This window comes from Schistocerca americana, chromosome 8, assembly GCF_021461395.2.
Source record: "Schistocerca americana isolate TAMUIC-IGC-003095 chromosome 8, iqSchAmer2.1, whole genome shotgun sequence".
Taxonomy (NCBI): Eukaryota; Metazoa; Arthropoda; class Insecta; order Orthoptera; family Acrididae; genus Schistocerca; species Schistocerca americana.
Genome location: NC_060126.1, coordinates 226,243,038 through 226,315,126, shown reverse-complemented (window position 1 = coordinate 226,315,126; position 72,089 = coordinate 226,243,038). Strand labels below are relative to the sequence as shown.

At 43.0% G+C, this 72,089-nt stretch overlaps 2 protein-coding genes across 2 annotated transcripts; both read left to right on the top strand.

Annotated features, from left to right (window-relative positions):
* Positions 1 to 31,265: 31,265 nt before the first annotated feature.
* LOC124545444 (trypsin delta-like) lies at positions 31,266 to 33,981 on the top strand. The gene is made up of 2 exons (XM_047124367.1): positions 31,266 to 31,661; positions 33,474 to 33,981. The coding sequence occupies exons 1-2, from the start codon at positions 31,296 to 31,298 to the stop codon at positions 33,870 to 33,872; spliced, it is 765 nt and encodes a 254-aa protein (XP_046980323.1). The 5' UTR covers positions 31,266 to 31,295; the 3' UTR covers positions 33,873 to 33,981.
* A 32,658-nt stretch (positions 33,982 to 66,639) lies between these two features.
* Positions 66,640 to 70,312, top strand: LOC124545390 (trypsin delta-like). The gene is made up of 2 exons (XM_047124302.1): positions 66,640 to 67,025; positions 69,804 to 70,312. The coding sequence occupies exons 1-2, from the start codon at positions 66,660 to 66,662 to the stop codon at positions 70,200 to 70,202; spliced, it is 765 nt and encodes a 254-aa protein (XP_046980258.1). The 5' UTR covers positions 66,640 to 66,659; the 3' UTR covers positions 70,203 to 70,312.
* Positions 70,313 to 72,089: the final 1,777 nt, after the last annotated feature.

The window sequence follows — 72,089 nt, the reverse complement described above, 5'->3', positions numbered from 1 at the left end:
ATGAAAAAAGCACACCATTGTTCAACGAACGTAAAATCTCCAAGATAGGTGATATTTACAGAATGTCGAAATTTGGTGTCTCCTTCAATGGGAGATGCTTATAATAGTTTGCACAACGAAACTTAATCTCGAAACATGGCAGAAAATCCAGAGAGATTCGGTTCTTACGTAAAGTAAGCTAGCGGCAAGACACAATCAATATCTTCTGTGCGTAGTAGTAATGGAAATACTATCGATGACAGAGCTGCTAGAGCAGAGTTATTAAACACAGACTTCTGAAATTAACTACATCAAAAAAGACGAAGTACATATACCAGGATTGGATTCAAGAACAGCTGCCACTATCAGTAACTTAGGAGCAGATAACCTCGGAGTAGTGAAGCAATTTAAATCACGCAATAAAAGCAAGTCTTCCAGATCACACTATATCAATTAGGTTCCTTTCGGAGTATGCTGATGCAATAGCTCCGTAGTTAAGAATAATATACAACCGCTCGCTCGCCAAAAAATGCGTACCCCAAGACTGGAAAGTTGCACAGGACACACCATAATCAAGAAAGGTATTAGGAGTAATCCACTAAATTACAGGCCCAAATCATTAACGTCGATATGCAGCAGGATTTTGGAACATGTATTGTGTTCAGACATTGTCAATTACCTCGAAGAGAACGGTCTATTGACAAACAGTCAACACGGATTTAGAAAACATTGTTCCTGTGGAACACTATCTCTTTAATCACTCGTGGTGTCGACTGTTATTGCCAAGGCCTTTCAAATTCATTCCGTATTTCTAGAGTCACAGAAGGCTTTCGCCACAGTACCTCACGAGCGGCTTGTTGTCAAATTGCGTGCTTATCGAATATCGTGTCAGTTATGTGACTGGATACGTGATTTCATGTCAGGGAGGTCAGAGTAGTAATTGAGTCATCGAATAAAACAGAAGTGATTTCTGGCTTTCCCTAAGATAACGTTTTATGCCCTCTCCCTGATCTAAAACGATTTAGGAGGCAAATTAAGCAGCCATCTTTGGTTGTTTGTGTATGATGCTGTCATTTATCCTCTGGTAAAGTCATCAGAAGATCGGAACAAATTGCAAACGGTTTAGAGAATATATCTGTATGGTGCGAAACATAGCAATTGACCCTAAATAATGAAAACTGTGAGGTCCTCCATATGAGTGGTAACACGACAAACAGTCAGATGTAAAGGCCGTAAATTAACTAAATACGTAAGAATTATAATTACGAACAACTTAAATTGGGAAGAACACATAAAATGTTGTGGGGTAGGCGAACCGAAGACTGCGTTATATTAGCAGAATACAGAGAAGATGCAACAGACATAATAAAGAGACTGCCTACACTACGCTTGTTCGTCCTCTTTTGGAGTACTGCTGCGCATTGTTGGATGCTTAACAGATAGGATTAACGGAGTGCATCGAGAAAGTTCAAAGAAAAGCAGCGCGTTTTGTATTATCGACAAACAGGGGAGAGAATAACACTGACATGATGTAGGTTCGGGGTGGACATAATTGAAACAAATACGTTTTTCATTGCGGAGGGATCTTCTCACGAAATTGCTGTCACCACCTTTGTTCTCCGAATGCGAAAATATTTTCTTGGCGCCGACCTTCATAGGGAGGAACGATCATCATAATAAAATGTGAGAAATCAGAACTTACATGGAAAGAAATAGGTGTTCGTACTTTCCGCGAGCTGTTGGAGACTGGAATAATTGAGAATTATGTGAATGTGGTTCGATGAAGCCTCTTACCAGGCACTTACGTGTGATTTGAAGAGGATCCACGTAGGTGTAAATGTATTTTCCGTCACACTCTTGTTCAGTGACCGACAGTCTCAATCACTCGACACAAGCTTTCGTCCGCCCTGCGACTAAAATATTATTTTACCGCTTTCCCTGTATGCACTATAAATCTACGATACTGTGCCTCTTGTAACATCAAACACTTCGGCCTCATTGGTTGCCATACGAACACCAACAATGCGCCCACGTAGCTCCGGTATAATGCACTCACAGCTGTTCCAGACCACGACTGACACTTGAAGGAAAAAAAAAAAATGTTCAAATGGCTCTGAGCACTATGGGACTTAACATCTGAGGTCATTAGTCTCCTAGAACTTAGAACTACTTAAACCTACCCAACCTAAGGACATCACACACTTCCATGCCTGAGGCAGGATTCGAAATTGCGATCGTAGCAGCAGCGCAGTGCCGGAGTGAAGCGCCTAGAACCACTCGACCACAGCGGCCGGCACAGAGATTCAAATCGACCGCTAAAGGTCTCTGTCCAGGTAATGGAAGTAACATAGTGGATCCATTATTGAGGACGATGCGACTTAACGCGTCAACAATGTGAAGGATCCTATGACCCAACGTATCATTATAGGCTCAGCCCCGCAGTCTTTTGAGTTCGTTAAAGCCCTCAGCTGCCGAACCAGTGCGTAACACTTTTCAGTAGAAATATATGACTTCGACAGCCACATTGGTTGGGCGACCTATTGGACTAGTGAGTCTGGCCGCTAGCGTTTGAAAGCTGGCGACAGCCACGTGTGATATCTTTACTGTGGTGTGGTGGAGTCCATTATTAATGAAAACGGCAACACCTCCTCTACAATTTTCTCTGTCTCGGTGATAAACCTGGTATCCTCGATAGCGGACAAGAGAAGAGAATCTGGCTGAACCACGTCCCTGAGAACACAGCCGCTGCTATCTTCCAAGGTTCATATTGAATGACTCATTTGCATTCATGATGAAGAACTAATTTATTGGCAATCGCAGATCGTGTATGCCATTGGAGGATCCTAAAGACCGCCGCAGGTGATAGGCGTAAGTGGGTTCGTTAATAATAGTCGTAGAGACTGTACCCGTAAAGTTCCAAGTGGCTGTGTCTTCGCATCTGCCAAGAAGTGCATGATCAACGAGATAATATTCTTTTGATGACATACTCATTGTTGTAACAAAGCGGCAGCGGTTGTTGACTGTACTGAGGATGATATGGGTTCGGTGGCAGGAGGGCTTGGGGGAGATGACGAGAGACAGATTGTTCGTGACAAATGTCTGAGAATCCCTGTCGCCAGACTAGCTTAGGAGCACGCAATTTCGATGGACCTTTCACGTCAGCTATGTCACCCTATCTGTCTGACAATTGGAGGTCATGTTGACGATACCCGGCAGCGTGATGGAGAGAGCCTAACTGGGACGACACTGGCGGTAACGTTGGTCACTTGGAAGTATCTAGTAAAGCGACTATCGTTTGCAGGGAATGCGTTGGAAGTAGCGGCGGGAAATCCAGAGGATCTTGGGGACTACGGGGTTGTCGAAGAGCAGCGGAGTGCGGACTACCAATTACCCTCCCCGACGTGGCGTAGGCCTCTGCACGTTGGAGCTCTTGTTGATTGAGAAAGGCCACGAATGAACGGTCTGTCATTGCAATTTAAACACGTCGAAAACGGGGCCATACATGAAACTGCTGGTTGCGGACCATCTCACTTGCTGGAAAGAGTATGACTTCCACATCATCTCCCAATGATGAAACCGGCAGAAATTTATGCTTTGAACGACTGGAGTGATGTACGGTTCCACCAGATTACGCGTCCGCAGTGTAGCAACATGTCAGAGTAGAGTTCGGAAGGGAAACACCACCAGACAGTCTGAAATCGGCACCATTTGCTCAGGATGTGAATGATATTTCTTAGTGTATCGTTTGATAATTGCGACAGAATATATGCTCTGCGCTCTACCATTACCAGATGGGGGGAGGGGGGGATTCGAACCCAGTAACTCATCTACATCTACATCTACATACATACTCCGCAATCCACCATACGGTGTGTGGCGGAGGGTACCTCGCACCACAACTAGCATCTTCTCTCCCTGTTCCACTCCCAAACAGAACGGGGGAAAAATGACTGCCTATATGCCTCTGTCGATGCCTAATCTCTGTTATCTTATCTTTGTGGTCTTTCCGCGAAATGTAAGTTGGCGGTAGTAAAATTGTACTGCAGTCAGCCTCAAATGCTGGTTCTCTAAATTTCCTCAATAGTGATTCACGAAAAGAACGCCTCCTTTCCTCTAGCGAGTTCCACCCGAGTTCCTGAAGCATTTCCGTAACACTCGCGTGATGATCAAACCTACGAGTAACAAATCTAGCAGCCCGCCTCTGAATTGCTTCTATGTCCTCCCTCAATCCGACCTGATAGGGATCCCAAACGCTCGAGCAGTACTCAAGAATAGGTCGTATTAGTGTTTTATAAGCGGTCTCCTTTACAGATGAACCACATCTTCCCAAAATTCTACCAATGAACCGAAGACGACTATCCGCCTACCCCACAGCTGCCATTACATGCTTGTCCCACTTCATATCGCTCTGCAATATTACGCCCAAATATTTAATCGACGTGACTGTGTCAAGCACTACACTATTATTGGAGTATTAAAATATTACAGGATTCTTTTTCCTATTCATCTGCATTAATTTACATTTATCTATATTTAGAGTTAGCCGCCATTCTTTACACCAATCACAAATTCTGTCCAAGTCATCTTGTATCCTCCTACAGTCACTCAACGACGACACCTTCCTGTACATCAGAGCATCATCAGCAAACAGCCGCACATTGCTATCCACCCTATCCAAAAGATTATTTATGTAGATAGAAAACAACAGCGGACCTGCCACACTTCCCTGGGGCACTGCAGATGATACCCTCACCTCCGATGAACACTCACCATCGAGGACACATATCACAGTCTGGAACTGGAGGTGAGTCGACACACAGGAGTTTACTACGGGACTTGCAGATACACAGGTTTCAAGCGCGAAGCTGGAAAGGTCGCTGAGGTGCCTAACTTGTTGAGAAACCCGATGCAGCTGTTGTTGTTGGTGGTGAAGCTGCTGGCGTTGCTGTTTTTGTAGCTGCAACAGTTGAAATTACTGCTGTTGAACCATTTGTTGCAGCTGGAACTGCGTTTGTTGACGGCGTTGGTGCAGATGCTGCTGTGTGGGTTGATGTTGTGGATCCTGTTGTTGGTGGTGCTGTAGGAGAAGCTGTGTATCCGGCAGCTGTAATCCACTTTGCTGGATCTCACCATGGTTGTCGGACATCGGTAGCAACGGAACATCTGTTGGTACGTTTTGATGATAGATTTTTAGTGCCAACAGTATGACCTGCCCGTATCAGGGGCATAAGCCATTTTACGCTGAACTATACAGCACTACCGCCGAGAACGCACAACGAAGAAAACATTCACAAGCCAGTGTAAGTTACGCTGCACGTAAATGATCATGCAGGAAAACCGACGATACAAATAGGGAAATACCAGGAAGAGCACGAAGAGTACGAAGCAAGACACTCGTTCGCGAAACGTAAACAAAAAAGGCGACGCGGAGCGCACTAGCGAGAACGTCCGAACACCGCGACAAGCGGAAGTCCACTCTTTGCCTGTGAAAGTCTGATTGCTTATTGCAGCTTTCCGATGGGGTGATGATGTTGTTTGGTTTGTAGGGCGCTCAACTGCGTGGTCATCAGCGCCCGTACAATGTCGCAATTTTTACACAGTCCAATTTTTTTTCGCAGTCCAGCGTAGCCACTGTGACGAATAATGATGATGATGATGATGACGAAATGATGAGGACAACAGAAACACCCAATCCGCGGACAGAGAAAATCCTCAACCCGACAGAAAATCGAATTCGGGGCCCCGTGATCCAGTGGGAGCAACGCTATCCCGTAGATCACGAACTGCGGACTTCCGCTCTGGTGTTCGCATATTCGCGAATAACAGAAGATGCATGTATGAGTCAACTTAATACAGCATACAGTTTGAAGTTCACTTTTGATTGGATCTATGTTAAACTGAACTCCTATCATTTTAATCTTTTCTTGAAGATTTTCTGAAGATGGGTTGTGATGATTTAGTTGATATCTGTCCACGGAGGTTACTGTTGTGTACGTACAATTGGTAAAATCCGATCATTGTGATAAAGTTTGCTTGCGTGGCCATCCTCCGCGGTAAGCACAGAAATACTTGTTTTTTAAATAAAGGCCTTTTTCTGACTGTAAGGCATCTTCAGTGGGATCTATAATGGTTGTTATGTTTCGATTATTCACTGTCTTTAGAAAATGCATACACAACCCATAGTTCTACACAAAAATATACCCCAAAACTAACAAAAAAACAGCGAAATATACCAGAAAGCAGGTATATATCAGTACAGTGTAACATTTGTGAAGGCAGATACAAAGTACAAAGAGGTAGATCATTTGATGTCAGACACAAAGAACCCTTGAGATCCTGGAAGTATGGGACAAACCACTCCACATGTGCAGAACACCTAAGAGAACATAATCACAAACCAACTACTAGAGAAGAAGACATGAACATGATTAGAATCAACAATAATTAGATTCAATAATAATTAGAATCAGCATTGCAAGAAAATTACCACATACAGCAAACCAAAGCAGACAGGAAAACACTGTCGAATGGTCAGGTACACATTCCAAACAATTCATTGCTTACAGTAGCAGATACAATAATGGAATAACGCTCCAAACGAGGACTAATATAATAATAATACCACCCAACACCTTTTCACTCACTTTTTCTCGAAGTCCTCCACAGAACATTGAAACCAAAAATCAAATCATCTGACCCCCGAAGCTTTCAACCACTCTCTGACAGTTATCACATTCGAATTCGATCACATTTGTATTCAACATTCGACAACTGAAACCACCAACCCGCCCTTCCCCCCCCCCCCCCCCCCCTTTCCCACCCATACACACAACGAAAAAAATAAAAAGTATTTATACACACCGTTCAGGTCACTATCCCTCTGCCGGCCGGCGTGGCCGTGCGGTTAAAGGCGCTTCAGCCTGGAACCGCGTGACCGCTACGGTCGCAGGTTCGAATCCTGCCTCGGGCATGGATGTGTGTGATGTCCTTAGGTTAGTTAGGTTTAAGTAGTTCTAAGTTCTAGGGGACTAATGACCACAGATGTTAAGTCCCATAGTGCTCAGAGCCACTATCCCTCTCTCGCTCGCTCTTTCTCTCTCTCTAATATACGCACACAGAGATAAACATCATGAATACAAATTAGTTTTGAACTTACACTTCGTTACGTTGGCAACGTGTGGGTAAACAAACCAAGAGGATGAAATACGAAATGAAGTTACAATATTTATGTTGTTAAAAGCACGATGTTCGAACAAATATCTGTAAGTAGTGGCAAAAGAATAATAGTACATCACAAAAAAGAAGAAGAGACATGGTGAATAGTCTGAAAACGTTTGGGAAACAAAATTGTGTTCATGTTTCGGAAATAAAATGGTAGTGCCACTTCCAGACCAGATAAGAGGAAACGCAGATCCCAGCAGACTGTAAGAAATTACTTGGTTCCACAACAAGCGCGACGTGAAGTGTTTGATATTCTAAAAATAACAAAACTTTATCTGTATGGATGCCACTGAAGACGCCTTAGCGCAAGAAAAAGGCGAAATGTGTACGGGACAAATAAATTAAGTTGCAGCAAGAAAAGGCTTATGGAGAAACCTTCAGGTTCATGCATTCTGACAGAAGCACTAGTGAAGTTAGTGTTACTCATTCTGGTTTTGGTATAAGAAGGTGAGGATTTTGGAATTACCGTTAGAATTTCCGGGCAAGCAAATAAATGCGGCAGTGTTGTCTTAAGGAAAAGTGCTGAGTGTGTGAAATCTTATTGGATTTAACTGCTAAGGTCATCAGTCCCTAAGCTTACACACTACTTAACCTAAATTATCCTAAGGAAAAACACACACACACACATCCATGCCCGAGGGAGGACTCGAACCTCCGCCGGGACCAGCCGTACAGTCCATGACTGCAGCGCCACAAACCGCTCGGCTAATAGCGCGCGGCAAAAGTGCTGAATCAACGGTTGAACACGCATCAGTTTCCAATTGTTGAACAGTATTAGACAACTTAAAATGGATTACAGACATCTTGTATTAGCGTTTGTGGCTACCGAGCTATCGTCATGTATGAGGGGTAGCATAGAGCGTGCGCAGGGCGTGGCTCGATGGGTCACGTGCGAGCCCAATGTGCAGGATGATTGCAATTAAACTTTCAAAACGCTGTAGAAGTAACACCACTGGTCAGAATGACGTCAATTTCCAACGCAATATTATCGGAGAATGGGGAGAAGAAGAACAAAAATAGTTTGAAATTTGATTAATAGATGGCGCTCTATGTGTCAGAATACCTAAATGAAAACACCTGTCATGCGCACGACCCGCTGAAGTTGATGTAGGTCCGCCGGTTACACGGCTTTTCCTCCTCTCGCGTCTGCGACGTTCGCCATGGCTGCCTCAATGAAGAATCGCACTCTGTTTGTTAAGCTGTATTAGAAAAATGATGACTGTGCACACGCCGCTCTGCAGAAGTTTCGGACACCGAAGGGTTTGAAAAAAGGCGTTTGTCTCATTACTGCCCTGGGTCTGGAGAATATGATTCGTAAATTCGTAAAGACGGGTTCTTTTGCTGTGCAACCTGAATTCGACGTCTGTGGAAGTAGTGGCCACAGCAATCTATGAGGAGTTGAGTAGTGGTGTGCAAACGTGTAGTGCACGGAGAATTGCCCCAACATTGGACATACCCGTAGGAACGGTGTGTAAAATCGTACGAAGCGTCCTTCTTTGCTATCCATTCAAAATTGTCCGTTTTGCACGAGTTGTTTCCTATTGAGCGGCCAGCAATAGAGACCTTTACTATAGAATTTCTTGCTCGACGGAAGTGGACAACGATTAGCCGTGGAAGGTTTTATTGACAGACGAGGCCCACTTCCATCTGACAGAATATGTCAATACACAGAATTGTGGAATATGGGCAACAGAAGATCCACACGCAAATCAACCAGTACCACCTCATCCTGAAAAGGTCACTGTGTGGTTGGGGTTTACGGCATCATTTATCTTACAAGGGAACCTCCCCATCGCACCCCCCTTAGATTTAGTAATAAGTTGACGCAGTGGATAGGCCTTGAAAAACTGAACACAGATCAATCGAGAAAACAGGAAGAAGTTGTGTGGAACTATGAAAAAATAAGCAAAATATATAACCTGAGTAGTACATGCGCAGGATATGCAACAACAAGGAGATTCTGAGCTGAGGAGCGCCGTGGTCCTGCGGTTAGCGTGACTAGCTGCGGAACGGGAGGTCCTCGGTTCAAGTCTTCTCTAGAGTGAAAACTTTACTTACTTTATTTTCGCAAAGTTATGATCCGTCCGTTAGTTCATTGACGTCTCTGTTCACTGTAATAAGTTTAGTGTCTGTGTTTTGCGACCGCACCGCAAATACGTGCGGTTAGTAGACGAAAGGACGTGCCTCTCCAGTGGGAACCGAAAACATTTGATCGTAAGGTCATAGGTCAACCGATTCCTCCACAGGAAAACACGTCTTATATTCTATGCTACATTGATGACGGCATGTGCGTCACATGACAGGAATGTGTTGTCGACCCAGCTAAATTGTACACTTGGCGAATGGGTAAAAAGATTCTACTACCTTGCCCGATTTAGGTTTTCTTGTGGATGTGGTAATCAGCCCCAAAAAAGTGATGAAAACATAAGAGTTTATCACATAAACTGCAACAAATGAGTGCAACAGTTTCACGGTCGCACAGTTTTCCCTGTGCTCTGTCAAAACATATGTTTTTAACGTTTTCAAATTATTCCGTGTGTAGAATGTCAAATCCTGCACATGTCCAAGCAAATCTGAACATGTCCTGGAATTTTGGAGAGCGAAGTTTGTGTGTGAGTGCCTGAACTTTGATAATCGTCTGAAAATAAAATATCAAACTTTTCACTAGAGGAAAGACTTGAACCAAGGACCTCACGTTCGCGCTAACCACGGTACCACGGCGCTCCTGAGTTCATATTACCGTGGATGTTGCCTATCCTGGTCATGGACTACTCAGTTTGTATATTTTGCTTATTTTTTTCATAGTTCCACACAACTACTTCCTGTTTTCTCGATTGATCTGTGTTCAGTTTTTCAAGGCCTATCCACTGTGCCAACTTATAACTAAATCTGAGAGGGGTGCGATGGGGAGGTTCCCTTGTTAGGGCCATATTTTCTCGAAGAGTCAGGTGCGTCCGGTCCTGTTACCCGTACCGTCACTGGTAAGCGCTATGAATGTCTTTTGCGCATCCACACATCATTCCAGCTCTCCAACAGCGTGGATGTGTGGATGGGATTATTTTTAAGCAAGATAGCGCAGATCCGCACATTGCAGGTGCAGCTAAGCAGCTGCTGAAGCGCCATTTCGGAAATGCTAGAATTATCAGCCGCCATTTCAATGCAGCCTGGCGTCCCGATCATATGATCTTAATCCGCATGATTTCTGGCTGTGGGGCTCTCTGAAATATGTGTTCAGTGTTCCGATTGGAAACTTAGCTGTATTGAAGGCATGCATTATCAAAAACATTCTGAATGCTACCCCAGAAACACTTCGATCAGTTGTTGAACATGCTGTCTCGTGATTTTAACTTGTTGCAGAAAACGGTGGGCGGCATATTAAATATGTTTTGCGCCAGTCACACGGAGATTAATAAACCGATTTGATGTTATGCTTTTTATGCGGTTTTTGGCCGTAGGAGAATTAAAAACCGATGTGATTGACGCTTTGTATGCGGTTTGTGGCCTCATTATAGTTAAAAAACAATTTTTCCCATGCGATGCGATATGTGGTGAATGGGCTTACGTAACTAACAGTATCACAACACACGTGTTCCCCCTTCTCCGATAATATTCCGTTGCAATTTGATGTCATTTACGTAACTAACAGCACCACACCACACGTTTTCCCCCTTCTCCTATAATATTCGTAGCAATTTGACGTCCACATCTACATCTACATCTACATTTATACTCCGCAAGCCACCCAACGGTGTGTGGCGGAGGGCACTATACGTGCCACTGTCATTACCTCCCTTTCCTGTTCCAGTCGCGTGTGGTTCGCGGGAAGAACGACTGTCTGAAAGCCTCCGTGCGCGCTCTAATCTCTCTAATTTTACATTCGTGATCTCCTCGGGAGGTATAAGTAGGGGGAAGCAATATATTCGATACCTCATCCAGAAACGCACCCTCTCGAAACCTGGCGAGCAAGCTACACCGCGATGCAGAGCGCCTCTCTTGCAGAGTCTGCCACTTGAGTTTGTTAAACATCTCCGTAACGCTATCACGGTTACCAAATAACCCTGTGACGAAACGCGCCGCTCTTCTTTGGATCTTCTCTATCTCCTCCGGCAACCCGATCTGGTACGGATCCCACACTGATGAGCAATACTCAAGTATAGGTGGAACGAGTGTTTTGTAAGCCACCTCCTTTGTGGATGGACTACATTTTCTAAGGACTCTCCCAATGAATCTCAACCTGGTACCCTCCTTACCAACAATTAATTTTATATGATCATTCCACTTCAAATCGTTCCGCACGCGTACTCCCAGATATTTTACAGAAGTAACTGCTACCAGTGTTTGTTCCGCTATCATATAATCATACAATAAAGGATCCTTCTTTCTATGTATTCGCAATGAATTACATTTGTCTATGTTAAGGGTCAGTTGCCACTCCCTGCACCAAGTGCCTATCCGCTGCAGATCTTCCTGCATTTCGCTACAATTTTCTAATGCTGCAACTTCTCTGTATACTACAGCATCATCCGCGAAAAGCCGCATGGGACTTCTGACACTATCTACTAGGTCATTTATATATATTGTGAAAAGCAATGGTCCCATAACACTCCCCTGTGGCACGCCAAGGTAACTTTAACTTCTGTAGGCGTCTCTCCATTGATAACAACATGCTGTGTTCTGTTTGCTAAAAACTCTTCAATCCAGCCACACAGCTGGTCTGATATTCAGTAGGCTCTTACTTTGTTTATCAGGCGACAGTGTGGAACTGTATCGAACGCCTTCCGGAAGTCAAGAAAAATGGCATCTACCTGGGAGCCTGTATCTAATATTTTCTGGGTCTCATGAACAAATAAAGCAAGTTGGGTCTCACACAATCGCTGTTTCCGAAATCCATGTTGATTCCTACATAGTAGATTCTGGGTTTCCAAAAACGACATGATACTCGAGCAAAAAACATGTTCTAAAATTCTACGTCAGAGATATAGGTCTATAGTTTTGCGCATCTGCTCGACGACCCTTCTTGAAGACTGGGACTACCTGTGCTCTTTTCCAATCATTTGGAACCTTCCGTTCCTCTAGAGACTTGCGGTACACGGCTGTTAGAAGGAGGGCAAGTTCTTTCGCGTACTCTGTGTAGAATCGAATTGGTATCCCGTCAGGTCCAGTGAACTTTCCTCTGTTGAGTGATTCCAGTTGCTTTTCTATTCCTTGGACACTTATTTCGATGTCAGCCATTTTTTCGTTTGTGCGAGGATTTAGAGAAGGAACTGCAGTGCGGTGTTCCTCTGTGAAACAGCTTTTGAAAAAGGTGATTAGTATTTCAGCTTTATGCGTGTCATCTTCTGTTTCAATGCCATCATCATCCCTGAGTGTTTGGATATGCTGTTTCGAGCCACTTACTGATTTAACGTAAGACCAGAACTTCCTAGGTTTTCTATCAAGTCGGTACATAGAATTTTACTTTCGAATTCACTGAACGCTTCACGCCTAGCGATCCTTACGCTAACTTTGACATCGTTTAGCTTCTGTTTGTCTGCGAGGTTTTGGCTGCGTTTAAACTTAGAGTGGGTTTTTCCCGTCCCTCACAGTTTTACTCGGCACGTACCTGTCTAAAACGCATTTTACGATTGCCTTGAACTTTTTCCATAAACACTCAACATTGTCAGTGTCGGAACAGAAATTTTCGTTTTGATCTGTTAGGTAGTCTGAAATCTGCCTTCTATTACTCTTGCTAAACAGATAAACCTTCCTCCCTTTTTTTATATTCCTACTAACTTCCACATTCAGGGATGCTGCAACGGCCTTATGATCACTGATTCCCTGCTCTGTACATACAGAGTCGAAAAGTTCGGGTCTGTTTGTTATCAGTAGGTCCAAGATGTTATCTCCAAGAGTCGGTTCTCTGTTTAATTGCTCAAGGTAATTTTCGGATAGTGACCTCAGTATAATGTCACTCGATGCTCTGTCCCTACCACCCGTCCTAAACATCTGAGTGTCCCAGTCTATATCTGGTAAATTGAAATCTCCACCTAAGACTATAACATGCTGAGAAAATTTATGTGAAATGTATTCCAAATTTTCTCTCAGTTGTTCTGCCACTAATGCTGCTGAGTCGGGAGGTCGGTAAAAGGAGCCAATTATTAACCTAGCTCGGTTGTTGAGTGTAACCTCCACCCATAATAATTCACAGGAACTATCCACTTCTACTTCACTATAGGATAAACTACTACTAACAGCGGCGAACACTCCACCACCGGTTGCATGCAATCTTCTACTTCACTATAGGATAAACTACTACTAACAGCGGCGAACACTCCACCACCGGTTGCATGCAATCTATCCTTTCTAATTCGGCAGAATTTATCTCTGGCTTCAGCCAGCTTTCTGTACCTATAACGATTTCAGCTTCGGTGCTTTCTATCAGCGCTTGAAGTTCCGGTACTTTACCAACGCAGCTTCGACAGTTTACAATTACAATACCGATTGCTGCTTGGTCCCCGCATGTCCTGACTTTGCCCCGCACCCGTTGAGGCTGTTGCCCTTTCTGTACTTGCCCAAGGCCATCTAACCTAAAAAACCGCCCAGCCCACGCCACACAACCCCTGCTACCCGTGTAGCCGCATGTTGCATGTAGTGGACTCCTGACCTATCCAGCGGAACCCGAAACCCCACCACCCTATGGCGCAAGTCGAGGAATCTGCAGCCCACACGGTCGCAGAACCGTCTCAGCCTCTGATTCAGACCCTCCACTCGGCTCTGTACCAAAGGTCCGCAGTCAGTACTGTCGACGATGCTGCAGATGGTGAGCTCTGCTTTCATCCCGCTAGCGAGACTGGCAGTCTTCACCAAATCAGATAGCCGCCGGAAGCCAGAGAGGATATCCTCCGATCCATAGCGACACACATCATTGGTGCCGACATGAGCGACCACCTGCAGATGGGTGCACCCTGTACCCTTCATGGCATCCGGAAGGACCCTTTCCACATCTGGAATGACTCCCCCCGGTATGCACACGGAGTACACATTGGTTTTCTTCCCCTCTCTTGCTGCCATTTCCCTAAGGGGCCCCATTACGCGCCTGGCGTTGGAGCTCCCAACTACCAGTAAGCCCACCCTCTGCAACTGACCGGATCTTGCAGACTGAGGGGCAACCTCTGGAACAGGACAAGCAGCCATGTCAGGCCGAAGATCAGTATCAGCCTGAGACAGAGCCTGAAACCGGTTCGTCAGACAAACTGGAGAGGCCTTCCGTTCAGCCCTCCGGAATGTCTTTCGCCCCCTGCCACACCTTGAGACGACCTCCCACTCTACCACAGGTGAGGGATCAGCCTCAATGCGGGCAGTATCCCGGGCAACCACAGTCGTAGTCCGATCGGGGGATGCGTGGGACGAGCTGGCCGTCCCCGAAAAACCCCCATCCGGAACCGCACAGTGATGCCCATTGGCAACAGCCTCAAGTTGTGTGACCGAAGCCAACACTGCCTGAAGCTGGGAGCGAAGGGATGCCAACTCAGCCTGCATCCGAACACAGCAGTTGCAGTCCCTATCCATGCTCAAAACTGTTGTGCAAAGAACGTCTGAACTAATCTACAGAGAGCGCAAACAAATCGACACAAAATTTAAACGGTTATTAAAATACAAGATTGCCTAGTAAATGCAGTAATGCTGCTACTTGCGCACTGCTGACAGACTGCTAGGCGGCGGAAGGAGACTACGCGATTTTACACTATTCAGGTACTAAAATGCGATGCTACAACTCTCAAATACTATAATACGCCCGAAATTTATGAATTACACAATGCAAGTACCAAAAACGCGCAAAGAAATTAAGAATTAATCTATGTAACAAATGAGTGAGCTAGGAGTATACCACTTGCTGCTGCAGCTGCTTATCCAACGGCGGCAGGGAGCACACTGACTGTGACCAACCGACACTGGCCGTTCAAAACAAAAATCAGAAGACAAACGACTACGCGAATTTACACTATTCAGGTACTAAAACGCGATGCTACAACTCTCAAATACTGCAATACGCCCGAAATTTATGAATTAGACAATGCAAGTACCAAAAACACGCAAAGAAATTAAGAATTAAACTATGTAACAAACGAGTGAGCTAGGAGTATACGACTTGCTGCTGCAACTGCTTATCCAACGGCGGCAGGGAGCACAGTGGTGTTATTTTTACAGCGGGTTGAACTTTTAATTATAATCACCCTGCATACAGCGGCGCTCGACCTAGGTGCCGGCCGGCGAAGCTGTTAGACCTCTACTGGCCGGGGTGGCCGAGCGGTTCTAGGCGCTACAGTCTGGAACCGTGCGACCGCTATGGTCGCAGGTTCGAATCCTGCCTCGGGCATGGATGTTTGTGATGTCCTTAGGTTAGTTAGGTTTAAGTACTTCTAAGTTCTAGGGGACTCATGACCTCAGAAGCTAAGTCCCAAAGTGCTCAGAGCCATTTTTTTGTTAGACCTCTGGCTGTCTCTCCTATCCCGATAACGTATGCTGCGCCTCTCATTGGACTCCCTCCCTCCGCCTACATTCTGGTCACTCCTCAAATTGAGAATGCAACTGATAACGGTTACCCAAAGAAAATTACCGAAGCAGCGAAGGTCGTTCCGGCCGCACCACAACCGTCTGAACATTCCAATGAAGCCCTGAACGTGCCACTTCCGAGTAGTGTTGCTAAATTGGAACGTTACTGAATCTTAACAACACATTGCAGCAGAAAATTCTGTAAGCTCACCGAAAAGCTGCTTCCCCACAAAAAATAAGAAATGAAAGATTGTTCATCAAGCTGCTGAGAAACTTGTACCGCTGATGCGCAAAGAGGTCCTGCAAGTAATACAGTGTGAGTTAACGAGCATTTCGCTCTCATTTAAGTATATGGCCGAAAGAGTCAGCCTCCAGGAATTGTGGAACAAACCCTGTCGTCCAGGACCGGGTGCCACAAAGGGCGCAGATACACCACGCGATGGGGAAACTCACAGGCGTCTATTGTCTATTGAGGCCTAAGCGCTGTAGTGTGCGAGTGAGACAGACCAGAACCTACATCACAGGTAGAAGGATTTTGTGGCCTGGGATAAGTAGGGATGTTAAGTATGGCAAACCTAAGATCGGTCATAAAGGGAAACATTTATGGAAACCATTTAATTCTGTAGTAATTCAGGGAATGAAGCCATTGTAATGTTAATCTGCCATCGTCCATAAATTTTCATGGTGATCCCAATAAAGCTTGAATATTGATCATATCTATAAAAATTTAGGATTTTCTGTTAAAGTGAAATTAACAAATTTTGTAACAATGACCTGAATGCTAAACTCGGAACTCTTTGGTCTATCTTAACGATCGACATTTCATATAGAAACGCATGATTAAAATGACAAATGCTGTAAATTTCAACTCAGTAACTTCATATGTTTAAAAGACATAGTAAATTTAAATCACCAGTATTTTCAGTTAAGCATCAGATGATCATTTCCACCAAACAAAACACATTGAACTATGGCAACATGACACCTTGTTGAGCCATTGGGTAATAGAGCATTTGATGTAAAGTTTAGTGCATAACAGTTACTTTTGTTCTTTATTTATTTATTTATGAGAAAACACATTGGTGCTAGGCTACTGGCGGTAACATTCAAAGTTAAAAAGGAAATTGTATTGGTTTTATGCAAAATAATTTAACGTTTATTGTGTAATGGATGTTATTGTTACTTTATTTAGAACGTGAAAGTGGTCAAGCTTTGATTATTTAAATAAAAATGTAAAATAATGTAGAATAAGCTGTAGCCAGTCAGATGGACGACTTCAGGAAAGGGAACTACCCTAGTCAGTTGAGCGACATCAAACGGTACAGTACGGATTGAGACGCGAAAGCAGACAGTCGGTCTTAAGGCAGCTAGGAAGTGAAATGACTTCGAAAATGGTGTGGTATCGCGGGATTAGTCTCTTAGCGGTGAGCAGCCGCGCACCTGGTGCGAACTCTACCTTTTCGCATAGTTAACGAGGTGGAGAGTCGAACTTTTATTTCGCGATGAGACTGTTTATGATCGAACTGTGTCGAATGGATATGCGCTCGAGTGTAACAGTAACTCTAAAAGCGACCACTTTCGCTATTAGTTTGCTTTCTGAATAAACATTATCCTAACCAAATCGCAACTGTGTGGCCTACCTCATTTATGGGGCGTTAATTTAGTTCCCGGTATTATTATTACTGTTATTGTATGTTATGTTAACTTCGTATTTCCAAATTTGCCTTCAGCCAGACAATTTAACCAAAGGGTAACAAGTGTCTAATTTTGGGCGTGTAATGCGACACGTGCGGTTCAACCCCTAGACGAGTTTGAGCCAATATATTTCGACGAAGAGGAACCGCATGTGAGAGCCCGAACACCTTTGGGATGTTAGCTCGCAACAGGAATTAAATGATAGTTTGGAAGAATGTTGTAAGCAGACTTAGCCTGTCTCTCTTCACACACCAACCGCCGGTAGTGCACCCAATCGCGCGGAAGCAAAAAAAAAAAAAAAAAAAAAAAAAAGAACTGTGGCTCCTCACAAAGCTACTGCAGAAATACGCAGTACAACCGCGAATGTTTTGTTCATACATGGGCGGAGGAGGCAGCGGAAGATGCGGCAATCAGAGATATTGAAATAACCTAGGGATTTGCTGCCGGGTTGACGTCGTCGACCACAGCCGATATTTCGACAGGAGCACACCCTGCCATTCTCAAGACACAACTGCAAGGAGGAAGCACTCTGCAAGGGAATTTAATACCTCGGTTCACAGAGGAGAAACAGGGAAGATACCACACACAGAAAAAGTAACCGCAGAGTCAACACAAAGATAACCAACATCAGAATTATCGATAGTGACTGTTAATCTACAGGTGAGGTAGCACTAATTCTGTCCCTCTGTTTTTTTGATGAGAGACAGAGCTGGATTCCAGGCAGCATTTAAACAAAATCCACCATCTCTGTTTATAACGTGGCTTGATAGTTCGATGTCAAAGCTTCCTTGAAACACTATCCCAATAGGTGGACGTGCAAGCCAGAATCTCCGTGTTGTTGTATTCCATAGGATGGCCGGTTTCATAGCAATGTTCTGCAATAGCGGATTTGCTCGGCTGTTTTAAGCGTGTGTGACGCTTATGTTTAATACACCGATCTTCCACAGTCCTGACTGTCTGACCACTATATGACATGCCACAACTGCAAGGAATACGATAGACACTAGCCTTACGCAAACCAAGATCATCTTTTACGGACGCCAACAGGGCCTTAATCTTAGAAGGTAGTCGAAAAACACATTTCACATCATATATCCGCAAAATAAGGTAATACTGTTGGAAATGTTTCCTGCGTAAGGCAAAAAGGCCGTAGACTTACAGGCCACTTCGTTGCTATCGTCACTCACCCGTTGCACAGAAGGCTGATAGAGCAACGCCACGTTTCATCTGCCTCTCACTATAACCATTCTGACGAAAGGTGACTTCGAGATGTGATAGCTCAGCTGCCAAGGTTTCAGGGTCTGAGATAACGTGGGTCCTGTGAACCAAGGTACGAAGTACCCCTTCGCGCTGAGTTGGATGGTGACAACTATCAGCTGGCCGATACAAGTCAGTGAGAGTAGGCTTCCTATAAACAGAATGTCCCAACGTACCATCAGTCTTCCTTCTGACCATCACATCAAGGAAGGGAAGGCATCCATTCCTTTCCACCTCCATAGTGAACTGAATATTTGGGTGGGTTGAATTCAGGTGTTCGAAAAACCGGTTTAAATTCTCACTACCATGAGGCCAAACAACAAAAGTATCGTCTACATATCTGAAAAAACACGCAGGTTTCAAGGTCGCTGACTCCAATGCACATTCCTCAAAGTGTAACATTACAACAGCTGAAGCGGCTACTTTACGTTCATTCGGAATAGATCCTGATATTGTTATTTTAACTACGGACAAGGGAAATGCCACGGTTTTGCTGAGCAAACACGATTACATTTAAAAGATGCAGTGTCTACTTGCTGATTCGGCGTATTGCAAAATCGGTGCTGACGCTACTAAGAGTGTTGAGAGAAAGAATAATAACTACGCGATATCTTTGGGTATAGCGCTGTAATTGATACTAGGACTGGAAGTGAAATGGGGAAAACGCTACTCTCGAAAAAGGGTATAATAGTCAAGCTCGCTGTCAATCTCACAGATAGTACAGGGATCGCTTGTACTGTCTACAACACCCGGAAATTAGTATAAATGCTTCATTGACAGCAGAAAACAATGCAACCGAGCAGTTTTTTTTAAATATGTAATTGTCTCCCTCCTCGGAGTTCATTACGATAACATCATGATTTTAATCGTGTTCTACGTCCAGAGAATCAAGTCGCTAATTGTAACTAGTCTGATGAGTTAGAGCCCGCATCTCGTGGTCGTGTGGTAGCGTTCTCGCTTCCCACGCCCGGGTTCCCGGGTTCGATTCCCGGCGGGGTCAGGGATTTTCTCTGCCTCGTGATGGCTGGGTGTTGTGTGCTGTCCTTAGGTTAGTTAGGTTTAAGTAGTTCTAAGTTTTAGGGGACTGATGACCATAGATGTTAAGCCCCATAGTGCTCAGAGCCACCATTTGATGAGTTAGAATACATTATTAAGCAGTTCCATGCAGCTGACAGGTGGAAGCACAAAAACGATGACGCGTCGTGTTTTACATTCATTACTAACTGTTCGGCAAGTTGCTTGGATAGGATATAAGTATCTAATAACTTAAAGACTGCCGGTCGGTGTGGCAGAGCGGTTATAGGGGCTTCAGTCTGGAACCGCGCGACAGCTACGGTCGCAGGTTCGAATCCTGCCTCGGGCATGGATGTGTGTGAAGTCCTGAGGTTAGTTCGGTTTAAGTAGTTCTAAGTTCTAGGGGACTGATGACCTCAGATGTAAAGTCCCATAGTGCTCAGAGCCATCTGAACCAATTGAACTTAAAGACTAATATCCCGCGAGCGTAACTGTGGCGCACCAGCTTTACTGACCACGCTGAATTTATTATACACAAATAATATGGAAATACAGGGTACTTACCGCGCTAGAAGTTACTGTTAGATCAACGCTGCAGACTTGCAAGATGGCGAATGCCGCGATAGTTTCCACAAAACGTGGCAGAAATGCATGCCAATTCAGGTCGTACACTTCTTTCTTCACCTGGTGGCTAAAATGCGCGAAACAACAATTAAGGAAAATGTTAATCGGCTATTCGCGGAAACAAATATTTCTGGTAGAGAAAAAAAGCCGGGTTTTATTTCCTGTGTCTGCGGGACCTGTACAAACTGGACGCCTCTGTCGTTGAAGATTATGTTGCCATCAGACGAAACAGATCCAAAATTTTCGCTCTGAGGCGAAAACTGAAGGATTCCAAATGCGTGCGAGAACGCAGGGTGCTATTTTAGGTGGCGAAACATCAACATCTTATGTCATGTGCAAACAGAAGAGGAGACACAAAAATTATCACAGAAATTAAAACCTCACAACAAAGAACGACATTAAAAAAGAAATCTACGGCCATCTTGCTCATCTGATGTCCGGCAATGCTGTTAATTTCGAAGCACGAGAAGAACTATCACAAAATCCTCAAGCCAGTCTTATCACAGCGCCATCTCGGGTCTTATAATAGAGACTGAAGATGAAGATCCGCTAACTGCAATTTCGCAGAGTCCCAAAAACAAAGCGCCGAGCCTCGCGGCGTTCAGCAGAGTTTTACCAGGTATTCCAGACGCAAATATAATCTAAATTGATCTTCGCATCTAATGAATCAATTATTTCTGATAAAAACATCCCAAAGGAATTTTTGTAAGATATTGTCGTGCTAGATCCGAAACACACGCACAGCATTCAGTACAAAAACCTATGACAAATTAGTCTCGTGAACAGTGATTACAAATGTATGACTGGCATTCTTACCCGAAGACTAGAAGTTATAATGCGTAAGGTAACCGGCCCATATCAAACTAAGGTGGGTAACGACAGATCAATTATCCACACTATTTGCCAATATATGGTCTTCATACCGACGGCAGATGTTTTCAGACTTCAGTGCGCTATAATTTCGGTTGATTTCGAGAACGCTTTCGATAATGTGAGCCAACAGTACCTTCTCAAAACCAAGACAGCACTGGATTCTCTCCGGGTTTTATCAAAACCATTGGTAGAATTCTGAAGAAGCAAAAATCATCATTATTGGTCAGATAACCTGGCAAATTGCTTTCACGTGTCCAGTGCGATCCTATGTAAGTGGTCTTGTTTGCCACTGCCTTTGAGGTCCTCATAGCTACTCTGCAGAAAAATGTACGAGGGCTGCATATAAACTACCAAAATGTCATATGTAACACATACACAGATGGCGCGGGCTCTCGATCAGCGCCGGCCGTTGTGGCCGAGCGGCTCTAGGCTCTTCAGTCTGGAACCACGCGACCGCTACGGTCGCAGGTTCGAATCCTGCCTCGGGCGTGGATGTGTGTGATGTCCTTAAGTTAGTTAGGTTTAAGTAGTTCTTAGTTCTAGGGGACTGATGACCTCCGATGTTAAGTCCCATAGTGCTCAGAGCCATTTTTTTTCTCGATCAGCGGTTACAATGACGTGAGTGACTGTCATCGACAAATATGAAGTTACCTCAGGTGTGTAGCTAAGCAAAACTAAATCGTGTATTATGAATGTAGGCCGTGGAATATCTTCACAAAACGCAGGAGACCTCAATATTCTCACCCATATGCAAATTCTAAGTGACGACTATAGGTCTAATGTAACGTATACTATAGCTGCAAACATTGGAAAATTCTTGCCAGCGTGCGAGTCGGCGGCATAGAATATACTGTGAGGAGACCTGAGTACATCCTAAAGGCAGCCTCTGCAAATATGCACATCGTCTCTAAAGTCAGTTGTTATTGTTGTCGTTTTTGCAGCATCTGGAGTGTGCTCAACATCGCAGTCATCAGCGGCGTTTTGCTGACTCTGTGAGGCCTAAAATGAACCATAAGACCACATACGCTCCCTTGTACTGTTACTTGCTTGAACACACAGGACTTCCCTGAACGGTACAATGGAACGAGGCAGACCATTACAGACAATGATATCTGATCTGGACAGCCACAAAGAGGCAAGTGAAGAAAAGAAGTCTGGCGGATCATAAAAACAGTAACTGCATCAGCTAGTCGTTCTCTACCATACTAAAAGCTTCAGCCTAAGAACTTAGGTAGAAGGGAATACAAAACACAAAATCGCAAAACACGTGCCACATTCAGCTCACTATCACCTAAAAATGAAGGCGGGTCTGTCTGTAAACCAGCTTGAACCATTTTGTCATTATATAAACTACGGTCGGTTAAAATGTGCGACCTGCAATCAGCTCACCACATGCATCACAAGCAGGCGGTTCTTAACGCCTGACAAGGAAGCAATGGGACAAGAGGCTGTGTGCCGTTCGAAGTCGCATTAAAAAGACTTCATCAATTCTAACTGGTAGGGAGGAGCTGCACCATGGCCTCACAGTCTCTTTTATTTATCGCTACTTATTTTCCATTACGCCCAGCCGCTCTTCCTGCCAAAGACGCATGACAGACCTTCGCAGCAATGAACAGCGGAGTGCAATTCGTCCTTGTCCGTCGTGCATTTTCTGGACAATTTTACCTGCTATATCTTTTTGATGTAGAAGATAACCCCAAAACATAGGGGTATCTGATTCCTTGAAATGTATTTCCTGAAGAAACGCACACACACAAACACACACACACTCGCACGCACACACCATAACATAAACACACGCACACACTGGTCTGGTCCGTGTGAGGAACTTTAGTTCATCCATAGAAACTCTGAATCCATTTTAATTCCACTACAGAATGTCTATTACCTACTGTGAAAGCTTGTCTACCCATTCTCTTTGCACCTTGACAGGGAAGCGAGGTCATTGTGAAACGTCCCCTTAGAAAAATTATACATGACTGTGCTTATACTGACACAAAATATTTTTAGCGCAACGCAATCTGCCTTTCAATAATCCCTACAAAAGAATGGCCCTGACTAACATTAAACTATACCTTTCACAAATCACTTACCTCACAAAAATCTTCGTTACTCAAGCTACTGCAATACAGCGAGCGCCACTACTGCCAGCTAAATAAAAGATTCAATCTACGGAAGGCACTAACTACTGATAGGCATAGTTAGCAAATGAAAGATAATAATAGAGAACAAACAATGTATTTACCTTAATAGTGTTGAAAAATCATGATATATATAGCAGTTCATGACATCCAGTCTTACAAATTTCAAAACTCCGCCATCTCTCTCCCCACATCCACCACTGCTGGCGGCTCACCTCCAACTGCGCAACGCTACGCGCTGTTAACAGCCAACTGCCCAACGCTACAATGGCAGACAACAGTGCAAACTAGCCACAGACTGCACACAGCACAACCAGTCATTTTTCATACAGAGCGCTACGTGGCGTTACTAATAAGAAAACCTAAACAGCCTACTTACAATTGGTGGTGGACTAGTAGGGCCATGTGGGTCGACGATTGGAACCACATCCATAGCCAAATCGTCAACAGCAGCAGTAGCAACCAGTTCCACTGCCGGTTCTTTAGGTACTGTTCTACTGGACTTTGACTTGGTCTTTGTGGCGGCTTGCCCTTGTTAAACTGAATCATGGGAAGATCCCTGAGTGAGTGTACCAGTCAGTGCCGGTGGGACAGTTGCTGCTGTGGCCAGTGGCACCACATTGTCAGTCTGAGAAGTTTGTGTAACTGAATCTCTGGCAAGCGCAGTGTTACCAGAGCCAGGTTGTTGCCATGTGCAGCAATAGGAGCACGTGTTGGCAGTGACAGTTGTAACTTCCGTTTGTGTCGTTAGACTAACTACGGGCTCTTTCGCAGTTGATGGAAATGAAGTAGTGAACACTGGGGGCTGTATGGATTCAAACAGCCTCTTCGCTTCGGGATATGGCATTCGACGTGTAACTTCAAATTCTTGAAATTTCTTTTCGCCCCTTTAGATAGCGCACTTTCTACTCCAGACTGGATGTGACTTAGAGCGATTAACACGTGATGTCTCTTCGCTACTGACTACAGGTTACGTTGGAGCATGTCAGAGGCGTTAGAGACTGGTAACCCTTCTTACACCAGTACCTTCATTGCAATTAATGAACCCACCGCTGTATAAGGTACATGTATTCTATGATTTATTTCAGCTTGAGATATTAAATACATTGGTTCTGGTATCACGAGATATGATCTGTTCGTGACGACATAGTGCCATCAATTCGTTGTTTTGTTCGACGCATTGAAAGTTCTCCACTGGTTAGGGTCGGAATTTTGGTTCAACACTGAAATTTTCATAATTTATTTCAGGATTTAGCATGACGGTTTCGACCCCCAGACAGAAAGAAATATTTTCGTCACATCGTTAGAGAGTCACACATGTCACTGCTAGATAATGGGGAAAATAAATCGATAGTTACGATACTTTGGTGTGTTGTCAACGACGATATGTGTTGGGCTCGATTCCCAATAATCACTGTAATCTTCGTCATGTCACTTATAGTTTAAACAAGAGCACTTCTTGCTTCTGGTAAAAGAAATATGTATTTTGTATCCACTCTTGCTTAGAAAACAACGAAGACACGGTGCCGGTTTCGAATCTGGGGAAAGTAGAAATTACTAATTTCCTCATCACTGTAGATCCAAGCAGCATCCTACTGCTGAGAAAATTCGATATCTGGAATCAGACTGAACCCGCATAACACTCGGATTAGATGCTGGGTTCGACTTGCCATGCAACGCCTACAACACGTCATTTCATGTTTGTTGTTTGGAAATGAAACCACATTTAACATCTTTCGTGGACTGTTACCAGGGACAACAGTTTCTCGACAGTTGTCCCGACCCAACACAGAAATTTTTGTCATGTAATTTAAAGTTCAGTTTTTCTACCTGATACTGGTTAAAAATGCATTATAATGCGTCCCTCGGAAACTAGCCAGAAATGACGATCAGGCCGTGATCTGATCTCGGTGAGGCACGAATTTATTAATTTGTTAGTACTGGGCCTCTGTCTTTACGCAGAAGAAAACAGTTCGACATGCTATTTAAAGTTCAAACATAAGCACAGTGAGCCGTGGTAAAAAATTGCTGTTCTGAAGAGTGCGCCGCAGCGCGTTGTGTGAAGCAGTCGCCCTCCGTTTCTGGCGGTGGCGCCGCTGTGGTAATCGCAGCCTTAGTGTCTCCCTCTCGTGGGAAAGTGGAAAGGTTGCCTGTTCACGTGCTTTTAAGGGGCGCTATCAGCTCGGCAGGGTGGTCAGTCGGAGTGAGGCTAGGTCAGTCTCGCGTCACCAGTTGCTGGTCTGTCTATCGTTTGCATTAGTGCGGCACTTAGTGTCTGTCTGTCGTCGGAGTGCTATTATGTCTGTCGTTTGGATCAAACTTTAAAGCCAGAAAATGAGAGTCTTGCCACTCCGTCAGTAACAGAACGCAGCTAGTGGTCGCCCAGTCGTTGCTGAGTTGCTGCATCTCAGTCTGCGCATTACGCCGGCAGTCTGCTCGAGCTGCTCGGGCAACGGTCATTGGCGGTTGGATCGGTCGGTTGGTCGGTCGCGCACTGAGACACGAGAAGACTTGTCCGCCTTGAGCGTCGGCGCATGTGAGGTCCCCACGTGAGTCCAGTGGGCAGCGCCGTATAAAAAGGGGTAGTGGCTTCGCGGTTCACACGGGGGCAACAGGAGCGAAACCACGATATCCGGCTGGCCGGGGCGAGCTGCGACGCCGTGAGACAGGCCTTCCTGCATCCATTGAAGCGGCTGGCATCAGACGGTTAGGGAGAGCGTTGGGGGGTTCTGCGCCAGGTCTTCGCCATAAATCGCAGTTTATTAGAAGTTAAGTGATTGGAGAAATGTTGTTTCATTTACTTGTTAAATCTATTTGTTTTCTTGGTGAGGTCACCAGCCGCTTGATTTGGTTTCGTCCCACCATTCTTCTCCGTATGCCCACGCGCGGGAAGGTGGTTATTTGTGAATAGGGTGGTCCGTCTTTCCCTTGTGCAATTGGGGACGTTAAGAGTAATCTGCGGTTCGGGTTGTTCAGTAAACCCTCCCCCTCGCCCCTGTCAATCTGCCATGCGTTAATAGCTGCCTCTGTCATGTTTGTCAGATTCGGTGTTAACGAATTTATTGCTTAAAGGCCGAATTCTTGAAATATGTTATTATCTTGCCTATCATCTTGCGAGGTGGTATGTGTGTAATGTAGAGCATGTTGTGCATTTTATTGGTTTTATTTAAATAGTCATTTTAGGTTATAAGGTTGTCACCCTTTCACTGTAAGAGTCGTTTAAAAAAAATTTCACTTTCGGTGCAAATAATTTGAGTGTTGTACCATTTCCATCCCTCCTACGGGGTGCATAGTTTACGTATTTGTGTGACTTGTAAAAAATTTTTTTGTATAAAGTAATCTGGTGTGTTGCAGATTTGCACCAGTGTACTCTTTCAGAGGTTGTTGTGAGCGGTCATGACTACGTCCGTGTTGAAAGGGAGCAGGCAAGGTTCTCAGCCCGAAGGCTCATACTGTTAGTATTGTTCTTTCTGCCTCTAAATAAAATTGGAACTTGATATTTCGTGGGTGCTTTTCTGCTTATAATTTTAAATCTGTTTTTGAAAAAGCTTTTAGGAATAAAATTCACATTTGCTAAAGGTAATTTCATCAGTTAGTTCCTGACAACTACTTCCACGCTCACCTAGTGTGATTAAATGTGTCAATGTTCCTGATGAATCGCTAGTAAATAAAGTAAATTCTTTAAGAAAAGATTTTGAAAGTAAATTTACGGTTCACACAGGCTCGTTCATATTTATAATTTTTACTTTCAGCGTAACCTCGTGTTGCATAAAAAGTGGTTTTCGAACTATACACAGACCAATGTGCAAACATGAAGATAATGTAATCACTAGTGATACGTTGTTGATGATGAAGTTTCGACAGGTTCAAAAAGAAAACAATGGTTCTGAGCACTATGGGACTTAACATCTGAGGTCATCAGTCCCCTAGAACCTAGAACCTTAGAACATCACACACAACATGCCCGAGGCAGGATTCGAACCTGCGACCGTAGCGGTCGCGCGGTTCCAGACTGAAGCGCCTAGAAGCGCTCGGCCACTCCGGCCGGCACGTTTCGACAGGGCTTCCGATTTTGATGGGTACTTAGCTCATTATTCAGTTGATGCAAAAGCACTCGCTTGGTGAACAACGGCTCATACGTGGTTCGGAAACGTTTTAGACAGCAAGGGATGGTAATCATAGATATTTGGGAGTACATATATCCTTGCAAATCAGTTACTCGCAAGCACTTTTGGGTAAGGATTATGGAATAATTGATATGTCAGAGATTCGGGCATTATTTACGTCACAGACTAATGAGAGTGGTAAAAGAAATGTCCCTTATAGTAATAAATTTGAGTGTATGAGGGTTAAGGATTTACTCAGGTGTCGCCTGATGCTCATAGTATTGTGCTATTTATTTACACCTGGAGTTAATTGCCTTACAGAACAGTGTTTTCTAGAGGTCACTTTTTGTATTGCTACCATTCTGTATAGTTAAGCGACAGTATCGAAATGACTATGGAGGAACTCCAAAATAGTTTGCGTTATGTGGGGTGCATGCAATCAGGTGACACCGAATTTAGGTAATTCGTATACTTTTGAGCAGAACAGTGCGTTCTTAACGTTAAGAGGTAACGCAGTGCAATCTCTTCTCTGCACCCAACAAATTGAATTAAGAAGGCGATAAATGAAGATAGCTGCACGATGTACTAGTCACGTCATATCGCAAACATCAGTTAGGATACTCGCCTGCGGCAGCTTTCCATGCCAATCCATCCTGTGCAAGGCTCCACCTGTCTACGTTGTTAACGCAAACTGGGCCCATTTCAGGGTACTTATCCGCTATAATTTCTAACCCTGACGCTTCGATAGCCTACCAAATTACCTAATTCATGATAACTCACGGCGTGCTCCACGAAACTAATTAATAGTTTAATCAACATGTGACATATCTTTTCCTCTATATTCTAAGCCATGACTGTTCGTATGGTATGTACGCTACCAATTTATATGTACAGGGAGGTCCATTGATCGTGACTGGGCCAAATATCTCACAAAATAAGCGTCAAACGAAAAGACTACAAAGATCGAAACTTGTCTAGCTTGAAGTGGGAAACCAGATGGCGCTATGGTTGGCCCGCTAGATGGCGCTGCCGTAGGTCAAACGGCTATCAACCTCGTTTTTTAAAAATGGAACCCTAATTATTTATTACATATTCGTGTAGTACGTAAAGAAATATGAATGCTTTAGCTGGACCACATTTTTTGCTTTGTGATAGATAGCACTGTAATAGTCACAAACACATGGCTCACAGTTTTAGACGAACAGATGGTAAAAGGTAGGTTTTTTAAATTAAAATACAAAACGTAGGTACGTTTGAACATTTTATTTTGGTTGTTCCTGTTTGATACATACTTTTGTGAACTTACCATTTCTGAGAACGCATGCTGTTAGAGCTTGATTACCTGTAAGTACCACATTAATGCAATAAATGCTCAAAATGATGTCCGTCAACCTCAATGCATTTGCCAATACGTGTAACGACATTCCTCTCAACAGCTAGTGGTTCGCCTTCCGTAATGTTCGCACTTGCATTGACAATGCGCTGACTCATGTTGTCAGGTGTTGTCGGTGGATCACGATGGTAAATATTCTTCAACTTTCCCCACAGAAAGAAATCCTGGGACGTAGGATCCGGTGAACGTGCGACGACCAATCCACCTGTTATGAAATATGCTATTCAATACCTCTTCAACCGCACGCGAGCTGTGTGCCGGACATCCATCATGTTGGAAGTACATCGCCATTTTGTCATGCAGTGAAACATCTTGTAGTAACATCGGTAGAACATTAGGTAGGATATCAGCATACATTTCACCATTTAGATTGCCATCGATAAAATGGGGGCCGATTATCCTTCCTCCCATAATGCTGCACCATACATTAACCGGCAAGGTAATTGATGTTCCACTTGTCACAGCCATCGTAGATTTTACGTTGCCCAATAGTGCATGTTATGATGGTTTACGTTACCGCTGTTTATGAATGACGCATCGTCGCTAAATAGAAAGCGTGCAAAAAAATCTGTCATCGTCCCGTGATGTCTCTTGTGCCCAGTGGCAGAACTGTACACGACGTTCAAAGTCGTCGCCATGCAATTCCTGGTGCATAGCAATATGGTACAGGTGCAATCGATGTTGATGTAGCATTCTCAACACCGACGTTTCTGAGATTCCCGATTCTCGCGCAATTTGTCTGCTACCGATATGCGGATTAGCCGCGACAGCAGCTAAAACACCTACTTGGGCATCATCATTTGTTGCAGTTCGTGGTTGACGTTTCACATGTGGCTGAACACTCCCTGTTTCCTTAAATAACGTAACTATCCGGCGAACGTTCCGAACACTTGGATGATGTCGTCCAGGATACCGAGCAGCATACATAGCACACGCCCGTTGGGCATTTTGTTCACAATAGCCATACATCGATATCGACCTTATCCGCAATTGGTAAACGGCCCATTTTAACACTGGTAATGTATCACAAAGCATATACCGTCCGCACTGGCGGGATGTTACGTGATACCACGTACTAATGCGTTTGTGACTATTACAGCGCCATCTATCACAAAGCCAAAAAAGTGGTCCAAATAAAACATTCATATTTCTTCACGTACTACACGAATATGTAATAAAATGGGTGTTCCTATTTAAAAAAATGTAGTTGATATCCGTTTGACGTATGGCAGTGCCATCTAGCGGGCCAGCCATAGCGCCATCTGGTTTCCCTCTTCCAGCTAGACGAGTTTCGTTCTGTGTAGTTTTTTCGTTTGATGCTTATTTCGTGAGACATTTGGTCCGGTCAGTATCAATGGACCCTGTATATTAATTTATTACGTCACTGTCGCTTAAAAACGTCTGACATTAGTGCAGAAACACGGTGTTTATTATAGTGTGCCACGCCCGTACCTCACAGCGTTTGGTCTTTTGTTTCACTTTTCTGACGTCATATCTACTGAACTATGTGTCGTAGAATGACATAAATTTGTAGGTACATTCAGCGGCATGTGTGGACACCGTCGGCAACATGTGTTGCGACTGGAATTGGTAATAACGAAGTAATAAATCTAAATGTCATGCACTATGTGGCGGTTTGTCTGTGTATGACATCGTATCTCCTCAAACATGTGTCGTAAAATGGTGTAGTATTACAGGTACATTCAGTGATACATGTGCATATAACCTGCAAAATGTTTCGAGGAGCCAGTTGTTAGTTAAAAAGTAGTAAATGCCTGACACGACATTTTTACTGCACGAAGAGCGGAAAAGTAGTGAGGCATAAAAGGTTTTGCTTTTATCTTTTGCACTCGTCAGCGAGGAAAAGATTTCGTAGTTTGAAATTATGTGTAAAGTCTGTTGCAAGTCGCTACGTGCTCTCATTCACAAATACTGAGTGAATAATATCTGAAACAAAGCATCTTTCTCTCTGACAATCTTGATGGTGTACCAGATTAAAAGGAAAGTGAGATGTTTCTTGACTGATCTGTATTGCCTTACATCCAGTGATGATGGTCTATGACCGACCCAGTGGATGAGATATAGGTCAACTAAAGCAGTTGATGATAAAAATGCATTTTCTCGAGTATTCAACTATTGTTGTGCAGTCTTCTTTGTACAGACCTTCAATTCTTTAATCTTGCATCACAGATACCAATCACCAGTGGATTACTGACAACTGGAGGAAAACCATGTACCGTTTGAATTAATTATCTTAATTACTTATACGTGATTGAGTCGACATCTCCGGAAATACCAGTGCTGCAACTTATCTCGCTCGATAAAACAGAACCATTAACTTTTGCTCAATGAGCGAGAATTCCCGAAGTCTGATAAGAGACTACCAATTACTTATGACTGTGCACGTGTTACAGTATAAATAGGGCGCGGCGCCAGCAGCCTGCAGCCACCGCCTCCAGAATGCAGCGCCTCGCCCTCTTTCTCGTGTGTCTGCTCGGCTCTGCCGTAGCCTTGCCGGCCCGCACCAGGCTCTGGAGCAGGGGCAACAGCCGCATCATCGGAGGAAGCAACGCCAACATCGCCAACTACCCGTGGCAGCTGTCCTTCCAGTATGGCGGTTCGCACATCTGCGGAGCCTCCATCATCAGCTCCACGTGGACGCTGACGGCCGCTCACTGTGTGGACGGTATGAGCCTCCTGCTGATGACTTTCAGAGCCGGATCGTCTATCCGTGGAAGCGGTGGCACCGTCCTGAGCGCCTCCTCTGGCTACATGCACGGATATTACGACAGCGACACGGTGGACTACGACGTTGCCGTCGTTCAGGTGAGCAACTCGCTAAGGCCTTGAACTTAAGGCCTATTTTTACGTCATTTCCTATATAATTAGGACTATGGTGCGGAATATGAAAAAAAAGTTTCAAGTGTGCAGGGTAAAACCGTTCTGAAGCTCAAGGTGATCAAAACACCACGTTAGAATATTGTCAATGTCTGTTTTGATGGAATATGCCTTACCATTCTTACTGGACTCGCATTTGAGAGGATGACGGTTCAATCCTGCGTCCGGCCATCCTGATTTAGATTTCCCGTGATTTCCCTAAATCACTCCAGGCAACGCCGGGATGGTTCCTCTGAAAGGGCACGGCCGACTTCCTTTCCTAATCCGATGAGACCGATGACCTCGCTGTCTGGTCTCCTTCCCCACACAACCTCAACCCTTACAATTCTTCTGATTTAGGGAGAGCTGATGAAGTCAGTTGTAAAGGGACGTGCAGTTTTGCTGCAGAGTTGAAATCAGCAGGTACTTTATATTTTTCACATGTATGAACAACTTCAAAGACGTGTGTTACGCTATATTAAACAATACTCTACGAAACATTGTATCCATAACGTACTTGCAGGATCATGAAATGGCAATGAATGTTGGTAACAGATAAATGTGCTATGCTTACAGTTGGTAGGTGACTGTGTTGTTTGTAACACTAGTGGCAGTATAAAACATCTGTTTTGAGACTGTTTCCCTTCTTAAAGCTTTCAAAACGCTACAGAATGTCTTCTTTAAGGAGTTCTGCAGATTGGGATGACCAGTTTTGTGTGCGTCTGTGATACAGTGACATACATAATTAAGGATAAAAATTGTAAAAAGCATTCAGGAATAATGATACCGCAAAATTTTAAGGACTGATACACTATACACTACAACTATGCACCCAGTGTATGATTCGGATTCTACAATAGTGCATCACCTTACATGTCATTTACTTGACTGTCCTAGAAGCCAATAGTTCAACATATAGTGAACCAAATTCAGACAGACACGAAGAAAGTGTGATAGAATAGCTTACTTTCAGAATGCACTTAGTTTGCTGGATAGCGCGGATAGCATTTCCAAGAGTATTTAATGGCTGTGGTGATTTCTACAGGTAACTGATATCCTTGGATTATTCCAGGAAAATGTTGAGATCATAGACACTTTCGGTGGAGCATAGCAACTCAGATACAATAGTTTACCTGTAACTGATTAAACGTGAATTGGAAGTGCTGTGAAGGGAATGAGTCGTTTCATTCTAATTCCAAACAGTACTGCATGACAGTAAATGTAAATAACAAGTCCAATTATAAGCAGTCAAGGCGAATAATTCATTTACATTATGATGTACAATATGCTCAAATCAGGAGTATTTCCCTGTTGTGACCTATTTGACAATAATTTTCCATTATTTGGGAAACATATCATTTATGGCTTACAGAAAATTTTGAAGAATTGAGAGACACACTGCTACGACGATACGACTGTAGCCTGTAATAGGTATTAATGTAAATGAAAATTAGTTGAAGAAGCAAAACTATACTAGATGATGTAATTCTATAGGCTCAACTATAATACAATGACTTTAGAGAATTCATACATCTGTTAGACAACACGTCAATCAGCTGCCTACATCGTTACTATCAGACAGAGATCATAAGCTATCAGCATCGCATTTCGGGTGTTTCTAGACAGACCCTACATTATCATTCCAGCTGTGAATGAAATAAGCATGCAGTGGATAATTCTATATTAAGATCCTGTACCATGCTCAGAATTATATCGGTGCCCTTCAGACACAAATAAGAATTGCTTCCTCTCCTGTTCCAGGTGTCTGGATCCCTGCTCGGCACGAACGCCCAGGCCGTCGGCCTCCCATCCGACGGCTACGACCCCGCCGGAGGCCTGGCCGTGACCGTCACTGGCTGGGGATCCACGTACACAGACGGCCCGGCCCCGAGCAACCTGCAGAAGCTGGACATCAGCATCGTGGCGCGCTCCACATGCCAGAGCATCTTCGCCAACGTGAACACCGTGACGGCCCGCATGGTGTGCGCCGGCAGCGCGGGCCAGAGCGTGTGCAGCGGAGACTCGGGCGGCCCCCTGGTCAGCGGCAGCACGCAGGTGGGCATCGTCTCCTGGGGGGTCAGCCCCTGCGAGGCCAGCCCCGGCGTCTACGCCAACGTCGGCAACCTGCGCTCCTGGATCCGCTCTGCAGCAGGCGTCTAAGGCCTTCTGGGTCACAGCTGCACTCTGCAATGTGCATCTGCACGTTTTGACAAGAAGGATCCTGTTGTATACAAGACGAATTTTCACAAATAAATGACTATACCAATTATCGACTTTCTGTTATTGGCGGAGATACAGTAGAGAATCCTATGAATCCTTAGTGAACATAAACTTTATAACTGATTATCACAACTAAAGTACATGCAAAAAACTAAAACTAAATTTTTTACTTGTGCGAGTCAAGTCTGTAGACGAAATCTACAGAACACACAGTCGAAGCTCAGTGAGGGAACACATTCACGCGTCAGCTGGGTCCAACTCATTTAATGTTTCAAGGAGTAATACAGACCAACAGAAAAGAGTCACAGCACCAAGAAGGGGTTGTGTGACAAAGGAACGTTGGTAGACTTGTTTCTGGATCTGAAAGATGATGTCTAATGCACCACTCGCCTAAGTATGGTGCTAGTAGCGCCACTATGATGGTGCAAATCAAGTTTCCTTTAAATACACACTGTGACGGTCGTAAGCTTTAGTTAACTTTGAGATTGGACGGGGTGATTTGATGTTAATCAATAATGTCTTGAAGGCGTCAAAGACACAATTAACAGCACCTCACTGAGTTTGATCGAGCCGTGCAATAGGGCTTCGAGAGATAGAGCTGCATGTTCATTCCGCGATACTGCAGAAAGACTTGGTAGGAATATAGCCACTGTACCTGATCACTGGCAGCGAATGTACCAGAATGTACGGTCGCAAGAGCGCCAGGCCGTGGAAGATCACGTGGCACTACAGAGAGAGAAGACCTGAATCCAGGATGTCATAAATGGGCTCTCCGTTGAGACGAGCAGAAAAACATGGAAGAGCGGGTCTATCAAAGCCACCAATGTATGCCCAACAAGCGGGAGTCTTATTGACAAGAGTCTTACCCCACGCTCTGTGGCATCAGCTGTTAGGCCTTTGCCCACGTCTAACTGGTCACTCATGTCCCACGCCAAAAACAACGTTTACTAACTACTGACTTGCAGGGTGACTGATGACAATTATTCTCTGAAATTAAACTAAGAGATTGAAAGCCTGTACCTTGTTCCTGTTGCTCATCCACAAATTTAAGTGCATCATTCGAATAGAGTAATTCATTCAACTAGGAAAAAGTAGGAGGCCTGTGATCAGATACAAAATGCGAAGGATCCTTTGGTCTCATGCATTCCAAAATATTCGAGAGATTATCTCGCTCGGTAGAATTCGTGTTCAAGACGGAGGCAGCCATACGAACCTGCTCAATATATTCTTAACGTCTCATTAGACGTTTGCGCTTGCCAATAGTATGCAATCTCAGGCTCTTTATGAATGGCTGATGATAAATTTCTTTCTGTTATCCGAGCTCTGAGTTTGCGCAAAGTACACTGACTTCGATGTATGTCCGACAACAAATCGCTCAACAATCCTTTTCACAAAGAATAGAGCAAAGAAAGTACCGTTGAATGCAAAACTTGCAAAGAATCGGCATGAAGCTCAAAGCGGACGTGTAACCACGACACCTGACGAACTTGATATAACTTATCAACAAACAACTCAGAAACCCTGATAAACAAACACAAAATCAGATTGAGAAACTTTGCAAAGGAATCAGAGACCGACATAGCAGTGGCTTGCGTCTCCTCAAACCCTGTGATTGACTAACAGCTAAATTGCCTTTTCCCATACGGCCGAATTCACTACCCAAAGCCAAAAAACCATTACTGTTCTATAAATCTTTCGCCCTAACAATAAAATGTCCAGCGGTCTCCTTTTGCTGATCAGTAAGCTCAAGATAATTTAATTTAGCAAGTCACTTACTCCAATGGAACAAATGCGCTGGTAGTCTACAGATTTTCTTCCACGCAGGTTGATTCCCTCCAAAAATTGAGTATTGACAGAAAGTTCCTCAAAGGCAACAGAAGCAGTAGCAGTAGCAACACCTACCTCACCGACAGTATCGGGGGAAATGTGAAGAGGATCTTCCAGTGCCGTGCACAATTTGGCTCCAAGTTCTACGACACCACTACGAATAGAACTGCTCTTAATCCTGACAACATATTCGAGGCGATCCCTTTTGAGGTAAGATAAGCCCAACCAACCTACGGACTCCAAAGCAATATAATTCTTTGGAAGAGTGTCAATAATTTTCAAATGGAAAATAATACAGAAGTGGTAGAAATTCTCCCTCCCCCCTCCCTCCGCCCACTAAGCGAAAGAAAGTAACCACACTCTGTCTTTGAAAGGATCATCTGCAGTTGCGATTATTAAATCACAAGTCCGAACATCCAATCTTCAGAACAGACCAACCATGAAAGTTAAGAGGCAATAGTTGCGATACAGTAAGATTTGTTTTTTACGTGCATGTAATAAATACAATATGAAAGTGAGCGCAAGGTAATACGAAAAACATCTCAAAGATTGACCACCAGAGGAAGGAAGCTCAGAGTTTCCAAATGTTAGCGCAATAAGTACAGGTTGAAATAGTGTCATCTAGAAACCTGAGGCTTAATAATTAAAAGAGTAAAGTTACATCATGAGAGACCTAAAATATTTGAGGTACAACATTAACCATAAGAGTTTGTAAATTTGAGCATATGCTAAACAAAGTTAAGAAATAAGCTGCTAGCGCAAACAGTTCCCCTAAGGTAATGTCAGGCAGTCAAAAGCACCCAAAAAACGCCATGCTGGTGCATAACAGCAACAATTCTCCACAGCCAAGCGCCGCACCAAACAGCGGACATGCAACTCGCAAATCTAAAAGCTGTTAACAAACGCGGTTCAGGTGAAATATGAACTAAAGGAAACAAGCTAAGAAAATGCAATTCGTCCACTCCTATGTACGGTTATGGCCTAAATCCTTCAAATATGTCATAATAATCAGAAAGTAACGTTACTGAAAACTGCACAGAACAAACATCGTTTAATAACATAAAATGGTAAAATGTTAGTGTAACAATCTTCTCACCTAAAACATCTTAACTGAATAGGGTGAAATCTTGAAGCTCAGAAACTTACAGTCAATAAGTCACCTAGGCTACACAAGCAGAGACTTGTTTGCATCAAACTGAAATTTCTATGCGAAACAGAAGCTTACTTCTAGCATTTACCAGTAATGCACTCCTCCAACGATCTCAGTTTTCGATACGATCTAAGACCAATTCCAGAAGCATACATTACTTCGACAAATTTCCTTAAAATAATGAAAAGAGTAAGCAATAAAGTCAAGAAAGAGTCACAAGGCATTAAAAACAACCACTTAATTAAAACAGATTTACCGCAGAGCTTACGAACAAATTATGAGCACCAAATACCCAATTTCTTTAAACGCTAGGGTAACGCCCTAATGGCTCACAAGAAACTTACATTGGTTTGAAAGCCACCATATTTAAGCTACCAGACAGCTTGTGACGTAAACCAGTGAATATCACAACAACCGATTTGACAGGTGACAAAATGAACCCATTCCTGAACTCCCATGTGGCTAACATATCACATGCGTCGGCGTGTCACCCAAAGTCACGACGAGTGAGAGTATATACAGACATCGTCCGCATACTGAAGAACTTTGATGGTGTGGCTGCTGAACAGTCTCTAGGTCGGCAACATATAGGGAGTTTTTTTTTTTTTTTTTTTTTTTTTGGTCATCAGTATACTGACTGGTTTCATGCGGCCCGCCACGAATTCCTTTCCTGTGCTAACCTCTTCATCTCTGAGTAGCACTTGCAACCTACGTCCTCAATTATTTGCTTGACGTATTCCAATCTCTGTCTTCCTTTACAGTTTTTGCCCTCTACAGCTCCCTCTAGTACCATGGAAGTCATTCCCTCATGTCTTAGCAGATGTTGTAGTGTAACGACGTAAGTTTCTTATAAATAATTTTCTTTCGACATATGACCATGTGTAGACTCCGTCACCTACGTCAGTTACAACCCACTTCAAAATTATTTATATTCTTTTTAAATTGTCTCAGAATGATTCTTGAACGAAGCTGTGAAACATCATCTGAGTCGTATGCACAGAATCACGTCACTCGGGCCAATTGGTTTGCGTAAACTTTTTCAATTTTAGATGTCGTTTGTTTCGCCTCAGAAATTATATTGATACACGTTATCTGATTTAATCGATATTAGAATCACATTGAATAAACTTTTTGAGATTCAAAGTCGCGATGAACGCTGTGAAAGTTCAATAATCCTGTCAAATATATTATTAATTCATTCACATAATTCTTCATAAATAAATCCTCGGAACACGTATTTCAACTTTAGTAGCATCCACTAGTTTATTATCTTCCTACATACAGACGTGAACCTGAGCCTTGACGAGACAAAACTAACATTTTCAATAAGATTAAACTTCCTATGATATCATTGTTGTACAAAACATTACAAATTCTCATTTATTTGATTTTTAGAAGCACGACGCAACAACTTGGTTTCAGGATCTTCTGTTGCTCTTTGGCTGTCGACCCGCGACGTATAGTGGCCAGCAATTTTCTCTCTGGTCCCAGCAGCGAAGATGCTGTTTCCGTTCGTTGCGCCGCCCTCTCCGTACATGAAACATAAAAAAAAATACAAAAACTTTAGACAATTCACAACCATTACAAATATTACAAAAATACATAAACAAACTAAATTAAACTTATATTCACCTGCAAACTGGGCTGACACTGGTGGATGGGTGACGCTTCAATTTCGTCCCACTACATACCCCACCCACAAGCTCAGTTTGTCAGGTTTTAACCGAAAATAATACTTTTTCTATATACAATATTTAACTGTTAATACATTTTCCTCACATTTTACGTACTCTAGAGTCCTTGCTCTTAGATAGATTTAATCCTTTTACTACGATATTGTTGTGACTATTTGTCATTTACTCTTAATTGTGCTATTATGGCAATTCATAACCGAATATATGGAGATTACTCCTTTTCATTTAATAGTTGCTAGTAAATAATAATTTAGTACATTCTTTAACGTGTTACATTAGGACAGAGCGTTCAAATTGTGATAGATTAGTTTCAGTTTTATTCATTTACTAGGGTTATTCTTTCCAAAAATGTATATTACTAATAAGTTTCTCACAATAACTAATAGTACTATTTACTTTACGTCATTCTTTTCCCTAATGCCCTATTTATGCCTGAGGTCAAGAAGAAATCAAGCAAACCTTTCTTTAGAATCTCGGCACAGCTTTCTTCACCTTCAGACACTTTGTTGGGTAATGGCAATTTATTTAGGAGAAACAAGCGAGAGAGCCCCGTTTGGTGTGTTCTATTTTAACACTATTACAAATCTCTATTAAAGGCACTCTGCTATGTTCTTGTGAGCCATATAGCTCTGCGCCCATGGTCCCTAAAATTATTAACCACCCCCTTTGGTTCCTACTATCCGAGTAAATATAAAATATACAAAATTCCTTCTGACCTAATAACAAAATTTCTTCCATATAAATCACCTTTTATTTATCTTTCTCCTGTTGAAGTACCGGTAGATTATTGTAGAACACTTGTTTAAACTTCCTGTCATTTCTTTAAAATAACACGTAACTATCACGAAAAACTTCACATGAATAAACTATGAACGCTCATCCGTATGTAACATATACTAAATATTAACTTATTTAGGCATGAAGGGTTTCATTTGATCGACACTATATAATCCTTTAATTACACCTGATGAAGGTTCCATAAGAAGTAACGCTTTGGGTTATACAATCTTATGTACAACATATGGACCTTCAAACATAAAGAAGAATTTTCTACATTCCTTATTGATCTTCGAACTTTTAGGATGAGATCGTACTAACACAAGAGCTCCTACCTGAAACGAGGGTTCTATAGTATGTTGACTACAACGTTTAATTCTCCGTTCAGCATTTTTTAACAATCTGTTCGCGATTTTTTTTTTCGTTCGGATAGACAATTCGTAGAATAACATTTTTCTTTCCTTTATATAATACGGTAACCTACTAATTGTGACTCGTATTAGATGACTTTCAATAATTGGTTCTTCAATTAATTTAGCACGGTTTAAATGCCATTCGAAATAATTCCTATAACCTCCCCACTGTTTAGAATATGGAGGAGGGTCTAGCAACTCTAAAGTTAAGTGTTGTTGTTTTCCTCTTGACCAATAATTTTGTTTAAACTGCTTAACAAAATCATCCCAGTCCCTAAATTCAGTTCTATGCAGTACTGCCCATTCCGCAGCTTCTGCTTCTAAATGTCCTATTACAAAAAGAGTCCGTTTTTCATTACTCCATTTAGGAGATAATGACGTTTCAAAAGCTTTTATAAAGATTATAGGGTGAAGTTCACCTCCTGGTTGGAATACAGGAAATCGACTTGCTACATTTGAATTTGTCGTTATATCATCCGAACATTCTGCGAGAGACATAGTTGGATTCTGTTTAGATTTCAGAGACGGAGTTGCATCGGTTTGGCTTGCCGTGATTTCTTTATTTATATTGTTGTCGTCCGAGCTAGCAAACACGATGCGACTGTTGTCTCTGATTACGTTATTACTTCTACTACTTGAAATGTTTTCATTATTATCTAATTCCGATAACCGTTTAGTAATTTCCTGTATTCACATTTCTGTATTGGATACGCGATTAGCCAATATTGATTCTTCACCGTGTTCACGATGTGAACGCTCTGTACCTTCGTCAATGTTATTATCTTAGGAAGTCTCAAGATTACTGCATATTTCGGTAATTAAAAATTTAATGTTTTCTATTTCAGTATGATCTTTTTCTACTCGATGAGTTAATGTCTCTAATTCTACATTATCTATTGAAGAAATGTCTACAGGTCTGGTAGGAACCTCTTTAATAGATCCTAATAATTCACTACGAACAGTTTCTGTTTGCATAGAAAATTCATCTCGTAACTTATTGTTATTTTTCTCTATTTCATTTACAACTAAGACATTGACATTATCTAGTCTCTTGGTTAAGTCAGTAATATCATTTTGCATGCGAGCTTTTTCCTCACGCGATTTCTGGGTATGTTCTTCCACCCTTTTACAATTATCAGCAATCTTATTACTAAGTCCTACTAGTTTTTCCTGTATTTCAACTTTAGAAGCCTCTATTTTATCACTTAATTCTCGACTGGTTTCATTAAGATGTTCCTGTAACCTGTCTGCAGATTTTCTTAGCTCCACTTTTAATCTAGCAGTAGATTCCTCTTTAGACTATTTTAATTCCTGTTTTAGTTCGTCTTTTAATCTAGCAGTAGATTCTTCGTTAGAATGTTTTAATTCCTGTTTTAGTTCCTCTTTTAATCTAGCAGTAGATTCTTCATTAGACTGTTTTAATTCCTCTTTTAATCTAGCAGTAGATTCTTCGTTAGATTGTTTCAATTTAGCGATCGCCCTAAAAAGGGATCTCATGCTCCTATCGGACATAGACTGCTCTTCGTCTGACATTTCACTTCCCGACACTATTGTAAGATATTAACTAGTTACACACGCAGACTTGTAATCAACAATCCTATAAAAGCACACTCCCTACATACAACACTCCACTTCCAACTTAAAACACTCACCGGACACTAATATTGTAATTTGTAGTTCTCGATGATCAGTGCGCTGCTATGGGATGCAGATCTAACAGCCGTCGATGCAGCCGCTGAGATGCTGCGACCCCACTTCCGCAACCGGCAGGACGCTGAGTCGAACACCAGAGACGTCACTGGCTGCAACCACGCCCGGCCCACCTCTAATATCAGCCGGAGGAACGCCCCGCAGCTGACGTACTGGGCCTGTTAGTTTAGGGAGATAAAGGGTGTCGGGGTTTGCAGCGTTCAGCTGCTGCCCAACAGATGCGCCTTCTCGTGGAATAACTGCGTGACCGTACTGCTTGGCTGCGCTCCGTCAGACGCCCACACCCGCGAAGTCGCCGCTGGCTGGTAAAGGCTCCACGAAGACACTCGTTGACTTCCGAAGGACTCTTGATGTTTTGTTTCGTACCTGTATGCCTTAGTTGCACACAAGTCCTGTTTATAAGGTCGCCACGGTGTAGTGTAACGACGTAAGTTTCTTATAAATGATTTTCTTTCGACATATGACCATGTGTAGACTTCGTCACCTACGTCAGTTACAACCCACTTCAAAATTATTTATATTCTTTTTAAATTGTCTCAGAATAGTTCTTGAACGAAACTGTAAAACATCATCTGAGTCGTATGCGCAGAATTACGTCACTCGGGCCAATTGGTTTGCGTAAACTTTTTCAATTTTAGATGTCGTTTGTTTCTCCTCAGAAATTATATTGATACACGTTATCTGATTTAATCGATATTAGAACCACATTGAATAAACTTTTTGAGATTCAAAGTCGCGATGAATGCTGTCAAAATTCAATAATCTTGTCAAATATATTATTAATTCATTCACATAATTCTTTATAAATAAATCCTCGGAACACGTATTTCAACTTTAGTAGCATCCACTAGTTTATTATCTTCCTACATACAGACGTGAACCTGAGCCTTGACGAGACAAAACTAACATTTTCAATAAGATTAAACTTCCTATGATATCATTGTTGTACAAAACATTACAAATTCTCATTTATTTGATTTTTAGAAGTACGACGCAACAACTCGGTTTCAGGATCTTCTGTTGCTCGCGACGTATAGTGGTCAGCAATTTTCTCTCTGGTCCCGGCAGCGAAGATGCTGTCTCCGTTCGTTGCGCCGCCCTCTCCGTACATGAAACATAAAAAAAATACAAAAACTTTAGACAATTCACAACCATTACAAATATTACAAAAATACATAAACAAACTAAATTAAACTTATATTCACCTGCAAACTGGGCTGACACTGGTGGATGGATGACGCTTCAATTTCGTCCCACTACAATGTCCTATCATCCTGTCCCTTCGCCTTATCAGTGTTTTCCACATATTCCTTTCCTCTCCGATTCTGCGTTGAACCTCCTCATTCCTTACCTTATCAGTCCACCTAATTTTCAACATTCGTCTATAGCACTACATCTCAAATGCTTCGATTCTCTTCTGTTCTGGTTTTCCCACAGTCCATGTTTCACTACCATACAATGCTGTACTCCAGACGTACATCCTCAGAAATTTCTTTCTCAAATTAAGGCCGGTATTTGATATTAGTAGACTTCTCTTGGCCAGAAATGCCTTTTTTGACATAGCAAGTCTCTTTTGATGTCCTCCTTGCTCCGTCCATCATTGGTTATTTTACTGCCTAGGTAGCTAAATTCCTTAACTTCATTGACTTCGTGACCATCAGTCCTGATGTTAAGTTTCTCGCTGTTCTCATTTCTACTACTTCTCATTACCTTCGTCTTACTCCGATTTACTCTCAAACCATACTGTGTACTCATTAGACTGTTCATTCCGTTCAGCAGATCATTAAATTCTTCTTCACTTTCACTCAGGATAGCAATGTCATCAGCGAATCGTATCATTGATATCCTTTCACCTTGTATTTTAATTCCACTCCTGAACCTTTCTTTTAATTTTCATCATTGCTTCCTCGATATACAGATTGAAGAGTAGGGGCGAAAGACTACAGCCTTGTCTTACACCCTTCTTAATACGAGCACTTCGTTCTTGATCGTCCACTCTTATTATTCTCTCTTAGTTGTTGTACATATTGTATATGACCCGTCTCTCCCTATAGCTTACCCCTACTTTTTTCAGAATCTTGAACAGCTTGCACCATTTTATATTGTCGAACGCTTTTTCCAGGTCGACAAATCCTATGAAAGTGTCTTGATTTTTCTTTATCCTTACTTCCATTATAAGCCGTAACGTCAGAATTGCGTCCCTTTACTTTTCCTAAAGCCAAACTGATCGTCCCCTAGCGCATTCTCAATTTTCTTTTCCATTCTTCTGTATATTATTCTTGTAAGCAGCTTCGATGCATGAGCTGTTAAGCTGAAAAAAAATGGCTCAAATGGCTCTGAGCACTATGGGGCTTAACATCTGTGGTCATCAGTCCCCTAGAACTTAGAACTACTTAAACGTAACTAACCTAAGAACATCACACGCATCCATGGCCGAGGCAGGATTCGAACCTGTGACCGTAGCAGTCACGCGGTTCCAGACTGAAGCGCCTAGAGCCACACCGGCCGGCTTTTAAGCTGATTGTGCGGTAATTCTCGCACTTGTCAGCTCTTGCCGTCTTTGGAATTGTGTGGATGATGCTTTTCCGAAAGTCAGATGGTATATCGCCACTCATATATTCTACACACCAACTTGAATAGTCGTTTTGTTGCCACTTCCCCCAATGATTTTAGAAATTCTGATGGAATGTTATCTATCCCTTCTGCCTTATTTGACCGTAAGTCCTCCAAGCTCATTTAAATTCCGATTCTAATACTGGATCCCCTATCTCTTCTAAATCGACTCCTCTTTCTTCTTCTATCACATCAGACAAATCTTCACCCTCATAGAGGCTTTCAATGTATTCTTTCCACCTATCTGCTCTCTCCTCTGCACTACCAGTGGAATTCCCGTTGCACTCTTAATGTTACCACCGTTGCTTTTAATGTCACCAAAGATTGTTTTGATTTTCCTGTATGCTGAGTCTGTCCTTCCGACAATCATATCTTTTTCGATGTCTTCACATTTTTCCTGCAGCCATTTCGTCTTAGCTTCCCTGCACATCCTATTTATTTCATTCCTCAGCAACTTGTATTTCTGTATTCTCGATTTTCCCGGAACATGTCTGTACTTCCTCCTTCCATCAATCAACTGAAGTATTTCTTCCGTTACCCATGGTTTCTTCGCAGCTACCTTCTTTGTACTTATGTTTTCCTTCCCAACTTCTGTGATGGCCCTTTTTAGAGATGTCCATTCCTCTTCAACTGTACTGCCCACTGCGCTATTCCTTATTGCTGTATCTATAGCGTTAGAGAACTTTAAACGTATCTCGTCGTTCCTTAGTACTTCCGTATCCCACTTCTTTGTGTATTGATTCTTCCTGACTAATGTCTTGAACTTCAGCCTACTCTTCATCACTACTATATTGTGATCTGAGTCTATATCTGCTCCTGGGTACGCCATACAATCCAGTATCTGATTTCGGAATCTCTGTCTGACCATGATGTAATCTAATTGAAATCTTCCCGTATCTCCCGGCCTTTTCCAAGTATACCTCCTCCTCTTGCGATTCTTGAACAGGGTATTCGCTATTACTAGCTGAAACTTGTTACAGAACTCAATTAGTCTTTCTCCTCTTTCATTCCTTGTCCCAAGCCCATATTATCCTGTAACCTTTTATGCTACTCCTTCCCCTACAACTGCATTCCAGTCGCCCATGACTATTAGATTTTCGTCCCCCTTTACATACTGCATTACCCTTTCAATATCCTCATGTGTACCTGAACTATCGTTGTCGGTGTTGGTCTGCTGTCGATTCTGATTAGAACAATCCGGTCACTGAACTGTTCACAGTAACACACCCTCTGCCCTACCTTCCTATTCATAACAAATCCTACACCTGTTATACCATTTTCTGCTGCTGTTGATATTACCCGATACTCATCTGACCAGAAATCCTTGTCTTCCTTCCACTTCACTTCACTGACCCCTACTATATCTAGATTGAGCCTTTGCGTTTCCATTTTCAGATTTTCTAGTTTCCCTACCACGTTCAAGCTTCTGACATTCCACTCCCCGACTCGTAGATTATTCAATCTTTTTCTCATGGTAACCTTCCCCTTAGCAGTCCCCTCCCGGAGATCCGAATGGCGGACTATTCCGAAATCTTTTGCCAATGGAGAGATCATCATGACACTTCTTTAAATACAGGCCACATGTCCTGTGGATACACGTTACGTGTCTTTAATGCAGTGGTTTCCATTGCCTTCTGCATCCTCATGTCGTTGATCATTGCTGATTCTTCCGCCTTTAGGGCCAATTTCCCACCCCTAGGACAAGAGAGTGCCCTGAACGTCTATCTGCTCCTCCGCCCTCTTTGACAAGACCGTTGGCAGAATGAGGCTGACTTCTTATTCCGGAAGTCTTCGGCCGCCAATGCTGATAATTCATCAAAATTTAGACAGTGGCGGGGATCGAACACGGGACCGAAGACGTTTTCATTATCAATCAAAGACGCTACCCCTAGACCACGGGAGGGTAGATATAAGGTGTATAGTAAGGGATTAAGTATCGTGCCCTGCGGGAGGTCACGAGACGGTGGGTAGGGACCATGTACCACATTTTCCTGATCACGAATGTATACGGTACGGCAACCAGTTAAAGTGTACATAATCCGAAAAACCACCATCGGCAGATGCACCAGTAGCAAATTGTTGATAAGTTCAGGTATCAGGACAAAGTCGTACGCCCTCTAAAAGTCAAGTAATAAGACGGCTAAATACCCTTTAGTGAAGAACGGTTTTCCAATCACCGTCGCAAGCGATGTAATATTAAATACTTCCGCCCTCACGAAATTCGTTTTGAGTCCGTATTAGGAAATTCTCGTGTTCCAACCACCACTCTAAGCGAAACTTGAGCGGACGTTCGGATGTCTCACGTACGCAGGACGACAGTATAATTGGGCAATAGGAGGTCCTAGGTGTGTGTCCTAGGGTTCAGTATGGGCACTAATATCTGAGTCGTCCTGTCATCAGGAACCACATGTCATTAAAGATATCCATAAGAACACATTCAGCATCGTCAGATAAATTTATAACCATGGATTGGTAGATCTGGTAATAGCCAGGCGATGTATCTGATGAGGACGTCAGGGCCCTGTGGAGTTCGGCGAGATAGAATGGCGTGGGTAAACCATTCTCGTACATCGGCAGCGGCAGCTGTCGCCACGAGATTCATGGGTTGCGGCGTGGTAGTTAGAGGTGTGACAATGGCGGCAAACTCGTCTACCCATATCTGCCACCACTTGCGAGTCACGGTTTCCGGCCGAACCTGTTCACCATCGACGTAATATGTCCTTCAGGATGGTGCACAGGTATTTCTTCAAGAAACTTCCTCCATTGTTATTTCATGCGGACCTTGAGAAAGCGCCTGTTGGGTGCGTCTATCCGTTTGTAAGCAGCATAGTTCTCCCACGTGGTATGCCATTCAAGACGACTGCAAGCCATTCTGAATTTAGTCATCTGACACGAACATTCTGGGAGCCACCATGGAACTGGGGATCGGCTGGTGCCAGTTATAATCCTCTCCTGTGGAGTAGAATGCGATGCTGCTACATTGATATAATTCCTAAACGTAATGTACCTTACTTTCAAGGACGCCCAAGATGGAGAATGGCGATAGCTAGACGTCCATCAGTGCGCCATACCGTGACCAATCTACCTGCATAACGTTCCACTTAAGGGATGGCCTATAGGCCGTGCCAGGCGTTGTAGTGAAAGATGATATAAGAAAAATGTATTGGCTAGACCCCGTAGGATAGGGAAGATAATTACATGTAAAAAACAAAGTCACGTCGAGCAGAGATTAAAATCGACCGCTGAAGGTCTCTGTCCAGGGAAGTAACGTAGCGGATACAGCATTGAGGAGGATACGACTGAACTCGTCGAGAATTTCAAGGATCGTGTCACCCAACCTATCATTATAGTCACAGCCCCACAGTCTTTTGAGTGCGTTAAGATCCTCACAAAATAATAATGGGGATCCCATCTGTCGAACCAGTGCGTAACACTCTTCAGTGGGAATATACGACCTAGGCCGGCTGTAAATCGGTGAGACGACCGATTGGAGTAGAAGGCCTGGCCGCTATCGTTTCAAAGCTGCCGACAGCCACGTGGGATATCATTACTGGGGTGTGATAGAGTCCATTAGTAATGAATAGGGCGACGTCTCCTCGACCATCGCCTCACCGATAAACCTGGTATCCTCGAAAGCGGACAAGAGAACCTGGTTGAAACCCTGTGTCTGAGATGGCAGCCGCTGCTATCTTCCGCGTCCAGAGTTAATGCTGAAGGGCTCACTGATTGTCAATCGCATATTTTGCATTCCTTTGGAGGATCCTAAATCCCGTCACAGGTGCTAAACGAAAGTGGAGTCGTTAATAGTTGACGTAGAGCTTATACTCGTAAAGTTCCAGGTGGCTGTGTCTTTGTGTCTGCCAAGAAGTGAATGATAAACGAGATAATCGTTTTGATGACATATTAGTTGTTATTACAAAGCGGCAGCGGTTGTTGGCTGTACTGGGGAGGATATGGGTTCGGTGGCAGCAGGAATTGGGGGAGATGATGGGAGACAGAATATTCGTGACAAATGTCTGAGAATCCCTGTCGCCAGACTAGCCGAGGAGCTCGCCATTCCGATGGACCTTTCTGCCAGAGATGTCACCCAATCTCTCTGCCAATTGCAGGTAATGTTGACAATATCCTGCAACCTGAAGAAGAAAGCCTAATTGGGGCAACAGTGGTCGTAGCGTTGTTCACTTAGAACTATCTCGTAAGACGACTATCATTTGCAAGGAATGCCTTGGAAGTATCGGCGGTAAATGAAGGGGATCTTGGGGACTAGGAGGTTATCATTGAGCAACGGAGTGCGCGACACCCCGACGTGGCGTAGGGCTTTGCACGTTGGAGCTCTTGTTTATAGTCGCTGCGTGCGGACCAGAGCAATTTAATCCTGTCGAAAACGGGGCAGTACATGAATCCGCTGGGAGTTGACCATCAGACTTGGTGCAACGAGTATGACTCCTACATCGGCTTGTTCGATGACGGAAATGCCAGAAATTTCTACATTGAATGACTGGAGCGACGTACTGTTCCATTAGAAAACGCGTCCCCGGAGTAGCAACATGTGAGGGCAGAATTTGGAACGGGAACACCACCAGACAAACTGGAACCGGCATCATTTGTTCAGGATTTGAATGATGTTTCTTAGCGTATATATGCTCTCCGTTGCGTAAACGATCTCCTTGTCTGTTAAGCAGATGTCAACATCACGAATAACGGCACATGTATGAAGCAGGAGGTTTGAAATATAGACATCAAGCTTACGATCTTTGAAAATAGGAACTTCTATCAACGCAGCGGTTTTCAGTTCTATTATTGTTTCTGCTTCATTAATAATTTCATGCTTGAGATGAGATTTATAGGAAAGTAATAGCCAGCCTACTGGCGTAGGATGGAGTTTGCCTACATTCTTATGTAAGCTCTCCACAGACAATATAGGGGCCTGCATCTACCGACTGTTGACACTTGGCCGTACGACTGCAGCAGTGGAGGTCAATAGTTGACTCAGAGAGCGTTCCGAGTTTGTCTGCACTCTACCATTACTAGATAGGGGATCCGAACCCAGTAACTCACACATATCACAGTCTGGAACTGGAGGTGGGTCGACACACAGCCGCTTACTAAGGGGACCACTTTCATGCTGATGCCCTGCAGGTGCATTAGTTTCAAGCACGAAGCTGGAAGGTTCGGTGGGATGGCTAACTTGCTGACCAACCTGATGCAACTGTTGTTGTTTGCGGTGAGGTTGCTGGAGTTGCTGTTGTTGTAGCTGCAACAGTTGAAACAACTGCTGTTGAGCCAGTTGTTGCTGGTGAAACTGCAGTTGATGATGGTGGTGCAGAAGCTGCTGTGCGGGGCAATGCTGTAGTTCCTGCTATTGATGGTGTAGGAGAAGCTGTGTTTCCTGGAGTTGTAATTCACTTTGCTGGATCTCACCGTGGTTGTCGGACATCGATAGCAACGGAGCGTCTGTCAGTACGTTTTGATGAGAGATTTCTAGTGCCGACAGTATGACCCGATCCGTATCTGGGGTTCCGGCCGTTTTACACTGAACTAAACTGCACTACCGCCGCGAAAGCATGATGAAGAAAACATAAACAATCCAGTGAACGCTACGCTGCACGTAAATGATTTTCCAGGAAAACCGATAATATAAGTAGGGAAATACTAGGAATAGCGCGAAGAGTACGAAGCCCCACACTCGTTCGCCTAACATAAACGAAGAACGGCCACGATGAGCGCGCTAGCGAGAACGTCAGAACGCCGCGACAAGCGGAAGTCAGCTCCTTGCCTGTGAAAGTCTGATAGCTTATTGCTGCTTTCCACTGTGGTGCTCGCGTATTCATGAATAACAGAAGATGAAAGTATGAGTGAACTTAATACGGCAGACAGTTTGAAGTTCACCTTTTAATCGGAACTATGTTAAATCTAACTCTTATGAATTTAATTTTTTCTTGAAGAATTTGTGAAGATAGGTTGTCATGATTTACTTGATATCTATCGATGGGGGATACTGTTTTCTACGTTAAACTGATAAAAGCCGATCTTTGTGATAAAGTAGTCAAATCTACTGCAGCAACAATTTTGTTTCCGTGGCCATCCTCAGTGACAAGTACAGAGATAGTTGTTTTGTAAATAAAACCGCCTTTTCTTACTGCAACGTAATTTATTTGTACTAGACGCGGTTCGCCCTTTCCTTACTCTAAGGCATCTTCAGTGGAATCATAATGACATACTTTTGTTATGTTCAGATTATTCCGTCTTTGGAAAATGCATACACAACACACAGTTCTATACAAAAATATACCCCCAAACTGACGAAAACAGAGACATACAGCAGAAAGCAGGTATATATCAAGTACAGTGTAACATTTGTGAAGGCGGACACATCGGAAAAATAGGTAGAACAATTGATGTTAGATGCAAACAACACATGAGTGCCTGGAAGTATGGGACAAAGGACTCTATATGTGCAGAACACCTAAGAGGACATAAACACACACCAACCACTAGAGAAGAAGACATGAACATAGTTAGAATCAACAATGATTAGAATCAATGATAATTAGAATCAGCCTTGCAAGAAAATTTCCACATACAGCAATCCAAAGCAGATAGGAAAGCCCTGTTCAATGATCAGGTATACATGCCAAACAATTCATTGTTTACCCTAACAGAAAAATAAGGGAGTAATGCTCCCAAGACTACTAATATAATAATAATAATAATACCACCCAACACCTTTTCACTCACTTGTTATCGAAGTCCTCCACAGAACATTGAAACCAAAAGTTAAATTAACTGACGACCGAAGCTTTTAACAACTCTCTAACAGTTATGACATTCGTGTTCAAAACACTACCACTGAATCCTCCAACCGCTCTTCCTCCCCCCCCCCCCCCCACATACACACATGAAAGAAAAAGGAAACATGTATACACTGTTCACTCTCTCTCTCTCTCTCTCTCTCTCTCTCACACACACACACACACACACACACACACACCACCCTTTCCTCCAGATATATATACAGTGAATATAAATTAATTTTGAACTTATACTTCATTAGGCTGGCAACATGTAGGAAAACAAACCAAAGAGAAGGAAACACATAATGAAGTTACAATATTTACATTGTTAAAGCACAGTCATCTACCGTGGTCTAGGGGTAGCGTCTTTGATTCATGATCAATACGGGTTCGGTCCCCACCACGGCCTAAATTTTTATAAATAATCAGCATTGGCGGCCGAAGACTTCCGGCATAAGAAGTCAACCTCATTCTGCCAACGGCCTTGTCAAAGAGGGCGGTGGAGCGGATAGAGGTTCAGGGCACTCTCTTGCCTAGGGGTGAGAAATTGCCCCTAAAGGCGGAAGAATGAGCAATGATCAACGACATGAAGATACAGAAGGCAATGGAAACCACTGCATTAAAAACACGTAACGTAGGACATGTGGCCTGTAATTGAAGAAGTGTCATGATGATCTCTCCATTGGCAAAAGATTCCGGAATAGTCAAAAAAAAAAAAAATGGCTCTGAGCACTATGGGACTTAACTACTGTGGTCATCAGTCCCCTAGAACTTAGAACTACTTAAACCTAACTAACCTAAGGACATCACACACGTCCATGCCCGGGGCAGGATGCGAACCTGCGACCGTAGCAGTCGCGCGGTTCCGGACTGCACGCCTAGAACCGCTAGACCACCGCGGCCTGCCCGGAATAGTCCCCCATTCGGATCTCCGGGAGGGGGCTGCAAAGGGGGAGGTTACCATGAGAAAAAGATTGAATAATCAACGAAAGGATAACGTTCTACGAGTCGGGGCGTGGAATGTCAGAAGCTTGAACGTGGTAGGGAAACTAGAAAATCTGAAAAGGGAAATGCAAAGGCTCGATCTAGATATAGTAGGGGTCAGTGAAGTGAAGTGGAAGGAAGACAAGGATTTCTGGTTAGATGAGTATCGGGGAATATCAACAGCAGTAGAAAATTGTATAACAGGTGTAGGATTCGTTATGAATAGGAAGGTAGGGCAGAGGGTGTGTTACTGTGAACAGTTCAGTGATCGGGTTGTTCTAATCAGAATCGACAGCAAACCAACACCGACAACGATAGTTCAGGTATACATGCCGACGTCGCAAGCTGAAGATGAACAGATAGAGAAAGTGTATGAGGATATTGAAAGGGTAATGCAGTATGTAAAGGGGGACGAAAATCTAATAGTCATGGGCGACTGCAATGCAGTTGTAGGGGAAGGAGTAGAAGAAAAGGTTACTGGAGAATATGGGCTTGGGACAAGGAATGAAAGAGGAGAAAGACTAATTGAGTTCTGTAACAAGTTTCAGCTAGTAATAGGGAATACCCTGTTCAAGAATCACAAGAGGAGGAGGTATACTTGGAAAAGGCCGGGAGATACTGGAAGATTTCAATTAGATTACATCATGGTCAGACAGAGATTCCGAAATCAGATACTGGATTGTAAGGCGTACCCAGGAGCAGATATAGACTCAGATCACAATATAGTAGTGATGAAGAGTAGGCTGAAGTTCAAGACATTAGTCAGGAAGAATCAATACGCAAAGAAGTGGGATACGGAAGTACTACGGAATGACGAGATACGTTCGAAGTTCTCTAACGCTATAGATACAGCAATAAGGAATAGCGCAGTAGGCAGTACAATTGAAGAGGAATGGACATCTCTAAATAGGGCCATCACAGAAGTTGGGAGAGAAAACATAGGTACAAAGAAGGTAGCTGCGAAGAAACCATGAGTAACAGAAGAAATACTTCAATTGATTGATGAAAGGAGGAAGTACAAACATGTTTCGGGAAAATCAGGAATACAGAAATACAAGACGCTGAGGGATGAAATAAATAGGAAGTGCAGGGAAGCTAAGACGAAATGGCTGCAGGAAAAATGTGAAGACATCGAAAAAGATATGATTGTCGGAAGGACAGACTCAGCATACAGGAAAGTCAAAATAATCTTTGATGACATTAAAAGCAACGGTGGTAACATTAAGAGTTAAATGCAGAGGTGAGAGCAGATAGGTGGAAAGAATACATTGAAAGCCTCTATGAGGGTGAAGATTTGACTGATGTGATAGAAGAAGAAACAGGAGTCGGTTTAGAAGAGATAGGGGATCCAGTATTAGACTCGGAATTTAAAAGAGCTTTGGAGGACTTACGGTCAAATAAGGCAGAAGGGATAGATGACATTCCATCAGAATTTCTAAAATCATTGGGGGAAGTGGCAACAAAACGACTATTCACGTTGGTGTGTACAATATATGAGTCTGGCGATTAACCATCTGACTTTCGGAAATGCATCATCCACAAAATTCCGAAGACGGCAAGAGCTGACAAGTGCGAGAATTATCGCACAATCAGCTTAACAGCTCACGCATCGAAGCTGCTTACAAGAATAATATACAGATGAATGGAAAAGAAAATTGAGAAAGCGCTAGGGGACGATCAGTTTGGCTTTAGGAAAAGTAAAGGGACGAGAGAGGCAATTCTGACGTTACGGCTAATAATGGAAGCAAGGCTGAAGAAAAATCAAGACACTTTCATAGGATTTGTCGACCTGGAAAAAGCGTTCGACAGTATAAAATGGTGCAAGCTGTTCGAGATTCTGAAAAAAGTAGCTGTAAGCTATAGGGTGAGACGGGTCATATACAACATGCACAACAACCAAGAGGGAATAATAAGAGTGGACGATCAAGAACGAAGTGATCGTATTAAGAAGGGTGTAAGACAAGGCTGTAGCCGTTCGCCCCTACTCTTCAATCTGTACATCGAGAAAGCAATGATGGAAATAAAAGAAAGGTTCAGGAGTGGAATTAAAATACAAGGTGAAAGGATATCAATGATACGATTCGCTGATGACATTGCTATCCTGAGTGAAAGTGAAGAAGAATTAAATGATCTGCTGAACGGAATGAACAGTCTAATGAGTTCACAGTATGGTTTGAGAGTAAATCGGAGAAAGACGAAGGTAATGAGAAGTAGTAGAAATGAGAACAGCGAGAAACTTAACATCAGGATTGATGGTCACGAAGTCAATGAAGTTAAGGAATTCTGCTACCTAGGCAGTAAAATAACCAATGACGGACGGAGCAAGGAGGACATCAAAAGCAGACTCGCTATGGCCTCAAAATGGCATTTCTGGCCAAGAGAAGTGTACTAATATCAAATACTGGCCTTAATTTGAGGAAGAAATTTCTGAGGATGTACGTCTGGAGTACAGCATTGTATGGTAGTGAAACACGGACTGTGGGAAAACCGGAACAGAAGACAATCAAAGCATTTGAGATGTGGCGCTATAGACGAATGTTGAAAATTAGGTGGACTGATAAGGTAAGGAATGAGGAGGTTCTACGCAGAATCGGAGAGGAAAGGAATATGTGGAAACCACTGATAAGGAGAAGGGACAGGATGATAGGACATCTGCTAAGACATGACGGAATGACTACCATGGTACTAGAGGGAGCCGTAGAGGGCAAAAACTGTAGGGGAAGACAGAGATTGGAATACGTCAAGCAAATAATTGAGGACGTAGGTTGCAAGTGCTACTCTGAGATGAAGAGGTTAGCACTGGAAAGGAATTCGTGGCGGGCCGCAGCAAACCAGTCAGTAGACTGATGACAAAAAAAAAAAGCACAGTGTTTGAACAAAGAACTACAATTAGAGGAAAACGAATATTAGCACACCACAAAGAAGAAGGAGAGAAACAGTGAACAGTGTGAAAACGTTTGGGATACAAAATCGAGCTCATGTTTCGGAAATAAAATGGTAGACCAGTTGAGAGGAAAGGCAGATCCCAGCAAAGTGTAAGTAATTACTTATTTGCATAAAAAACTTGACGTGAAGTGTTTGATAATCTAAAAATAACAAAACTGTATCGTTATAGATCCCACTGAAGATGCCTTAGAGTAAGAAATAGGCGAAACGCGTCTGGGACAAATAAATTAAGTTGCAGCAAGAAAAGGCAGGTTTTATTTACAAACCTAATATAACTAGTTGGGGGAACTTCAGGTTTATGCATTCTGAAGGAAGCGTTGATGAAGTTAGTGTTACCCACGCCGCCTTGGGTGTAAGAAAGTGAGTATTTTCCAACTACCATTAGAATTTCCTGGCAAGCAAATAAATGCAGTAGTGTCGTCCCAAAGCATTCTTCGAAAGAAATACGATTGCAACGTTGCTTTTTCTACTTATAACAATTTGAAAAAAAACTTCATTCATAATTTACATTCTATTCGTTCCCCTTTAGACAATTCTGGTGTCTACAAAATTGTCTGCGATACTTGCACCTCTTACCATATAGGACAAACTGAACGTGCCTTCACTACCAGATATAAAGAACACTTGCTGAGAATAAATGGCACTAGCCCCCAAAATTCATCTTTTGCCGACCATCTTCTAATTACAGGCCATTCGCCTAAAGCCATCTGCGATAGCAACATTTTGCACACCGAAAAGAAAGGGCGTTGAGTAGACACTCTAGAAGAATTAGATATTTTCAAGCATCTAGCTCGAAAGGATAGCCTCCGTAACAAAAATTTTTTCAACGGTATAAAGCCGTTACTCGATATATGACTTCAGGTCTCCTTGAGCAGGTTGCCGAAATGTTCTTTTCCTTCTAAGGTAGTCCTATGTTTTCTAGTTATCAAATGCTTCTTGGCTGTATTTCACGTCAGTATTGCTTTCTAAAAGTTGTCATTCAGTCCTGTCTACATTTTCATAATGATACTTTCATGTTTTATCTTATTGTTATAAGCATTGATGTATGTTGTACGCTACTATCAAACAAACATGGCTTTCCATTATGTACCAAATACTGTTTATTTATGATAATTTCTGCCTATATTTCAATGTGAAGTAGCCTAATTGTATCTACAAAACTAGGTGGTGCGCTCGTTGCAGTGCCATGTTCATCTGGCCGCATTTGTTAACGCGGGCACCTCAGCCCGTTTACAACCTGCACCGCGGAAGTAACGAGCAGCCCTTAGTGGCTCGACATCATTTTTTTATCATAAATATCTTTATGACTAAAGCGCTTTTGGCATATTTATTATTTTATAAATGACATATAAGTACTGCCAGTCTTTCACAATAATTCCATACTTATAATTTGTTTCATACGATTTTAATCATAATTCTGTGACCATGTTATAGACCATTATTTGGTGTAAATTCTGAGGAAGACACTCCTAGCAGTGTCGACACCCGGCTAATTCGTTAAAAATTAGTGACTGAGGGCTGTTTTCGTTTAATTGTAACTAATCACGGTCTCTGAACGTGCAGCCATGTACTAAAAAATAAAAATAAAAAAAATAAAATAAAATAAAATAAAATTCACATCAGTTTTCTATGTTGAACGGTATTAGACAACTTTAAATGGAACTATAGAAACACATCCCGTCTAACGGTATATTAGCGTTTGTGCCACCGAGGTGCCGTCATGTACGAGGGACAGCCTAGAGCGTGCGCGGGGTGAGGCTCGATAGGTCACGTGCGAACCCAATGTATACAACGGCGCGCGAACCACGTGGCGACCGCAGGAGCTGTCAGTCTTGCGGCTACCTCCTCCATCGGATAACGATCGAGGCGCCTGTCAATGGATTTCCGCCCTCCACACCCGTTCTGGTCACTCCTCAAACTGATAATGCTACTGATAACGGTATTCCAAAGAAAGTCACTGAAGTAGCGGAGGTCATCCCGGCCGCACCACAACCGACTCAACGTTCCAAGGAACCTCTGAACAGGTCATTTTCGAGTAGTATTAAGAAATCAGGTACACCGTCTACTGACGGGAACGTCACTGAATCTGAACAAGATACTGCAGCAGAAAACTCTGCAACCTCACCGAAAAACTGCTCCCCCACAAAAAATAAGAATCGAAGGATTGCACATCAAGCTGCTGAGCAATTTGTTCCACTCGCGCGCGAAAAGGTCCTGCAAGTAGTGCTGGAGTTAAATGATAGTTCGGAAGAATGCTGTAATCGTACTCAGCCTGAATCTCTTCACACACCGGCCACCAGTAGTGCACCGAGTTTCGAGGTGGCCCCTCATAAAGCTGCCGCAGTAACCCGCAGTACAAACACGAACGACTTGCTCATATATCCGCTTGAGAAGAACTGGGCGGAGGAGACAGCGGAAGACAAGGAAATCAGAGATACTCCCCTAAGTTTCAGAGAAGCTCTGTCAGTCTCCCCTCAGGAACGATTAAGTCATGTAGGTTAAGTAACACTAGGCCAAGATATATCTGACACTTGTTGACGGCTTCCATACTGACGGCGTGCGATGAGATTTGAATTTTTAGAAACGTATTAGATTATGAACCCATCTCAAGCCTAGAGGATTGCAGCTTTGAACACCAACAGCATACATAGTTCCCAGAAGTTAATTAGCTTGAAAGACTCTCTGTATGCGGTGGATATTGATATTATTCTACCTGAAGGAGTGACGGACTTTGCACTAAACGATATCTTTGGGTATAGCGCTGTAATTAACACTGGAACCGGAGGTGAGCTGGGGACAGTGATACTCTCGGAACTGGATATGTCATTCTCGTTGAAATGCTTACAAGTAATACAGGGATCGCTTTTACTATCTAAAACGCCCGAAAGGTTAACGTATTATGCTTCATTGACAGCAGCAAACGACGCAACCGAACAGAGTTTTTTAATAATAAAATTGTCCCCCTCCTCTGACTTCATTCATTCAAGCGGACGATTTTAACTGTGTTATGTCCCAAAGATCAAATCGCAAATTTGAAATCGTCTGCTGAATTGGAATACATAATTCAAGACTTCACTTTAACTGACACGTGGGAGCACAAAAACTGTGGCGCGCCTTGTTTTACGTTCATTACTAATTTCTCAGCAACTCTCTCGGATAGGATATTCGTCAATGTCAATCGACTATTAGCGGGAAAAGTACTTCTGGTAGAGGAAAACAGCCAAGGTTTTTCTCACTGAGAAGGAGCTGTACAAAGTGGACACCTCTGTTCCTGAAAATAATGTTGCGATCAAACAAATCAAACCCAAAATTTTGGCACTGAGGCGAAAACGGAAGGGTTTCAAATAAGTGCGGGAACGCAAGGTACTGTTTTCGATGAAGCAATTTCAGTATTTCATGTCATAGGCCAACAGGAGAGAGGACGCAGAAAAATTATCACAGAAAAGAACTGAAGGCACTGTTATCACAACGCAGAACGAAACTGAAAAGGAAATCAAAGGCCATCTTGCGTACCTAGAGTCTGGCAGCCCTGTTAATTGCGAAGCACAAGAAGGGCTGTCATAAAATCTTAAAGGCAGGCTTAGCACAGCTACATCGCGGAGTCTTGAGTCTCAAAAACAAAGCGTGAAAGATGACGATAGGGTGAGCCACCAGTACCTTATCAAAAGAAGGACTACACTGGATTTTATTCAGTACTTTGTCAACATCATTGGTAGAATTATGAAGAACACTACATCGAAAATCATGGTTTATGGTCAGATAACCTGGCAACTTGCATTCACGAGGTCGGTGCGACAAGGTTGTCCCATATCGATGATATTATTTGCCATTTCCATTGATTCCCTACTAGCCACTCTCCAGAACCAACTGCGACGGCTGCACATACCAGGCCAAAATATCATATGTAACACATACACAGATGATGTGGGTCTTGTGATCACTGGTTACATTGACATGGAGAAGGCATTGCAGTTCTTCAACAAATACGAACTTACATCAGGTACGAAGCTAAGCAAAACTATATCACGTATTATGTATGTAGGAATATCTTTACAAAATACCGGAGAACTCAATGTGGTCAGCCACTTAAAAATTCTACATATCGACTATACGTATAATACAGGAAAACCTTTCCAGAGCGAGAGCCAGCAACAAAGAACGCAGCGTTAGAAGACGTGACGACATCCAAAAAGCAGTCTTTGCAATTTTGTACATGGTCTCTAAATTCAATTATGAGGCACAGGTTTTACCCATACCACGTGAAAGAGCAACAAGAATTCTGTCAGATTTGGGTCATTTTGTAACTCGAGGTAACATTTTCAAAGTCAAATTTGACACTTTGACCCTCTCAGCAGGAAACGGGGGATTAACATTGAACGACGTTGGGAGAAAGTCACAAGCTTTATTCGTGACTCCCACATACAAGCTGTGGAAGAAGACGTCCACCAGCCTCACGTCCCACTCACTAGACGAAATTACTTCCACTGTCTTGACTGCACCCAAGGATATACGGCACACCTGCATTGCTTCTTATCATTTTCAACAATTTTTATTCGAACTCAGTTATATTCAAACCAGAGTCCGTCAGTCGAATATGGTAGGAATTAAGAACATATAGGTAAAGTTAACGGAAAACAAAAGCAGAAATGTGACTGAACAAAATTCCCCTCATTACAAGGGAAAATATCAGCACCTCCCAACTACCGACAAATGTGAAAAAGGGCAGAAAAAAGAAAAGTAGCAACTAAAGCGAAGCTTCATGCACTCCATCTGAGTGATTCGCCAACGTGTGAGAATTGTGACCGAAAAGACACCGTAGAACGTAAGTTTGTGTGCACTGAAGCTAAGTAAACCTGTCGAGTTATCACACAAATGTCAGGCACGAGAACATGAGGAGTACCCCGGTATCTGGCAGCCGATTCTTTGAATCCTAGTGATCAGCTATATCCACTTACAAAACGAAATGCGATAAAGTAACCAAAAGGCCAAACAATGTATTATCTGTTGACCGAAAAAAAACGAGCATGTATCTTTTCCTTTAACATCATACCCTAATGAAGACGAAATAGTATAAGAAAACTTTCGCAAATTTTTTATTAAATATAATTTTGTGAAAGACGGTGTTCAAAGTGAATAGAACAGGATCTAATCTACAAAACAAATTAACTAAAACTCGTTAAACTCTTTTTTCTCATTCGGTATTTTTTACGTATTTATTTTGTATTTTATTTAAGGAAACAGAAATCCACTCTCAGGTACATACCTAGCTCAGAAGCACAATATTTTGTGTTGAACCAATCTCGGGAGAAAACTTTATCCTCATGAAAGAAGACCTCGTACTCTTTATTATATCTAATTTTATTCCACTCCGTATGTCAGAACTTCTTTTTACCAGAAGAAGTGACGCGAAGCATCGAAAATGACATTACGGAGCTTCTGGCGAGTGGAGCGATCGGAATTTAGAGAAGATCAACTTGGCAAACACACCTCGGGAAACTGATGCATCGGATAACTTGTTACATACTGCGAAATAAATTGGAACACAAACTATAGTGAAGACGAACTTTGAATCCGTCGCTCACCTCAGAAAGTTCCTCTTCTGGATTAATTATTAGAAAAAAGGAAAAAAAATACATTAAAAGGAAATTATGGAGCGACTCAGCGACAGGCATGGGGGATCTATCGTGGCCAGGCCTCGAAGTCAAAGATCCCTGCCCTCTTTGCCTCCGCCTACCTGGTGCTGACCAGCGTCTTCCAGAAAAGAAAGGTGGGTCTTGATACTAGATTAATATCTGTAGGGTCAGGGTTCAATTCCCTCTACAGGCGAAAGTTTTTAGTGGGCACTGGTAGATTCTATTTACTCCTGATTACCCCAAATGAAGAACAAATTATCTCAGCGTAGTTTCAAATGCGCACTAAACGTGATGTCCCTTCGCAACCGATTACAAGTTACGTTGGGCAATGCCAGAAGCGTAAGAGCAGCATATAGAACCTTTGTCATTAGTAATCTTTCTTAGACTAGTATCTTTATTTTAGTTAAGGAATCAAACACCATATAAGGTCATAAGGCCCTTCTTCTTTTATTTCCGCTTGAGATGTTGAGTATATTGGTACTGGTTTCACGGAATTTGATTTATTCGTGACGACGCAGCGCCATCAATTTGTTATTTGTTCGAGGTTCTAAGTTCTCCACATGTCAAGATCCGAATTCCTTTCAGGCTTTAGTATGAGCACTCCTAACTGTTGATAGGTATTTATTTAGATATTTTACATCTCTTCGTTCATTATCAGTAACAATATATGACGGTTTCGACACAGACGCCGGTCTTCCGTCACATCGTTATAAGTTCACACGTGACACTCATAGCTACTTGTGAAAAAAAAATCGACTGTTAACGTGTCTTCGTGTGTAGGCAACGACGATACGAGCGGGGCTCGATTCCCAGCCATCACTGTACTCTTCGTCGCGTCACTTATAGTTCAACATGCGCACATCTCGCTTCTCGTCAAAGAAACCTATATTTAATGTGCACTCTTGCCGAGAAAAGAACTACGATAGGCGCCTGGTTCGAATGCTGGGAATGCAGAAGTGATTAATTGCCTCGTCACTGCAGTTCCAAGTCGGCCGCTGTGACGGAGCGGTTCTAGGCGCTTCAGTCTGGAACCACGCGGGTGCTACGGTCGCAGGTTCGAATCCTGCCTCGGGCATGGATGTGTGTGATGTCCTTAGGTTAGTTAGGTTTAAGTAGTTCTAAGTCTAGGGGACTAATGACCTCAGATGTTAAGTCCCGCAGTGCTTGGAGCCATTTGAACCATTTAGAACTGTAGTTCCAAACATCTTGCTACCGCTGAGAAAATTCGTATCTGGAATTTGACTGTGTTTACGTAACAGTCGGATTAGGTGCTGGGTTCGAATCGCCATCCAGCACGTATAATACGTCGTTTCAAATCAGTTACGTGGGAATCAAACCATATCTGACATCTTTTGTGGTTAGTTACCAGGGACAACAGTTTCCGGACAACTGTCCCGATCCACTACAAAAAATTTTGTCATGTAATTTAAAGTTCAGAATTGCTAACTGATACTGTTCAAAAATGTATTATATTACATCTCTTGAAATCTAGCCAGCAATGATGATCAGTGCTGTGGACGAATCTCGATCAAAAACGAATGTATTGCGTAGTTAGTATTGGGTGTCTATCCACTACCGCAACGAAACAGTTGTTCACGTCATTTAAAGTGCAGACGCATGTACGGCTATCAGCTCATTAATAACTTCCATTGCAATGTCACTTTGTGTTAAATAAGTGCGATAAGTGGTTTTCGAACAGCACATAGAGCAACGTGCCATCACGAAAATTGTGAAATCACTAGTGACAGGTTGTTGATGCTTTTATTTCGATAGAGCTCCTTGTTCTTGTGGCTACGTAGTTCAGTACTCATTTTACACAAAAGCGCTGGCACAGAAAACCTTTCAGAGAGCAAGAATACTTCGTGTATTTGGGAGCCAAGATATTCTTGAGAATCTCTTATTCGCAAGAGATGTAGTTTTGAGTAGGGATTACGGAATAATTTACGTATTAAGAATTGCTTGCATTATTTGTGTCAAATACTAATGAGAGTGTTAATAGTTTACAATGTCAATTATATCATTAAATTTGAGTTTACAAGCGTTAATGACTGTCTCAAGTGTTTCCTGATATTTGTAGTATCGGGGTATTAATTTACACCTGGAGTTAATTACCACACAAACCATTTTGTATAGCCGAGCGTTTGTTCCGAAACAAACTTGGAAAAACTGCAAGGCAGTTACGTTATGTAGGCTGCATGGAAATCGGGCGAAGAGCTGTTCAGATCGTTCGGATAATTTGAGCATGATATACGGTTTAAGTAATACGTTAGCAAGTAATGTGGCATAATTACTTCTCTACATGTAACACATGAAATTAAGAAGGCGGTAAATTAAGATACCTGCATCATGTAGTAGTCACCTCTTGTTGCGAACAGTTAGGAAACTCGTCTGCTGCAGCTCTCTACCCCAAGCCGGCCGGAGTGGCCGAGCGGTTCTAGGCGCTTCAGTCGGGAACTGCGCGATCGCTACGGTCGCAGGTTCGATACCTGCCCCGGGCATGGATGTGTGTGCTGTCCTTATGTTAGTTAGGTGTAAGTAGGGGACTGATAACCTCAGATGTTGAGTCCCATAGTGCTCAGAGCCATTTGAACCATGTCTCCTCCCCAATCTATCCCGTGCAACTCTCTACTAGCCTGCGTTGGTACCGCAAGGTAAGCCCCCTTCAGTGTACTTACCCACTACAATTTTTAGCCCTGACCCTTAGGTGACTTACCAAATTACCTAACTCTTGATAACTCGCGACGTGTCCATGAAACTAATTCACTCTTTAGTCAATATGTGACATTTCTTTTCTCTTACATTCAAAGCCGTAGCTGTTCATTAGTGTTACTGGTCTATGTATAATAATTTATTACGTTACAACCGCTTAAAAATATCTAATACTAGCAGGGAAACAGTAGCATGTAGCCCCCCCCCCGCATGCTTAATTTTTATGACGTCATATCACCTGAACTACGTGTAGTACAATGATATAATTTTCTCGTTACGTTCACTGTTGTATGTGCATACTGCCTGCAAAAAGTCTCGCGAATCCAGTTTGTAGTAAATAAGAAGCAAATTATAACGTAATACCTCGTGCAGTACACACACACACACAACATACATTCATACGTACATAAATTTTAATGCTATCTACGGATTCACAGCATCAGGTTGCCATCTTCTGTTGCACCAATCCACTAAAAAGCATCATCTACTAGGTCTACATCTTTGCTTCCACTGTTTTTTCTCGAAGTTCGAGACTTTATTGTGAAGAACTTACAAAAAATTTACGCTTCAAAATATTGGTCATCGTTGGCCGCTGCTTTCTCCTAGCTTTAGGGCAGCATACGAATCCCGCATGGTATAAACTGGGCATCTTTTGAGTGGAGCCATGAATCGATCCAATTTTGCACTTGTTCGTATGACCGCAAGTGCTAGTCAGCTAGATGGTGTGTCACAGATCGAGAACGGTGGCAGTCAGAGGGAGTAACATATGGAGAATACAGCGGGTAGGGTAGAACTTCCCATTTAAACGTTTCCAAGTATGTTTTGACGAGATTTTCGACATGGGGTCGTGCACTGTCATGCTGTAAAATCATTTTTTCGTGTCTGTCGCTGTAGTGTGGCCGTTTGTCTTTCAGTGCTCGGCCCAAACACATCGATTGCTTTCGGCAACGATCTCCTGTGGTCGTTCCCGTCGGGTCCAGTAGCATCGAAAGATTTCTCTCTTTCCCAACTGTGCCGGTCATCGGCGTCAAAATCACCATTCTTGAAGCATGGAAACCATTTTCTGCGAAGTTCTGTCACTAACAGGCGTCTCATCATAGGTCTTACCCAGCTTTTTATGAGCCTCAGCCTCAGATTTCTTCATATCAAAGTAGAAAATTAAACCCTCCCGCAGATGACGAGAATTGGGCTCATAAGTTGGCGTATTCACTCGAGAATTACTTTATGATGCAATCAAATATTGTCTGATTTTTGATGGCGTTATGTTTTCAAATGCCTAAGCTTAGTGTATGACACTTACAACGAACGACTTGCACCACTACTTTCCACTACTGCAGTCTATTTCAAAACGGCGGAGGCAAAGTTGTACACCTAATAGATATACTGGGTGTATGAAAAAGAATCATCCAATCTGACACTTCTATATTTCTGAAACTAATAAAAATATGCAATGAATATTGTGTTTTGGTGAGGGAAACGGATTAGATTCCCGGCGGGGTCAGGGATTTTCTCTGCCTCGTGATGACTGGGTGTTGTGTGATGTCCTTAGGTTAGTTAGGTTTAAGTAGTTCTAAGTTCTAGGTGACTGATGACCATAGATATTAAGTCCCACAGTGCTTAGAGCCATTTGAACCATTTTGATGAGGGAAAACTAAAAAAGTTTTTTTTCCTACCTTAAGGTAGGAGTTCGATATGGCCCCCTGAGATACACGGCATATGTCAGTGCGGTATCTAAATTGTTCCCACACTGCTGCGACCATGTCTTGAGTTACAGCTTCCACAGCTGCTGTTATGAGATATCTAAGTTCATTCATTGTTGTTGGTAACGGAAGCACATAAACGGAGTCTTTTATAAACCCCCACGAGAAATAATCACATACGGTCAGGTCCAGTGACCTTGGAGGCCAGTAATGTAAGGCTGAATTGTTTGGTCCAGTGCGACAGATCCATCGTTGAGTAATCCTTTGATTTCAAAATTCCCGCTCTTGCAGATGTCAGTGTGGCGATGCCTCATTCTACTGGTAAGTGAAGTCGTTCGAATGAGTCTCTAATTGTGGGAAAAGAAATTTCTCAAGCATATCGATGTATGTGCTTACTGTAACAAGAAAAATGGACCATACATCTTTTCCCGTGAAACACACTAAATTTTTGAGAGTCCCTGTCATATCGTACAACTTCATGTGGTTGTTGCGTACCCCATATTCTCACATTATGACAGTTCACGTTTCCATGTAAATGGAAACACTAAGCACGGAAGAAAACTGTCATCCTGTATCTCGTCAAGAACAAAATTACAAAACTCCACATGTTGTTGTTTGTCGCCTTCATAAAGAGTTTGCAGTAACTAAATTTTGTATGGTTTCGTGTGTGAAAGTCGACGCAACACACGCCAGTCGGACATTGGGAGTATGTAGAGCTGTCGAGATGTACGGCGAAGGGATTTCTGCTGATTTCTTGTGAAACTATGGCGGACGCGTTCGACGACTGTGTCAGACACTCAGGGACAGCACGGCGATTTGCCTTTACACAAACAACCTGTTTCTCGGAATTGTTCGTGCCATCGTGTAATGCTCTGTGCTATTGCAGGATCCACACCATGCCAAGTCTGAAAGCCACGCTGTGCGGTTATTACTGACCTGCACTGCTCAAAACGTAGAACACAAAACGCTTTCTGTTGTCCCGACACCATTTTTACTAGAACTGAAGTGGGGGCACACTGCTGCTACCTAACGGGACCCACGCAAATCTCTAGGGTTCGCTCTTTCTAACAGTACGTAGTTCCCGCACATATTTCAAATACCATATTAGTTATGGTTTTTTTTAAATAGGATGAGCCTTTTGATACACCCTGTATAACAACTACAGTTAGGCACATTGAACTTCATGAAGTCTAAAATTTACATGACTTGCTCACGTGTTGAAAATAAGGATTTAGTAATGACCAAAGTGCATATCTACAACTGATGTACTTCTAGTCGATCCTTTTTGGAGGATTAATCATACCTGAAGACTGTGGTTGGCGCTGAGACTGGTAATATCCAATTTACAAACTTTTGAGCGGTAAATAAATTATTATACAAACACTTATTGAAGGTCGCATACTTCCATTTGGCAGTATCTCAAATTTTAGAACTGTGCACTTATTGTTGCGCAGTCTTCTTTGAATAAACTTTCCATTCTCAAATCATGCGTCGTAGAAATATAGCACCAGTTATTTTCCATTCATTACAGGCAATTGAGGGAGACCTTTGAATCACTAGAACTAATTATCTCAACCACTTGTAAGTGACTGTGGCAACACCTGAGGAAAAACCTATGTGGCAACTTATCACGCTCGATAAAACAGCACCATTAACTTTTGCTCAATGAGCGAGAACTCTAGAACGCTGATAACACACCGCCCACTATTTGTGACCGTGTACGTGTTACAGTATATATAGGGTGCGGCGCCAGCAGCCTGCAGCCACCGCCTCCAGAATGCAGCGCCTCGCCCTCTTGCTCGTGTGTTTGCTCGGCTCTGCCGTAGCCTTGCCGGCCCGCACCAGGCTGTGGAGCAGGGGCAACAGCCGCATCATCGGAGGAAGCAACGCCAACATAGCCAACTACCCGTGGCAGCTGTCCTTCCAGTATGGCGGTTCGCACATCTGCGGAGCCTCCATCATCAGCTCCACGTGGACGCTGACGGCCGCTCACTGTGTGGACGGTATGAGCCTCCTGCTGATGACTTTCAGAGCCGGATCGTCTATTCGTGGAAGCGGTGGCACCGTACTGAGCGCCTCCTCTGGCTACATGCACGGATATTACGACAGCGACACGGTGGACTACGACGTTGCCGTCGTTCAGGTGAGTAACTCGCTAAGGCCTTGCACGTAAGACCAATTTTTTAGTCAGCTCCTATATCATTAGGGGCTATGTTGTGGAAACTAAAGAAATATATGCTGTGTGTAACGTAGAACCATGCTCAAGCAGAAGGGGATGAAAATGTCATGTTGTAGTAACATCAGTAACTGTTTTTATGGCAGTATACCTCTCTAATCTTCTGATTTTAGAAAATCAACGTCAGTTACAACGGGACGTGCGGTTTTGCTCCGGATTTGATGTCAGTGGGCAGTTTATATTTCTTAAATGTCTAAACAATTCAGATACTTATGTTATGCTCTACAAAACATAAATCTGCGAAATAGAAATCGAACACGATTCCTTTGTATTTGTAACGTACCTGCATGACCAGGAAATATGAATAAACTCTGAAGACAAATAATTGTGTTATGCGGCACTTTGTGTTACACTCGGTAAGTGGCTGTATTGTTTGTAACACTAGTTGAAGTTCAAAACGGCATCAAATTTAAAATTATTCCTTCTTAAAGGATTTTAAACAATACATGATGTCGTCCTTTTCGGGCTGGGGATGAATAGTTTTGTGTGCGTCTACAATAAGTTGACATACGTATTTCAACTGAAAAGAGCATACAAAAGTAACGAGACCGTAAAGTCTTTGGCACTACAAGCAGGAAACCAATGTGTGCTTTTGGATTCTGAATGAGCGCAGCATCTTATGTGTGACTGACTTCGCAGTCCTAGAAGCCGATGTTTCAACATACACCCAATCAAATTCAGAGAGCTTGAAGAAATTATGATAGAACAGCTTATTTTCTGAATGTGCATAAGCAGTTCGTCGAATGGCTTATACAGCAGTTTCACGAGTCTTCTGTGGCTATTTTGTTGCTTACAGGAAACTAATATATTTGGGTTATTCGAGGGAAATCTTATGCACCATCGAAACAAATTACACTTGCAATGAAGGACAGTAACGTACAAAAATGCAAGATCACCTATATTGGATTGAAAGAGAAGTGGTAACCCTGTGAAAGCAGTGACATCGTTCCATTCTAATGGTAAACACTACTACATAATACTACATTTAAGTAACACTTGCTATTAGAAGCAGTAGAGGCGAAAAGTTGATTAGCATTTAGACATAGAATATCCTGACAGCCTATCTTTTACTGAAGTCGCGGAGAGTTCGTTGTTATGACCTGTTTGGTGACACTACTCCAGTATTTGGTATTACTTATGGCTTACGGAATAAATGGAAGAATCGGGACACACACTGCTACGGTCTTAGGACTTGCATATTTGTGAACGGTAACATATATGCTTAGATTATGTAAATGAAAATGGTTCGAAGAAGAAAAATGAAAGGCCTACTAGATGATTTAATAGAGTATGCGTCTATTATACTACATGATTTTAGAGAACCCATACATCAGATAGACCACACACTAATTCAGCTGCCTACGTCAGCAGTCACAGATAGGATTAATAGAGGCACCTTCACATTTTCAGTAGTTCGTAGACAGTCTTTGCTTTCTTACTACATTTGTTAATTAAATAAAAAGAGGTAGCGCTTAATTGTGCGTTAGAACCTTATATCAGGCGCAAAGCCACAGTGACTTTGCAGATGTCATGGGATAGGCACCTAATATCGGGTTGGACCTCATCTGGCCGTGTGGACTGCAATGAGACGCTGTTGAAGTTAATCTACAAGTCCCCACTACTCCTTTGGAAGCATGTGACACCAAATAATTTTCAGAGCGGCAGCCAATTCTGGTCTCTTCGTGAATGCAGGATCAGAGTATCGATGGCATGGAGCTTGCGTTCCATGCCTTTATGCATATGCTCAGACGGGTTCCAATCCGGGCTCTGCGGTGGCCACCCAAGTCTTTCCACCTGTCCTCCTTGTTCCTGTAACCATTCACAGGCGACACAGAAACGATGTTGCTTCTCTTTAGCACTTTGAAACACCGGTGAACTGTCAGGGTGCTGGAAGGCCAAAAATGGATGGAAGTAGTCCCCAAATAGCTCAACATACTGTGGACCATTCCAAGTCCCTTGCACGACAACAAGGGGACCCATTCCATATCAGAAAAGTGCGTTTCAGACCATAATAGACACCACCGCCTCTGACCACGCCTTCTTGGCATGTATTTTCTATCGACACATGTGGTCAGCGCCACACACGGTGCCTCCCTTTGGGATAGTGCAGTTGAAATTGTGATATGTCTAATTAACAGCAGCACCCTCGTGCGGTGCCGGCTCCTTTACCCCATGGAAGCCATTACCTACTGAATATCCACAGGGACACATGTGTAACACGTCCTGTGTTGAACTCAGACATGAGTTGTTGCACTGTTGTCCTTGTGGCTGTATTGACGATCCGTCTAACGTCGCCATTCACGGTCATTGAGGGTGGCTAGTCGGCCGGTAGTTCGACTGCTGCGGACTGTGACACCCTCATTTAGCCGTTCACGATACACCTTCAAGACGGTTAGACGTGTGAAGACAAACTACTTTATCACTTCCGAAGACGAAATTCCCATCCGTCAGGCATCGTTCAGTTCTCAATGTCGTTGCTTGTTACACAAATCATTAGCACAACCACATCTCAGAAGATCTATACAACTGCAGCTGGCGCAGGAGATGTGTAATGCCCATACAGCACACCTGCGCCATCACTACTTTCCCCTCTCCCCCTTCCCCACCATACCATGACATTTGATAGGTCAGTGTATACAGCCGTCATTTAGTCACGAGTAACCATTGCATCATCTCCTGTTCCAGGTGTCTGGATCCCTGCTCGGTACGAACGCCCAGGCCGTCGGCCTCCCATCCGACGGCTACGACCCCGCCGGAGGCCTGGCCGTGACCGTCACTGGCTGGGGATCCACGTACACAAACGGCCCGGCCCCGAGCAACCTGCAGAAGCTGGACATCAGCATCGTGGCGCGCTCCACCTGCCAGAGCATCTTCGCCAACGTGAACACCGTGACGGCCCGCATGGTGTGCGCCGGCAGCGCGGGCCAGAGCGTGTGCAGCGGAGACTCGGGCGGCCCCCTGGTCAGCGGCAGCACGCAGGTGGGCATCGTCTCCTGGGGGGTCAGCCCCTGCGAGGCCAGCCCCGGCGTCTACGCCAACGTCGGCAACCTGCGCTCCTGGATCCGCTCTGCAGCAGGTGTCTAAGGCCTTCTGGGTCACAGCTGCCCTCTACAATGTGCATCTGCACCTTTTGACAAGAATGTTTCAGTTGTATACAAGATGAACTTTCTCAAATAAACAACAATGAAAATAAATGACTCTCTATTCTGTACCTAATCAACATTAAATCTCTGTAAGACACTGCCATGATTTTCGTAGAGTGTACTTAGGACATGGACATCTTTCAAGATTCCGTACATCAGTCGATAAAGACAGAACTCTTACAGGATCACTTTGTTGTTCGTCTGTCTGTCTGTATGTCCAGCTGTTGAAAAATTCTTTTCTCAAGAACGGGTAGACGCATCAAGTTGAAATTTATGTCACGTATTGAGGTGTATGGTCCCTTCTGAGTGTAAAGCATTGAACACCTTCTAAGTGAATGTCATCGAAAGATACCATTAGTGTCACATATTTTAATGCTCCTAACTCACTCAGCAAAACGTGGAGGATACTTCCCACTGGCCTACAATCATGAAACTTGGCAAAAAGGTTTCACAGTAAGGAAAGAATCCGAGAACGATAATTTTTGTAATTATATCACACGAAAAGAGTCTGTCTCTTCAGAGAGTCTGTCTCATAAGACGTAAGAACTTGAAATTTACGTCACATACTAAGAGCTATGGTGTCTTGGCGGTGTGTTAAACGTAAGTTTGTAAGTCAGTTCATTCAAAAGGTACGGCCGTTTATGTCACATGTTTAGATACTCGCAGACTCACTCGTCAAAACTTAATACCGTATTTCCCATTGACCTATAATCATAAATGTGGCAACAAGTAAGACTTAACAGTACAAGTAAAGGCAAGAATCTAACAATCGTTAATTTGCAATTATATCATACGGAAATAATTTCTTTGTCGCTTGCTATCTGACGCCTAATTTGAAATAAAAACAGGCAGTAATTCTGCACTCAGGCAGACTGGATCGCAGTAGTAAAAGTCAAGGAATAGCAGCATTCTTCATACGACGCAATTTCTGAATTTCTCCAGCATACGATATCCGGGAGCGATCTGAAACGGCGTATCCATAATCAGTAATCGCTTCTGTTGTATATGAAGCAACTAGTCTGCGAATGTTTGTTTCGCGTACAATTTGAAACGTCCTATCTACGTGAAATAATCGCTCCTCGCTGTCTGATGATGGACTAAATCCGAAACGCATCACAGAGCAATAAAGTCATTCTTTGTCTGATGTTTGACTTTTATCCTCGCGACCCAGTCAACCTGAATGGAGAACTACTAATTATTATAATAATGGTTGCGTGCCTCCTGCATGACTTCATGTCAAATTTATATTACTGAAATTAAAACGTTCTCAAAAATCTTGGGATCCTTGGGACCTATATCCAGCGAGTATCAATGTCAATGACAGAGAAAATGGTCGAGATTCTCGATTCCCGGAATGAAAGAACTGTCTACATACATAATTAAGTTTGTATCGTACCCTTAGCGCGCCAGTCCATGTCGGACCTGGCCAGTTTCTTCTGTTACCATTACTGGTGTCGCTGAGAAAAAGACTGGGTTCGTTTCAGTGGGGACAGACAAATTTCCTGCAAGGCAACAGGGTTATTAATACTGTACACTGGTACTAGAAAATACCACTTTCTTTAAAGAATGAAACTGCTCCTAACATCTGATTACTTTACAGATGACTTAATGCCTTGAATATTTTGACGTTAAGCATGTAAGAGAGAAAAAATTTTGAAAATTTTTGAAATTACGTCTAAAGTTCGTTGGAAGTCGCCAAGAGCTCTTATTACGACAGCTTGCGTTGATATAATGTGGATAATATACGCTCCATTAAGTATAAGCCAGTTTTTCACACATCTCAGTGTTTATGAAGTAATATCTACTGAACTATATTTCGTACACTGAT

Bases quoted from the DNA above. Each gene is read 5' to 3' on its own strand.
- LOC124545444 (XM_047124367.1), top strand. From the start codon at position 31,296: ATGCAGCGCCTCGCCCTCTTTCTCGTGTGTCTGCTCGGCTCTGCCGTA. The intron at 31,662-33,473 runs GTGAGCAACTCG...CTCCTGTTCCAG, and splicing joins ACGACGTTGCCGTCGTTCAG to GTGTCTGGATCCCTGCTCGG.
- LOC124545390 (XM_047124302.1), top strand. From the start codon at position 66,660: ATGCAGCGCCTCGCCCTCTTGCTCGTGTGTTTGCTCGGCTCTGCCGTA. The intron at 67,026-69,803 runs GTGAGTAACTCG...CTCCTGTTCCAG, and splicing joins ACGACGTTGCCGTCGTTCAG to GTGTCTGGATCCCTGCTCGG.